Source organism: Malus sylvestris, chromosome 6 (genome assembly GCF_916048215.2).
Source record: "Malus sylvestris chromosome 6, drMalSylv7.2, whole genome shotgun sequence".
In the NCBI taxonomy this organism is placed as follows: Eukaryota; Viridiplantae; Streptophyta; class Magnoliopsida; order Rosales; family Rosaceae; genus Malus; species Malus sylvestris.
In genome coordinates, this window is record NC_062265.1 from 520714 (window position 1) to 581661 (window position 60948).

Below are 60948 nucleotides of genomic sequence, written 5' to 3' on the forward strand. Positions count from 1 at the left end.
TTGCAGGTATTCTTAGATTGCAGCAGGACTAAAAGAAGCAAAACTGCTAATTAAGCGGCAGGCTTCAGGTCGAGCCTTGGAAATTTTATTTTGCATTCTAGAGGTAAACATATTTGGTCATTCTATGTACATATGCAAGATTTACCTATAGGACCTGCAAGTTCTGATTATACAAACCTTTTCTTCCGGCAAAAGATATGCAAAATGAATAATATTATTCTCAGCATGCCTTTGATAGCCAACTGATGATAATGTAGTTGCATATATCATTATCATTTAAAGGTGCAAATGGTTCCATATGAGGCTGTGACAACAAAGTGTGAGAATTCGACTATTATTCATTTGTTCTGTTTGTCTTTGTTGGACGTCCGCGTGCAAATTAGTTTAATGGGATGATTTACTAGATTGCTGTTTTCATTAACATGTAGCAGTTCATTCCAATATTCAAATTTTGTGATTTTCCATAGCCATTAGTAGCCCTCCGATTCTTCACCTAATAAACTTTACGTTGTAGTGCTTACTCAATAATTATGTAAAGGAGAGTGGTTCTTCTTGGCGCATTTTGTTTGCATACTGGATTAAATTACCGATACCTCAAGCCTCATTCGGTTTATAAGATGGGATTGGAATGGATAAATCACAATTTTCAAGTATGTTGAAGGAAGAAATGAAAAAATTGTGACCGATGTGGAGGTAGAAGATGAATTACTCACAGAAGAAAACTTATCCACTCCAATCCTCCTCAAAATGGTAGGATTAGAATGGAGAAGCTTGCTACATGTCTAATCTCATTCTAATCCCCTGAAAGTGAAAAATCATTCTCCTCTACCCTCACTATAACTTATATTTAGAGGGTTCCATTCCAATCCAATCCAATCCAATCCAAAGATAACAAACGAGGCCTAAAAGAATATATAGCTGGACTTGTTTTTGTTGGTTTCATTTTGTGTTGATCTGGATGTGCTTTCAGTCTAGTTATGATTTTATGATTTAAGGCTTGACATCCCAAAGTCTTTGTTTCTGGATTTGTGCCCTCTGTCTTATACATACATTTTTCTGCAGGTCATACATAGTCATGGTCACCAGAGAAGTCAGATGTCAGTGTCACTCCAGATGGCATAGAAGGATGGAGGATGCCAGTTGCTCTTCCCTCCCAGTGCGACATTAATCCTCGGTGCATCTAAACCCGTGTTACTCAGGAAAAGTGGCAGGTTGTCATGGATTGGTGGGTGCTAGAAGCAGGTTTCTAGCAGCCAGATAGGACTAAAACAAGTCTGAAAAAACATGTTAGAATCAACATATGATTCTTTTATAGTCTGCCTTGTCCCGGCATTTTGGGTGTATAGTCTGGTGTCACGTGTTGGTGGGCGGCCCATCACACGCGTAATGTCATTCAGGTATTTGTGCATACTAGTTATAGGATTTTCATTCAACTCGGAAAATCCTGTAATTTAGAGAGTTAAGAGTGCCTGGCTTCAGAAGGGGAGAAGCTTCAGGCATGTTCTGTTTATTTGGAAAGAACAATTTTTGGGTGTATTATACATATATAGTAAAACAGTGTCTCGCCTATTGATCCTTATGATTTGAACGATATGCTTGTTTGTATATCATTTGAAAGATTGCTCGTTATGTTATAGATAAACAGGGTGGTCATGGTCACTCGATCCAGAGTTCACAAATCATGCAACACGATGTTTGACTCGTGCCAAAAACAGTGTGACATGGTCCTCTTTGCCAAAATGATAGGAAAAAAATCGGAGGAACTATCCGTGGAGTAAAATCAAGACCCATTGCCCACACAAAGGATTCATAACCACAAAATTGAAGAGAGAAATTAGAAACGAAGGCAGAGAAGCTGTTAATAAATGTCTCTAAAAGTCCCCAAACCAAACTCTCACCGGCACGCTCCTGAAAACGTTGCACACATTCCTCTGTCAATCTCAACTCCATCGATGCTCTACACTCGAAGGGGCCTTACCACCGCGAAGGACGGCAGATTTCTCATTTATTCAACTGTAATTCCTGAATCCCTCCATCAAATTTCTTGAGATCTGGGGTTTGATCAATTACTCCCCCTCCGTGCTCAACAAGTTTCTGAGGTGGGAGGACAAGGGCGGTGAGGCTGCCTCTCTGGGCACTGAAGCGCTTGCATGTTCTCTGAAGGGCTCTTCCAGTCCCATCAATGAGAGCCCCCAAGAAGAGTGTGCCCCATGGTTGCAAGTCTTTTTGTGGCATTGCCTGCTTTGCTTCTAAAAAGGTATGTCATTCGGCTGTCTTTGCAGTCCCCTGAATTAAACTTGGGGGCTCTTTTTTGGTAAAGAAACCTGGGCACTTACCACCGGTCTAATTCGTATAAATATATATATTTATATATGTGGCAATTTACAATACTCGTCAGTTATTGCATGCATAACATTCTTATTTGTGGCTCCTGCGACTGACCTTGTCACTCCTCTATGTTCAAGCTGCTATTTTCGTGGGAATTATCAGATTGGTGGCACTTCTTAAGATTTCAGGACGGTGAACCGATGAAGAGATGGGAGGACAATCCTATAAATTTACGTTCAGAGGAGACACTTGTATGACCATCAAACTCTTAAGTTGAATAATGACTTGTTTTCTTTTGCAAAAGCTGATGCTTCATTGGATGCAGACAACAACCTAGACGTGCAGGGAGGGGCGGAAGGAATGAATGTCGAGAGAGCGATTTCTGGGATTACAGAGGTACAGGTATGTGAAATACTGGGTTTTTGTCTGTGATCTTATAAAGTTGTAAAGCATGTCCTAACCATCACAAGTTTTGCAGATGAAAGAGATTCAATAGAAGATTGTTTGCTTCGAGGTGTTAGAATTACAGATGGAGAAAGAATGGCAGGGGTAAAAGAAAGAAAGGAAAATACAACTGATGTACATACAATTCTTCCCAAACATCCACCAAATTAATCACTCTGATTTTCTATTCCATTTGAAATTAATGATCCTGAAGGATTTGACAGCCTGCAAAACCAAATACAGCTTTCGCACTTGCAGTAAACGAAACAGGATTCAGTTTTGTGCACCATCCTATCTAGATTGTCTAATTTAAGCGTCGAATTCCCTTTCTAAGTACTGCACAAAGATATCGCAGCATCAGCATCGCATGTTGGCTTGAGAAATAAAGAATCTGGATTCCAGAGCACAACACACAGTACAACTTAGAAACAAACGTGTCCAAGTCGAATAGATACCTGTCCGGCGACTGTATACAGTCTGTTGTACCAGCCATTGGTTGCCATCCCAAGTGCTGAAAACAGGTGCTTGCAACTTTTTTTACCGGGTTTTTGTAGCGAATACTCGATGAAGCAATTCGAAATTAAATAAAAAAATTACTTCTGAATTGATCTCATCCTTTCTTTAATTTAATAATTTCAGAAGCCCTGCCGATCATCCTTATCGTCATCAAATTCGAGCCATTATAACTCATGAACAATCCTGAGTTGGTATGTATGACTATGAGTGGAGAATTACCTTTAGATGCTTTGCAATCTATAAGTTTTGCTGCCACTTCTGCAGGCCTTTGCCAGCTCCTATCTAATCCACTAACCTTTAAAGTCCCATATTAAAATTAATGCAAAACGAATGAGTAAATTAACAAAAGCTTCCACTGGCCATGTGTTTGGACCCGATTTTACTCTATCAGCCCTAGCAATCGAGGCCGTTGAGTGAGCATAGCTTCCAACCGTCAGATAGAAAAGTGAAGATATTTTTGTTATTGTTAAAGGATAATATTATGGTTTTTATCATAATAATTATCTTTTAATATGAATTATCTTGGCTTTTTCTTATCCAAGATAAATAGGATGCAAACTATATATGTGATATGGTAGTAAACAACACAGTTCGAGTTGGGATTCTTATCACATGGCATGGCTGGGATGTGAAGGTTATGATAGGCTTTAGCCTATACGTGGGATAATGAAATGGTGATGTGATGTGGCAGAAGGTTAGCCTGCATGTCGTGTGAAAGGCTACCAAATATATATATATATATATATGTAATTGGTGGTTGTTTAGGTGAAGGTTATCCAAGCAACTTGATCTTGGGATTTGATGTGATAAGGCTAAGCACAAGGATTGAATTGGGTTGCATTTTTGGCTAAGTTCAAAGTCTTGGGAATAGTAAGGCTTATCTGCATTTTTGGCTAAGTTCAAAGTCTTGGGAATAGTAAGGCTTATCTAATGCAATTAGTGGAAGAGTTCTAATACATGACAGAAGCCTATATCAACTTATCAACCAATGCGCATATGTCCCTATAAATACAAAGGCAGTGGCAACAGAAAAAATGACCTCCAACTCAACACACAAACTGCCATGCGCAAACCCTCGCTCTACGCGAAACCTCTCAAACATCTTGAGATTTTTATTATCTTTTTCGCCAACACATCTTTAGTTTGGATATACAGCGCTGTGAATGCAACCGACGAACATCTTCAGTTTGGATAAATAGCACTGTTGCCGTAGAATCAACTGACCGCGTAGCATCTTCAGTTTGGATAAAAAGCATTGCGTCAAGGCTGACTGGTTATCTATCAAAGTCTCGATCAAGAAGGATTTTCGAATCCTTATTGGCAGAGGTCATCTCATTAGCCTTCTCGGCAAAGTGAGTTGTTACAAGTTACTACATTCGGCACATTGAAAGCCGAATTTGATATTGAACTTCGCATAACTAGTAGCCTTGTCTTCAGGCTCTAGAACCCGAGGTCGAGACGTGTTCCTTCCTCGGCCGCAGTCGCAAGATCAAGAAGTCAGCAGCGCACCCAACGCAACATCAACATATTTTACTCATCTCGACCGACGAATTGGCACGCCCGTACATAATCGAAGGACGTAGTTAGCTCATTAGTTACTCGGCCTGCGCGCCACATAGGCTTGGTAGTTTTTTGGGTCAACATTTTGGCACACCCAATGAGACCCAATGCTTAAACTACAAAGTTCACATGATAGATCAAGATTTCAATCAAGTTCCGTTGGAGATTTGGCGCCAAGTAAAGCATTGCTACAAGAAGAAAGCAAAACTCCTTGAGAAGTTGTCTAGAAGATGGGGGCAATTTTCTGCTCCAGCAACAATCAAAATTAGGCCTAGGAAAATTGTCAAGACGGCTAAAGAAGAACCTAGGCCACTTGTTTGTTTGGTCGAGACTGAAAGTGTGGTAGGCCTAGAAGAAAAAGTTCAAGTTTCTGAGCCATAAATTGATTCATAAAATGATTCGTTAGAGGAGTGTTCCAATGACGAACAAGACCGATACACGGCTTTAAACCATAAAATCACATCGATTGATATGGTAATTGAAGACATAGGCCTAGCCGAAAAAATCACGCCAATCCATATGATTATTGGTGATAAAGCCGATATGGAGAAATCCTGTTCGGCTAAGTTGTTCGAGTTAAAAGTCGAAATTGGCAAAATTATTATGCCTGGGGGGCATAATAATTGTTCAACACATTCGGCGGCTGATGATAAAAAAAAATTTCGTTAAGCCGAACATATTTGCAGGTGATCTTTTATTCGGCTTTGGAAAATCTCAAAGTGAAATTTTTGATGTGAAAAGATCTCGGCTTGGAATAAAGTATCGTTGGCCTCCTCCTGATTACGATTTAGCCGTTTTCAATTTCTTTTGCTAAAAAAAAAGAATATATTATTTTCTTAACCATTCAGCCTTCAGGCCGATGCATAAGAAAATAAGGGGGGCAACATTTGGGGCAGCAACCTAAAAGATGGTGTTCTCGGCTTAGAAAGTTGTTTTTTTAATACATTAGCCTAGCGGAGGAAAGATGTTTGCAGAAAGCCACCTATCGTGGGAGCTCTCTTCGAGTCGAGTACCAGGCCAAATTCACACTCGGTGGAGGTATTTGATTTCCTCAAGTATTAGAGAGAATTGGGAGTTTGACAGCTGATTTCATCAAATATATATATATATATATATATTCATATATAAAATCACCTCAGTACCTTGCATCAAGAGTAAACGACTAGGATGGGTCATCTTTTGCCGATACCATTCAATGCATGCATGCAGCGTTTTGGGGGTACTTCCTGTTCAATAATCTCGGCAGAAAGAAATTGCAGTGGTGTGTTCGTCGAGCTCAACAATGTTTTCGATCTGTACGTCTCGATCGAGAAGTTAGGAAAGTTAACCAACGACCACCACATTTATTCGGCAAATAACAAGTGAGAATGAGTATAGGAACTGCTTGGTAATATTTGATACTCGGTGTAGAAGAGAAATAAAAAGGAGGAATCTAGAAAAAATAAGGGTGCAAACTGTATGCTCGACGATTAAAACTTTAGTCTTGCCGAGACTACATATTATACATATAGAGTTTTGGTGTTGGACAGAAATCATGCAACATTTGCCGAGTTTGGTGTTGTCGGTTCATGTGATGGTGTCGACAAAAAACAAATTATTTTCTTAATCATTCGGCCTTGCAGGCTGATGCATGAGAAAATAGAGGGGCAAGCGTAGCTTGGAAATCAATGCTAAAACTAGAAAATAAAACAAATAACGAAAGGCACGCCATGCCTTTGAGATTGAACATGCAGTCTATTCGTATGAGTAAAAAAAGGAAAAGAAGAAAAAAAATTCTCTCCTCTTCATGAGAGTTCCTTATCTCCGTTTGTGAGAGTTCTTTCTCCCCTTGTGAGAGTTTGTTTTTAACTTCTTCCTCCCTCTTCCATCGCCAGTCCTGGCTGTGTCCAGGGTCTGTGCCAGGATCGACGGCTGTCTCATGTTTCTCTTTTTCTTCTTTTCTTTTCTACATGCTCGTTGGCCTGCATTTTGTCCCCGTTGTTTCGACCCAATTTACCTGCACTACTAGCTCTTATCCCCTCTTCTTCCCCATCCTATCCTTTCATCATTGCTCTATCCTTCCTCTGTCTCACTCAATTTGGGCTCTGCAGACCATTTTTCTTCACGCGACTTGTTGCGACCTCTCAGAAGGTGTGTACAGCTCCGGCTTCGATGGAAACACCACCACCTTCCATGTGTATTATTTATACCATATTTAGGGCCTCGTATTTAGACCTCGTATAAATACTCGGGGGACTTAAATGTAATTATGTGATAAAGGAATAGGCAAATATGTAATAAGTGAGGAGTCTTTATTCTATAAAAGGACCCATCACCCTCATAATTAGAGGAGGCCAATTCCTAAGCCCTCTCACCCCCTCTCAAAACTCTCACTCTCAGAGCTCTCTCTCCCTCAGATAAATACATATTCAGTTTGGACGTAGCCCAAACCTTGGGGTGAACCACGATACATCTTATGTCATTTACATTTCTTGTAGATTTACGGTCGGATTTACGTTGTTCCAAGACCTCCGGTTTTATGCATCAACATTTGGCACCGTCTGTGGAAATCGACACAAAAAGCTATGTCGGTTCTCTTTCATTTTTCATCTCACCACCGTGAAAACCTCACCACACTCCACCGTGAATCTGCGGAAACCCAAGAACCAAAACAAAAATAAATCCAAAAACAAAAACGGGCATAGATCCGACAGCCAATTTCAAGTTGGTGATTCTGAATGGCAAGACTCACTTGGAGACATATCAGAAGTCGTTTCAGACGAGAGACGTTTCTACACTATGGGGGATCTTACAATTGTTACGGAGGTATCTAGGGAAAGTACCTGATTTGGAGCTCATGTTTGACTGTGTTGACTGGCCCATCATTTTATCAAGGTTCTATAACCAGCCCAATTCAACGGCTCCACTACCATTGTCTCACTGCTGCGGAGATGACAGATCTGACTACTGAGCAATGGCAGTAGCAGCAGCATGACAACTGAAGAAAGAGATGCATTTCATGTAAATGTGATCTTACCACTTGGGCTCAGATTCCGCTCGACTACTACTACTACTTTTCCTCTGACCCCGACGACTCGTCCACCTCCGACGACTACTCCGACACTAAAGCTCCATTCTTTTACTATTATAACTCTCAACTTCTCACCGAAAAACCCGTAGGATCTCTCACCGGAATCGGAATCGGGTCGGGATGGCTGGGATGCTTCACTTTTGACTTTACGTTTTCAGCAGAAAACAAATCTTAACTTCGAAAGGGACAGAAAGATGGATAACTTTGGGCCATCTTCCCCAACTCCATCGAAGCCCTGAGATCGACGTTGTGACTTGTCTTGCTCAGAAGTGGTGCCTTCGGTTGGGCGAAGCATAAATTTTCACAAGTTTTGCCGATCGTTAGTTCTATATTCATCATATCGATGAGAGTTTATTGATAAATGACCGGTGTTAGGAATCGAGTTATGAAAGCGTCGATTAATCTATCAACGCAGAACGAGAGGGAATAGCGGTCGATCCAGAGTTTGTGGGCGCTGAAAAGGGAGAGGCCGTCGCCGTCCGACTCGCCTGCTTTGTCTCTTCCTCTCTTCCTCTCTCTCTCTTTCCTCACTCTCTCGCTCCTATCTCTGAAAAACCAAAACCATGTGGTTCATTCATTTGTTTCGTTCCAACCTTCTTCTTCATCTCCACAAATACCACAGAAAATTTTCTGATGGGTTTTCTTCGTCACCATTGACAATGTTGGATTTTCACTGCTTCCTTTACATTCTGATTCTCTGCATTCCCAAAGCCGCCGTGTTCACCGTCGTCACTGCCACCGAATTTGACTTCAGCACCTTAACTCTAAGCAGCCTGAAGCTCATTGGCGATGCCCTAAATATTTTCTGGAAGGATGGCGTTCATTTGGCATCAAATCATGTATTTTTTAGTACAATGGCAACTGAGAAAGGTCACTACCACCGCTGCCACGGTTCTGGGATGGACGGCCGAGATCATCCCTTCGATGCCTGCTGCCTTTGCCTCAAGCCCTTCATCGACCCCATGTGCTGCCAAAAAAGCCACATCTTTTGCAAGGAATACATTCTCGAGTGCTTGCTTTCTCAGAAGAAGGACATCCACAGCGACAGGTTTTTTCAGATCTAAAGTGCAAACAGCTGGGAGCTCAAAGAAATGAGTAATGCTGGGAGCTCAAAAGACGATGAGAGAGAAAGAAAGAAGATAAGAGAGAAAATAAAAAGAAGCATATGACAAGCACGGAAAGGCAGGCATACCACACGTCTAAGCAACTGTCATTAGAGAAAATCAAGAAAAGCAATGGCAATTAAAAGTTTAAAGTCAGATGGTCTCCAAGGCCATAGAAAGTGGGTATACAGAGAATGAGCAGAAAGAGAAAGCAAAAGCAAAAGGGGAGAAGAGAATAAAATCTGAAAGATTGGGTTTTGACTGAGCACATGCATGGCAGTATCGCAGAGACAGATATAGAGACAGAGAAAGAGGTGTGGTGGAAAAGAAAAAGCAGAAAGCAAAAGCAAGGAATAAACATCCATCATAATGATGTGATTTACTTTTCTTATTTTTTGAATGATGTATTTTTCTTATCTTTCCGAGATTCGTATAAACCCCATCAGAGGGTAAATAAAAAAATAAAATAAATAAAAACGGCAAAGCCCAAAATAAATGAGCTGGAATGTTGTGTGGAGAGTGAAGGCCCATAAACCCAAAATAGCACCAACCAGGTCATCAAAAGTACGCCCAGTACTCCATAATTATTCGGCAACCCGCCGCTATTACCACCAACCAGGTGACCAAAAGTACGCCCAATACTCCAAAAATTATTCGGCAACCCGCCGCTATTACCACCAACCAGGTGATGAAATGTACAACCCGTACTTTCCTTCATGCCACCAACCAGGTGATCAAAAGTACGCCTAGTACTCCAAATTACACATGAGCATTACTCATGTCATTCATACATAAACATTCATAAGCATCACTCATGACAATCATACATAAACATTCATGACCATCATTCATGTCAACATTCATGAGCATCACTCATGTTAACATTTATGAGCATCACTCATGACAACATTCATAAGCATCACTCATGTCAATCAACATAAACATTCATAAGCATCACTCATGTCAATCAGCTTCAAAAGCTTCATTTACAAAGCTCTAGCTTCAAAAACTTCATTTACAGAGCTCTAGCTTCAAAAGCTTCATTTACAAAAGCTCTAGCTTCAAAAGCTTCATTTACAAAAGCTCTAGCTTCAAAAGCTTCATTTACAGATCTCCAGCTTCAAAGTTTCACTTGCAAAGCTTCACCTACAAAGCTTCAGTGCACGGTATACAAATACCACCTCCGAACAACCGCCATTTCAGCCCATACATGGATTCAATTTGAAGTCTTCAGCCAACAAACTCTATTGACCGAAGACTTGGGGGACTACATTATGTACCATATATTGGGCCTTAACTGGGCCTCATGAAAATTAATTGGGGGACTTAGCCCATTACTTATGTATTGAGGAGCGAGCCCTTATTCTATAAAAATGACTCATTCACTTTCATTAGAGAGCACCCATTGTTCATATACTGAGGAGCGAGCCCTTATTTTATAAAAGGGACTCCCTCACCATCATTAGAGAGCAACGCCGCCAGCTGAGCAACCGCCTCACCACGAGCATCACTCATAACCCATCACTTATGTATTGAGGAGCGAACCCTTATTCTATAAAAGGGATTCCCTCACCACCATTAGAGAGCATCGCCGCCTACTGAGCAACTGCCTTGCCGCGAGCATCAACTCTAGCCCATCATTTATGTATTGAGGAACGAGCCCTTATTCTATAAAAGGGACTCCCTCACCATCATTAGAGAGCATCATTCATGTATTGAGGAGCGATCCCTTATTCTATAAAAGGGACTCCCTCACCTTCAAACGCCGCAAGCCGAGCCAACCAAGGCAACATAAGCCACGAGCCGAGCAGCCTCGCAGCGTGTGCTACTTCTAGTTGAGTGTTATTTCAGATTAAGCACTGTCTCATATCGAGCATCAGTTCAAGACAGTATCTAGTTACTTCGGCCCACACATGGACTGAATTTCAAGTCTCCAGCCAAAAGACTCTCTTGACTGAAGACTTGGGGGACTACTGCTTATACCATATTTAGGGCCTCGTATTTAGACCTCGTATAAATACTCGATGGATTTAAATGTAATTATGTGATAAAGGAAGAGGCAAATATGTAATAAGTGAGGAGTCCTTATTCTATAAAAGGACCCCTCACCCTCACAATTAGAAGCCCTCTCACCCCCTCTCAAAGCTCTCACTCTCAGAGCTCTCTCTCCCTCAGATAAATACATATTTAGTATGGACGTAGCTCAAACCTTGAGGTGAACCACAATACATCTTGTGTCATTTACATTTCTTGCAGATTTACAGTCGGATTTACATTGTTCCAAAACCTCCGGTTTTGTGCATCAACATGTATGCCTATATTGGCATTGTTACTGGTGGGATCTCCTTCCCTCTGGTTTCCTTTAATATGTGGCTCAGATTTATTTGGTGCTTGATGGAGGCAGGTTGGAGCTTTCTTTTCCACCACTTATGGGACATCGGTTGGCTGGATCTCTGGTATTTGCCGGGGATGGAGGTGCATGCTGGTGGATTTCGATCGATGGTGGTTGTGGTGCAGGCTGCTTCAGCTTGTTGCCTTTTTTTGTTTTCCTGTTTGGGCTTTGTTTTGCTTGGAGGCCTTATTTTTATATTGCGCTGGACTTGTAATTGAGCTTCCAATTTTGTGTAGATGTTGGGTTGTCAATGAAATCACATTTGTCCCAAAAAAAAAAAAAAAAGAAGCACCAAACACAAGATGGACAAAAGAAAAATGTTATCCAAACAGGTTGAGAGTTGATAGTGGAGTGCAGGAAATGCAAGATACTCGCTTGATTTGAAGGACCACGTAGGCAGTAAACAAAATTTTCAATTTCAAAAGGAATTGATGGTCGGTCAACCAAAGAAAAAGCAGATGGCAATGAAGGCTTTGGAGAGTAAATGCAACCATTAAATTATTTATTTATTTTTGTACGAATGCAAAAGTGCAAATTAGGCCTTGGCTTTTACTTGCTTCTCTGTATATTAAGGGAAAGGACAAAAATAATAAAATATTCAAAATATTAAATTTTGTCTTTTTCTTAATTAGGACTTTAAAATTTTTAAAAATTAATTGGTTACGTTTAAAATAATAATTTTCAAATAAATTCACCAATCTTTGGACGGAACCTAAAATTTAGATGTTAACCCCCCCCCCCCCACCCCCGAGTTGCTCCAACCTTGGGCCAAAATTTTTTTTGGATTAAAATTTGATTTTTTTTTTGGCAAATTTAACACAAGAAAGATGCTTATTTAAAAAATTATGACCCAACGCACTGAGACGAAGAGAGCGCAAAAGATTGATGGGCTAAAAGCAAGAAAACGCGCCAAACGCAAGGAAAAAGGGGACAATGCAGAGGGGAAGTGGGGCCCAGCCTGAAGGGGTTATCAAATACCCATGTGCAATCCTAACTGCTTTATTTTGATTGAACGTTGTAGATTATTGGATCGTTGGTTGCTCCAACAACTCAGATTTAAAAATATTTAATTTTAAATTTTGAATTTATAAATACATTGAATTCAACGGGTAATATCAAATATAAGCAAATTTAAAAGTAAAAAAAAAAGTCTCTTTGTCACTTTTAAGTAAGGGGTATTAGGTTTGAATCTTGTAGATGAACTAATTTGATATCAAATTAGGTTTACCTATTGTGTAGCTTAATCAACTCCTCATTCCTTAAGTGTAAAATATATCGTTGTACTAAAAAAAAATCGATTTAATGATTTTCCATTATTTATCAAAATCTAAATGTTTTAAAATTAAAATATTCATAAAGTTAAATTATGATAGTCTACCTATTTTTTTTTTTTTAAAGTACTCTAATGGACATAATTTAGCATAAATTATTTAGGGCTAAAAGTTTTACCCAGCACCATTGAAGCAGCAAATTGTTTTTAGATTAGAACTAGCAAATGAAACTCACATGATGTTGCAGGATTAAAAACCGTATAAATTTTTTGTATAAAGTACTATTTTCATTCAAAAGATAATAATTGATGTGTATGTACAAACTATTTACATGCAAAAGATTTGGTAGACAGTTCAAATAGTCAGCCTAACACAAACTATAAGAGCAACTCCAGCCTTGCTGGTTGCTCGGGGGACAGTGGAGAGGAAAGGGCCCGAGGCGCTGTGGACTGAGCTCCAGCCGTGTGGAGCCCGAGCGACGGTGGGAGCCCGAGCGAAGGGGGGTGGGGAGTCGACGGGCCTGTGGCCCGAGGGCTTTGCAATTTTTTGTTTTTTTTTGTGTCAGAGAGAGAGAGAGAGGGACCGGAGATTTTTTTTGTGTCAGAGAGAGAGAGAGAGAGAGGAGGGGATCGGAGCTGGGCTTCCATGGGTGCGGAAGGGAAGTGGGTCATCGCGGGGGGGGGGGGGGGGGGAGGGTGGGTCGTCGCGGGGGCGGGGGGTAGGGGGTGGGTTGTCGCGGCGGGTGGGGGGGGGGGGGGAGGTAGCTGGGTTCTGGTTTTTGCAGGGGGTTCTCGGGGGTGGGAGGAGAGGTGGAAGAAATGGATCTGGGTTCGGGTTTCTGTTTTTTTTTTTTTTTTTTAATTTTTTTAATTGGATTAATATTATAATACTTTTAATGTATAAAAAATTATTTATTTTTACCAAAGATTTGGAAAAGATAACGACACATGACACGATAACATTGGATAAAAATCTTATCGAAATCCTTCGCTAAATAATTGTTTTTTTTTTATAACTTGACACGTGGCGCAACGAGAACGATTTAAGAATTCTTATCCGAAATTACAAATAATTTTATTTTGTATTATTTAAACAAACAAAAAAAACTATTATTTTAATTGCCTATTGCCTAGGGGGAGGGCTCCAAGGGTGGAAATGCAAATGGCAATTACTGTTCATTAATGTCAGTTACTATTCATTTAAGGCAGTTACTGTTCAAAATGGTGGATTCAATAGTGCATTGCCAGGGGAGAAGGCTCCATGGGTGGAGTTGCTCTAAGAAAGTCGCCTTGCAATATATGATTTGGGTAAATCTAAACAATTGAACTCACACAGAAAAATAGTAAAAACATTTTCAATGAAAAATATAAGCAAACCAAGAAAAGGGTTTCACTAAGAACCACTTTTTTGAGAAGACTAAGAACCACTTGACTCGCTGCAAACCAAATTCAATCCCAATTTCCTTCACCAATTGTCACCTCTAATCCCACCTAACTATTTATCAACATAAAGGTCGTATCCTATATGCCTTGAAATGCTAAACTTACGATTCACATACCTACAAATTGCAATTCAAAAATCGAAATACAAACATGAATAAAAAAACTACGAAACATAAATCCAAATCTTAGGAAATTTAAAAAATCCATAATCTAAAGACAGCCACCAACAAACATTCGTTCCTTTGAAAATACCCAAATTAATTTCAAACGAAATATCTACAATCCACATTAATTCAAACGAAATATGCACAAACCAAGCTAAATTAATTATTTCAAACAAAATTTGCACAATACAAATTAAGAGATCAAACCAAATCTACACAACCCAAATTAAAAGATCAAAACCAAGCTATTTTTTTTTTTGGATTTCTGAGAGTCTCCCTCGGAGTCGGCGAATCGAGCTGCGCAAGGTGCGCTGTCGAGACGGCGCAAGGAAGCTCGCCGAGTGATGGCGAGGTGGGCGACGTCGACGGTGAGAAGAAACGGCGTCGTGGTTCGGGGAAGAAGGAGATAGAGAATGACCAAAAGCAGAAGGGATCGAGCGAGAAGGAAGAGAAAGAGGGGAGAAGGAAGAAAAATAAAATAAAAAAGAAATCTGAGGGACAAAATCGAAATTTGGCTAAATATGTGAGGGCAAAATCGGACGAACACTGTGCCTATGAACTGTATTTCAGTTGTTTTTCAATTTTAGTATATATTAAAATTTTAAATTTTAATTCAAAAGTTGGAAATAATCTTTATTTTATTACTATTATTTGAAATAAGGAAAAAGAATATTTTAATTTAAAAATAAAAATATATAATTTAACATAAAAATAAAATATGATTGACAGGCGTGTGCAAGTGGCTAATTTCTAATAAAAGTCCGTAGAGGAAAAGGCACGAAATAAAAAGAAAATAAAAAAATATCCGAATTAAAATATAACCAAATATTCAGATTTCTCGCATTTCTTAGAAAAAGGGCTTCGGAGCCGCTCTGTGTTTTCGGTCCGGAACCCTAGAATTTGCGCGTCGCCGTAATTTTTCTGAATTATTGGTAAGTCGAACGTATTTTTTGGGCTTATTTTTCGATTTTCCTTTATTTTCACTGTATTTTCTTAATGATTCTTTTCACTGTAAATTGGCAAAAAAATATATCTTATTTTTCTAAAAAAAAAACAAATTGTTCGTTGGTGGAAGTAAAATGCTGAAATATGTTTCGTTTAAGCTTTAATATTAAAAATATTTTGCTTGATCTGTGCTGATATTTGAAAAAAAAGCAAATGTAATTTTTTTCCCAGGTCATGTAATTCTGGAAGTTATTAGGGTTTTGTTGTTGGTTGTGTAAATTAAGTTGGGCTTTTGATTTTTACTCCCAGATTGGTGGGTGGTTGCTGTCAGGGTTAGGGTTTAGATACTTTTGGCAGAATGAGCTTACTTGGAATCTACCACCATCTTCTTCTTCTGCTTCTACTTTGGTTTTCTTTTTTGTTTTACTGTTCTTGAAAAATTCAGATACTAAATTGAATAATAATTTCTGTTTGAAAGAAAAGTTTTATTTATTTATTTATTCATTTAGTGTGTATAATGTAGATTACGGTTTGTAAATTGTGGTGATAAGAAAATGGTAAATTTCTTTGTACTGATCTGCTTTTTCTTTTTTAATTGCGTTTCAGGAGTTTTGGTTTGATGGAATTTTAGTACAACTGAAAATTGCGAATATATAAAAAGAATTAAATTTAAAAAATAGAAAAGAAAAAAATTAAAAATGTCAGGATCTGAGACGGGGGTGATGACTAGTAGGGAGCCGTTTCTGCAGAAAAGTCCTCTTCAGTCACAGTCCGCCATTCAGAGCATGCGGTTGAACTTCAGTCCTGACGGCGGCTCCGCTCTCTACAAACCAGTCGCCGCCGCCACCTCACCTGCTTATCAGTCCTCAGCCGCCGCTTCCGGCGGAGGTGCTGTTGTGCCGGGGGGCGCCGGAGAGGGTGCAGTTATGGCCCCTGCTGCTGCTGCTGGGCTTAACATGAACATGGGTACTGAGCCTATGAAGAAGAAGAGAGGGAGGCCCAGGAAGTATGGGCCAGATGGCACAATGGCATTGGCTCTATCACCATCAGCCCCGCCTGTAACCGTCACCCAGCCCAGTGGTGGAGCATTTTCTCCTCCTCCTCTCCCTCCTGCTCCTGCCCCTCCTTCTGGAGGAGGTTCTGCCTCACCACCACCCACTTCCACTTCCACCAAGAAATCAAGAGGCAGACCACCTGGTTCTTCCAAGAAGCAACAATTGGATGCTTTGGGTATCCCTTCCTTCCTTTTCCATTCTAAATTCTTAAATTCTTTTTACTTTTTTAAATTCTTAAAATTTTAAATTTAATTGGGTTTTATTTATATCCTATGAGTCGTATATTTTATTTTGTTTTAGTGCTGGGGTGCGTTTGGAATCTGCTTTGTTCTGGCTCTTTGATATTGTTATTATTTTTGTTTGGCAAATATTTCTGTGACGTAGGTTGGGGTTTCAGCCAACATTACAGTGTGACTTCGTTTTATGTATCCAGATAAGAAAAAACTTAGTTGTATGTACTTTTTTGTAATTTTATACCTAATATCATCTGTATGGAAGAAATCTGGAAGTTGTTCCCGTTTGGGCTTCTGACAGGAAATGAATGGATTTAATAATAAGGGATATATTTGCGGATGGCCTTTAATAAATAGAAAGGGGTACAACAAAGGTGGTATGCTTGAGATTCTTATGTATCAAATTTACTTGTCTGCCCTTGATTGCTGTATTGCAATTGCATACTGTAGGTGTAGTTTCATAGACTGATACTGAACCTTGATATTGGTGATATTTTCATGCGTATACGATCATTTTTGGTATTTAGTTTGTACTTCTTGCAAAGGGAGTTACTTGTTTTAAACTCTTTATGTCCAATCGATTTTGCAGGAGAACTGTATCAATATGCATTTGGAATACATATATCCAATATTGGAAAAAATTGCTTTTCGAAGTTTCCAGCAAACAAGTCTCCCGTGCTGTTTAAATTTTCTTATGATGTTTGATTTAGTATTCCAACTCCATCAACTGCTAAAACTAGAGTTGTCAACTAAACAAAATTTGTTTATTGGTTCATTATATAACTTATAGATGCATGCTTCCAGTGGCTATGGATCTTGTTTTAATGTTTCCCTTACTAAAGCCCAATTTTAATGTTGCTTTTTCGCTGCAAATAACTATACAATGATTACTGTACTATGGTTTAATTTGTTTTACTGTTTGTAGGATCTCCAGGATTTGGATTTACGCCACATGTTATCACTGTAAAAGCTGGAGAGGTTTCTACTTGCCCTTTTCTTTCTTTAATAACTTTGTTTTCGTATTCCCTGGTTGATCATCACTTCATGCATGCTTAGTCTGAGTAGTTTTTCAGCTAGAAATTTTATTTGATTGCATAATATATCTATCTGTGACTTTAAACTAGTTCTCGTCCTTATAGTTTCCATATTCTCCATATGCTGAGTAGCTGATCTCCTTCTTATTATGACTGATTATGCATGTCCTTCCATACGGTAAATGCATGTGTGATATATCAATCACTGAATCTTGTTAAGCTCCTTTTTTCTGTCAACTTGAAGTTCTGACTGCTTCGTCTATTTAAATTAACGATATTTAATTCCAATGGATGGCAATGCTGGGTACATTTAATTCAAATATTTAGTTTCAAATTCAAATAATTCCGGTTTCTTAAATTTGCATAACATAGGAACTGAACATCTAGATTTACTATTTAGGGAGTAATTGGGCCATCAGAGTATTATGCTTTCCTTCACAATTTTCTGGGAATTTAGAACTTTAATCACAAAGTTCTCCTGAGGTATCATTTGTCATGTCATGGTCAGATCCCACCTCAAGAGCTCATCATCAGTGAGCTAGCAGCTAATATGATTGAATGTCACTAATTTTACATGCGCACCTTTATTGTTTGGATGGCATACTCGTCATTTTTCTAGTTGATTACACTATATTCAATTTTAATTTTGGTGCATTTAACCTTTCAGGATGTATGGTCAAAAATAATGTCATTCTCTCAGAATGGTCCTAGAGCTGTTTGCATCTTGTCTGCAACTGGAGCCATCTCTAATGTGACTCTTCGCCAACCGGCCACATCTGGTGGAACAGTAACATATGAGGTTTGTGAGATTGCTTTGTCTTGTCTGTTGGCCTTTCCTTGTATCCAAGTTGAACTGTTACATATGATATATTGACTTTTTCATACAGTTTTGTTGTATGCTGGGCCTCAATAGCTGTTTTCTGGGAGCATTTACTGTGGATTAATATTCCAAGTCTCTCTAGGAACGGTTGTGTTTATGTTAGGATACATGACTACGCCTATACTGATGAGTTTATGTCGCCATGTTCTAACATGATTATTTATGTTTGGTTTGAGAACTTTTGAACACCAAAGGTTTAAATTAATGAAATAGTTACTATCTGGGTTCCCCTCTAGGAGCATGTAATTAAAAGCTTGTTTGCTCTTCAGTTAGATGTGAGATTCAGCATGTGTCACGATTCGTCACAAAATTGAGTCAAACGCCGAAGTTATTGTTTTTCCATGAGTAATTATCGTTAAATTTCTGTTAATCATTTGGTAATTACCATAGGGATCGGGTTCATCGTATGTATAATTTCTACCTATGAGTTATCTCCTGCTAATTCCATTTTATCATATGAATTTTCATATGCAGGGGAGGTTTGAAATTCTGTCACTCTCAGGCACGTTTCTTCTATCTGAAATTGGTGGTCAACGGAGTAGAACTGGGGGCTTAAGTGTGTCATTATCTGGCCCAGATGGCCGAGTTTTAGGTGGGGGTGTGGCAGGTCTTCTGATTGCTGCCTGCCCTGTTCAGGTACGTTTTATTTTTGGGAACTTTAACGAAAAGCACCCGGTACTGTTCACTTTAACGAGAAAAACCACATTTTTACATTAAAAAGTCAGTCCTGGTACTATTCACTTTACCCTTTATTTTGTCCTTATCATTAAAACTCAAAGTTTTCAAGCCCTTTTCATTAGTTTTCCTTTTATTTTTAGATTGTACTTGTTACGTGAAAATTAATAGTTTAAGGAAATAAAGCATGTTGGAAGATTTTCCATGATATGTGTAGGTTTATAAATTTTGAATCTAGACATAGTAGGAGCCATATTTTATTTTCCATAATAGAATCAGTGATTTTGGGGAATCCCAATCCATTGCAGGTGGTAGTCGGAAGTTTTGCTGCAGATGGTCGGAAAGAATCAAAGACGGCAAACGAAATGGAGCCTTCATCTGTAGCACCGAAGTTTGATCCGGGCAGTGGGCCAACAGGGGCAAGTAGCTCCCAGTCACGTGGAACCCTCAGTGAATCTTCAGGGCGGGCCTGGAAGTCCGCTGAACCAGAGCACAGGAACCTGCAATAACAATAACCCGCAAGGCATGTCAAGCATGCCATGGAAGTGAACAGTTTGGTAAAACTCGAGGCAGGCCTTTTCACTAATTTGTGCAGTAGGCATGATCAGCAGATGTTGTTTTTCTTAACCGTATTCGAGTCTCTAGGGCAGGAACCCGTTGTAGTTTCAGCGCCGTGTATTGTATGACTAGTAGAATAAGGAATGTAGAATACTTTGCAGCTTGACCTTATAGAGGAGAAATGGCCAGCTGAAAAGTGTCAACCAGGTAGCAAGAGGTGTGTGTGAATTAGAAAGTAGATCAAGTCTTGTGATTGTAGGACTTAATTATTAAGATTAATGATTAATTAGGATGAATTAGTGATCTAGTTTTTCACGCGTTTGGCTTGTTGTAATCGTTGTTGACCCTTGGATTATCCTGCTCAACTTCGACCTCTTCTCTAATGTAATATGCTTTAATTTTATTTACATGTCGTGTGAAGTTATTAGAAATGATCATTGCCCATAATGTGAGCTTCACCTGAATCAACAGTTAAGAGTCGCCCGCGCATGTCCTTACCATCTTCCGATCAGAACTTAAAACTGTTGAAATTTAATCCAATCCTTGCTCCTTAAGTAACTTCAGTTTTATTTTCCCTAACCACGAGAAACAAATGTGAATGCTTAAAGGAACCAAAAACGACAATCATTTGCATTTGTTTCCGGCTTCGGAAACTTGGAAACGAAGAGAATAGTATTTGCTTCAACTTTCTTCGGAAACATAAGCTGTTTTTCTACCTCTCAAGTCATGGAGGCCATGTTCTTTTACACAACACATACAAAAACCACCGTCATACAATTGTACTACACTGCAGGCATGCTGCTGATTAAGGAGCTCCTGCCTTCCGGGCTCTCTTCAACAGAAAACGTAATGAGAAAAACCCAAGCACAAATGTCTGCCAAAACCATCCTCTTGAGTTAGCAGGGTCCACCCTTTTGGCCAGGTGCCACGCGTACACACCCTCTACGATGTGTAATCCTGTAGCTACAAGGAATACAATCCTTAATACTCGCATCGACCGGAAGAAGAAGAGGCTAATAGCTCTGAAGAGTGGCACTGGCCCTATGTCTGGCAAATAAGCAGCACAAAACAGTGTGGCCATTCCGATCACACAAAATAGCCATGTGTAAATTGTAGGGCCATCCAGAGTTTTCCGTTTCCTCTCTTGCCAGTACGAGATTGTAGCAGCCATGCCCTCTCGAGGAGTCACCATTGGGACATATCCAAGTTCCTCCTTAGCTTTAAGGAAAGAGAAGTAATGTGTAACGCCAACCTGTAAATTATATAACGAATTCAGCAAATGTTGGCAGTGACTGAATAAAAGTAATTGGATTCACAACACGTGTCTACATACGATATAGATGTACAGTCTCAATCAATAATACCACGTCCAAACTAACAAAAATATCTAAGTGTGAGGTGTCCCTTTAATCAATTGATGGTTTTCTCATATGATTCGAGTCACACTATTTCTTAGAGCTTGATTTCTCTCGGGATGAACCATATAGCCAAGAGAAACTGATCATCAGGATACAGAAGCTTGCCACACCCTTGAGATAAAAAAGAACATAACCATGGTATCACTTCAAACAGTGAACAAGTAAATACGGTCCAGTGAGTCAGAAATTATAATTAAGACGAGGGAAGTCATGTGTGCTAGATGGACAGCCTTGTCAACTTAAACCAAAATTATATTAACTCTCTCTCCATTGCAGACCTTATTGTTAAAAATTGAGAGGGTAGAATTTTGAATGGATATATGCATTAACCAAGTCTATTCAGCCAAACACTAGAAAAGGAAGGAATAAGCAAACCTTGTAAACTTCAGCAGGAAGGATGAAAGGCTGCGGAAGCCACCATCGATTCAACCATGGATATAATAGAGTATAGACTGCCCAGAAAACCCTTCCCAAAAGAAGCGCACGAGGTACAGACAAAGAAGCCTTAGGTAGGTCATATTTCAAGCTTCTCAGCAAAGGTCGGATGAACTCAAAGCTGTTGACTGGAGACCCTGTAAGAAAGGTTGGTTTTCTCCTTTTACATTTCAGATAATAATATTACTCATAATGTCTAAGAAAGAGAGATTTTAGTACAATAATATGTATCTAGACTCTTAAGACTTTTAAACTTATCCGTATTGGCAAACCAGTCAACAGGATGAGAAATAAAAGCAACTAAATTAATAGAGATATGTAAGGGCTGCGTTGTTACCGTCAGATACAAAATAGGGCTGGCCAGCAGCTATGGGATGCCTTTCTTTATTTTTCCCAGGAATGTCATCCAAAAGTCCCATGCTTGCCATTATCAGCGCAAGTACTAGATTATCCACATAAATCCAGTCTGTTTTCACATTTGGTTCGCCAATTTTGAACGGAATCAGGCCTAACTTTGCCAGAGACACTATCCTTGGAAAGTGCCTTTCTTCACCTGGTCCATAGATAGCAGCTGGACGAACTGCACAGGTATAAAGACACTTCCCAGTCTTCTTCCTATATGAGATTGAAACAACCAGTCCTCAATAAACAATCAAGGCTAAGATAAACTAATTATGGGAGAAGCGAATACAACACTCTTTTGCACGCATATCCTAAGTTACACAAATTCATCATGCACACAAAAGGTTGTGTCACGAATACAACACTCTTTCGCTCGCACACATATCCTAAGACACAAATTCCCATTACACTAGAATGACCCTAAAGTAACCAACACCATCTCTTGCTCGTTTCTTGTACATTTAACCTAAGACAAACAAATTCCAAGTACACTAGAGTGTCCTTACTAACAAACACTATCGAACGCTTACTTGAATAAGACATTAAGAACGATTGCAATTGAAAATACTTACCTGAAAGGACGAGCATTGTACTTTAAGACCAACTGCTCGGCAATTGATTTACTCCGGCCATATGGATCGACATGGTTGTCGATAGGGTAATAGCGCAAGGCCTCGTTCCCATTGACAATCTCCTGTCCCCCAAACACAACATTATATGTGCTCACATAAACAAGCCTTTGAATCCCGAACTCAAGACACGCGTCTAAGATATGACAGGTTCCATTTATGTTGACCTCATCGACACGACCGAACTGCAGCATTTCTTTTCCTGACATGCCATACGAAGCAAGGTGGAACACACAGTCTGCTCCCCGCAGAGCTTTTTCAACATCCTTTTTCTGGGTTACATCCCCTACACATTTATAATTCATACATTTTCATAAATATAAAAACTTTCAATAAAACCCAGAAGTGAAAACAGGAACTGAAAACGAAATGGTTATTAGATTAAGAAAAAAGAGAAGGGAAAAGAAAGAAACGAAATTAGAATTGGGAGGAAGACGGAACCTTGGACGCAGTGGACGCCGTGCTGGCGGAGGCGATCGGACCAAGGAGAGGCTGTGCGGAGATCAAAGGCTCGGACTTGGTGAGCACCTCTCCGGAGCAGCTCCAAGCAGAGTGCGGAGCCTACGAAGCCCAACCCACCGCTGACCACAAAAGTGTTGCCCTCTATGCCTTCGTTTTCGCTCAAGTGCATCTTCTCTCTCACTCTCTCTCACTCTCTCTCTCTCTCTCTCTCTTCTGTAAGAGTAAATGAGTAGGATTGTTTAATTGAATCAGAACTCCCAACTCCCAACTCAGCAGAAGAGTAAATGAGTAGGATTGTTTAATTGAATCAGAACTCCCAACTCCCAACTCAGCTCACAACAAAAGTGAGAACTCAGATCACAACAAAAGTGAGAGAGGTAAGAGAGAATGATACAAGAAATTTATGTGGGCGAGTCTCTATGCTTTCAATTCTTCATTAATTATTTACCCAAAAAACATTAACACTTTCAAATAGTTTTCATTTTTTATTTGGGTAATTTTATTTAGACCCAACAATACTCTTTCTACACTCAGCTACAAAAAACTTTTTATGTAATTCCTATATTACCCCTTATACAAAATAAAATAAGAAACTGAAAATTAAATATCTTTCTACACCCATTCAACCGATATAGAACCCACATATATCGCCACCACTCAACCACCACTTCAGAGCTCCCTCCCTCTTCCTTCTTCTGCATATAGAAGTAGTTAGGCGGGATTGCTAAATTAGAAATCGCCTTCAACAACCCGACCCAATACAAAACCCATTTGACTCCATTTGGACTTCTGCAACAAATCGCTTATGGAGTCGACGATGCCACTTAGTTTTGCCTATTAACAGCAAGGCCCTATCACGCGCAATAGAAGAAAAATGGAAAGATTCACTGGACGTTTGGTGGAGTAACCACCGCAAAGAATTGGTGGGTGTGGAAGAGGTGGGGGGAACACACAAAGAATATCAGGGAAAAAAATAGTCGGGAAGGAGACAGACCCAACAAATACAGGGAGGAGAAGCAGAAGGAGAGAGAACAGTCGTGAAATGGGTTTGATGAGTTTTTCTTTTTCCAGTTTATTTATGTTTATAATTTATGAGGGTAAACTAGAAAGTTTAGGTAACAAAATATTAAAGTTGGGTTTAGAGAGAGGAAAATTGGGTCCACATAAAATTTCTCTTTTTATTTTTGTTTAGTCTGTCATTTTCCTATACAGTGGTATGAACTAAAACTAATGATAATTTTAATTATATTTTAAAATTTATTAAGAAAATAAATTGTTTAACAAATTTTAAAATAGTATTTTTCATGTCCACTAATGTACAATGAACGTACATGATTGTTTGATTCCCGGAATCCCCACAAAGAGGATCTGGCAGAGATCCTTATCCTATTAGCAATATTTAATTAAATCCCCTCAAATGAATAGTAATTGACTTTAATTAATAGTAATTTTCTATTATATCTTCACCCTACACTGAATAGCTCATTCAATTCATATTAAAATATTAGTATTTTTTATTGTATAAAATAATAAAAAAATATTTTTATTTTGTAATTTTGGATAAGGATTTTTAACCAATCTCGTCATGCCACTTTTTTCGTTAAGATTTTTATCCAATTTCGTTGAGCTCGTTACCTGTTTAGAATGGTTAAGACTAGATTTTTGATAAGATTTTTAACCAATCCCGTCACGCCAAGTGTTACTTTCTATTTAGAATTTTTTAGGATATATTTCGATAAGATTTTTAACAAATTACGCCGTGCCACGTGACATTATCTATAACTTAATCTTTTCTTTTTTTTTTCTCCATATAACCCACCATCCATGCTAAGAAATCACACACTAAAATCAAAATCTCTCAAATCTATTTCCCAATCCTTCTTCAAAGTTTGAAAAATATCCGAATTAAATATAACCAAATATTCAGATTTCTCGCATTTCTTAGAAAAAGGGCTACGGAGCCGCTCTGCGTTTTCGTTCCGGAACCCTAGAATTTGCGTGTCGCTGTAATTTTTCTGAATTATTGGTAAGTCGAACGTATTTTTTGGGCTTAGTTTTCGATTTTCCTTAATTTTCACTGAATTTTCTTAATGATTCTTTCACTGTAAATTGGCAAAAAATATATATTATTTTTCTTAAAAAAACAAATTGTTCGTTGGTGGAAGTAAAATGCTGAATTTTGTTTCGTTTAAGCTTTAATATTAAAATATTTTGCTTGATCTGTGCTGATACTTGAAAAAAAAAAAATGTAATTTTTTTCCAGGTCTTGTAATTCTGGAAGTTATTAGGGTTTGTTGTAGGTTGTGTAAATTAAGTTGGGCTATTGGTTTTTACTCCCAGATTGGTGGGTGGTTGCTGTCAGGGTTAGGGTTTAGATACTTTTGGCAGAATGAGCTTACTTGGAATCTACCACCATCTTCTTCTTCTGCTTCTACTTTGATTTTCCATTTTGTTTTACTGGTTCTTGAAGAATTCAGATACTAAATTGAATAATAATAATTTCTGTTTGAAAGAAAAGTTTTATTTATTTATTTATTCGTTATGTTTGTAGAATGTAGATTAGGGTTTGTAAATTGCGGTGATAAGGAAATGGTTAATTTCTTTGTACTGGTCTGCTTTTTTTTTTTTTTTTTTTTCAGGGATTTTGGTTTGATGGAATTTTAGTACAAGTGAAAATTGCGAATTTAAAAAAAAATTAATATTCTGCCTCACCACCACCCACTTCCAGTTCCACCAAGAAATCAAGAGGCAGACCACCTGGTTCTTCCAAGAAGCAACAATTGGATGCTTTGGGGTAACCTTTCCTTCCTTTTCCATTCTAAATTCTTAAATTCTTAAATAAATTTCATTGGGTTTTATTTATATCCTATGAATCTTATATTTTATTTTGTTTTAGTGGTGGGGTGCATTTGGAATCTGCTTTGTTCTGGGTCTTTGATATTGTTATTATTTTTGTTTAGCAAATATTTCTGTGACGTAGGAGTAGAAGAGTAAGAAATTGATGTGGGCAGCTGTATCACATGAGTATATGCTTTCAATTCTTCATTGATTATTTACCCAAAAACAATAACACTTTCATATAGTTTTCATTTTTTTTAATTTAATCTGTCATTTTCCTATACAGTGGTATGAACTAAAACTAATGCTAATTTTAATTATATTTTAAAATTTATTGAGAAAATAAATAGTTTAACAAATTTTAAAAATAGTGTTTATCTTGTCAACGAATGAAATATAGCTGAATGTAGCTCTTAGGCTCCGTTTGGTTTTGCGAAAAGCAATTTATGGGAAAGCATTCCCCATGTTTTTCGTTAAGAGCTTTTCCAAAGCGTAAAAGCTCTCATTAGCAATAGGGAAGTCAATCCCCTCAAGTGAATAATAATTATCTTTAATGAACAGTAATTACCAATTGCATTTTCACCCCTCCATTGTATAGCTCAATCAATTCATATTAAAATATTAGTATTTTTATTTTATAAAATAATATAAAAAAAATTTTATTTTGTAATTTAGGATATGATTTTTAATCGATCTTGTCATGCCACGTGTCTTTATCCGAAAGTACAATTTTTTGTGATAGATTTCGATAAGATTTTTATCCAATTCCTTCGAGTCATATGTCGTTACCAGTTTAGAATCATTAATGATAGATTTCCGATAAGATTTTTAACCAATCTTGTCACGCCACGTGTCACTATTGGTTAAGAATCTTTGATGATAGATTTCCGATAAGCTTGTTTTTGTGGTTACAGAGGTAGTCAACCCTACTCAGATGGATTATTGAGTCACACAATGACATTTTGGATTCTAACTCGGGCCACATGTCTAAGATACTTAAATTTTTGCTTTTTAGGATGTCCTCAATGGTTGTTCGTATTTAGAGTCCCAAAACATTTTTGACTCTCCATGGAACACCAAAAATGTTTTGAAACTTTAAATACAAACAACCAATGAGGACATCCCATCTGAAAAAATTTAAGTATCTTAGACATGTGGCCCGAGTTGGAATCCAAAATATCGTTGCGTGGGTAAGCAATCCATCAAAGTAGGGTAGTGACCCTTGTCACCACAAATACGAGCTCATTCTTAGTTATGGAACCAATAACCTTTAAAAGGTTCTCATGGTGACTTTGCTACTATATGATCATCTCATCCTGGTAAGAATGGAAAATCAAGTAGGGAATTGTCACGGTCTTTTTCTTTGATTCTTTAACCTATATCATTGGAAAATATAGTTTATGAAACAAGACGCAAAATTACAATTCAGTTTTAATGTAACACTAGATTGTGACTATTCCAATTACTTACCTAGACATTTTAACTTGCAAATGAAAAACAAATCCCCTTTGAAAGGTGCTACTATAGAATAAAAGCATATCAATAACAAGTCTTATCGTGGATCTGAAATAAGAATGGCACTGAGACTTCCTAGTACATTGGCAATCAATATATACCTATAAGATGCTAATTATGCTCTATACAATAATTTGTAACATAAAAATGTTCAAGAACATATCATTTCCATTGAATTAAAAGGTTGTTGGAACTTGGAATTACTCAATTTCAACATTTTTTTGTTCACACAAACACGCTACAAAGCACTATAATCCTTTGGTATGTTTATTAATTGTCTTTATTATATTATTTTCCTTAATTTCACTTTTCCTTTACGTCTCTCCTACAATTTTTTTTTTTGCAGTGAAAGATTCAAGATGATGTTTTTGATTCTTACTTGTGTTTGTTTTTTCGATTTTGTTGTGCATTTTCATGGTATACACAAGTTTATAATACAAAAAAAGTTATTAGGAAAAGAATTTAAAGGTAACACTGATTGATTTGTCTTTACCTTTTTTGTTTTTGATTTTAAGTGATTGTTATGTAAATGTGCTGCTGTTTGTATGTCAGTAGACACCTAAATTTTGCAAGCAGGCATGCTGATGCATATTATTTTTTAATATCCGGAGTACCAAGGGTGATGCGCAAGGGATTTGGGCTTAATTGTTATCCTCTCGAGTAACAAGCCGATGATCCCAAAACCTCGAGAGGACAACAATTAAGCCCAAATCCCTCGCGCATCACCCTTGTTACTCCGGATATTAAAAAATAATGTGCATCAGCATGCCTACTAGCAAAATTTAGGTGTTTGGTGACCTGCAAACAGCAACAAATTCACATAACAATCACTTAAAATCAGAAACAAAAAGGGTAAAGACAAATAAATTGGTGTTACCTTTAAATTCTTTTCCTAATAACTTTTTTTGTATTATAAACTTGTGTATACCATGAAAATGCACAACAAAATCGAAAAAACAAACACAAGTAAGAATCAAAAATATCATCTTGAATCTTTCACTGCAAAAAAAAAATGTAGGAGAGACGTAAAGGAAAAGTGAAATTAAGGAAAATAATATAATAAAAGCAATTAATAAACATACCAAAGGATTATAGTGCTTTGTAGCAACAAAGCAAACTGTCAAATATGAGAATACATCACTTCGGTAATAAGTGTTTGTGTGAACAAACAAATGTTGAAACTGAGTAATTCCAAGTTCCAACAACCTTTTAATTCAATGGAAATGATATGTTATTGAATATTTTTCTGTGACAAATTATTGTATAGAGCATAATTAGCATCTTATAGGTATATATTGGTTGCCAATACTAGAAAGTCTCAGTGGCATTCTTATTCCAAATCCACGATAAGACTTGTTATTGATAGGCTTTTGTTCTATAGCAGCACCTTTCAAAGGGAATTTTTTTTTCATTTGCAAGTTAAAAGGTATAGGTAAGTAATTGGAATAGTCACAATCTAGTGTTACGTTTAAAACTGAATTGTAATTTTTCATCTCGTTTCATAAATTGTATTTTCTAATGTTATAGATTAAAAGAAAAAGACCTTGATTTTCCATTCTTGCAGGGATGGGATGATCATATGGTAGCAAATGTCACCATCAGAACCTTTTAAAGGTTATTGGTTCCATAATTAAGAATAAGCTCGTATTTGTGGCGACAAAGGGTCACTAATGTACTTCATTGCTTACCCACGCAACAATATTTTGGATTCCAACTCGGGCCACATGTCTAAGATGCTTAAATTTTTTATTAGGGATGTCCTCATTGGTTGTTCGTATTTAAAGTTTCAAAACATTTTTGGTGTTCCATGGAGAGTCAAAAATGTTTTGGGAGTCTAAATACGAACAACCAATGAGGACATCCTAATAATAAAAAAAATCGAAGTATCTTAGACATGTGGCCCGAGTTAGGATCCAAAATGTCGTTGTGTGACTCATCAATCCATCTGAGTAAGGTAGTGACTACCTCTGTAACCACAAAAACAAGCTCATTTTTCAATTACAGAACTAATAACCTTAAAAGGCTACTATATGATCATCCCATCCCGGCAAGAATGGAAAATCAAGTAGGGAACAGTCGCGTTATTTTTCTTTGATTATTTAACCTATAACATTGGAAAATACAGTTTATGAAACGAGACGCAAAATTGCAATTCAGTTTTAAATGTAACACTGGATTATGACTATTACAATTACTTACTTAAACCTTTTAACTTGCAAAAGAAAAAAAAAATATTCATTTGAAAGGTGCCGCTATAGAACAAAAGCCTGTAAATAACAAGTATTATTTAATATTATTCACATAAATACTTATTACCGAAGTGATGTATTCTCATATTTGACAGTTTGCTTTGTTGCTACAAAGCACTATAATCCTTTGGTGTTTTTATTAATATTATTTTCCTTAATTTCACTTTTCCTATTTATATTTAATATTTAAGTAAATAGCAAAATTATAGATAGGGAACTATACTAGCGACCTACCTAATTTTATTATAGAAATTTTCGGGATCAATGATTGGACCTTGCAAACTAAAAATACATTTTCTTCGTCTCTCCTAATTTTTTTTCGTAGTGGAAGATTATGGACAATGTTTTTTATTCCTACTTGTGTTTGTTTTTTCGACTTTTTTGTGCATTTTATGTAGGGGTAAGCTAGTGAGACTAAATTTTTAAATTAAATTTTGTAAACTAAATGATGTGGTTGTTGATTATTGTATTATTACTTAAGTATTGATTAACATGAATATTTTCTATTAGTGACACATCATTTAATTTGTAAATTTAATTTAGAATTTTAGTGTTCCTAGCTTACCCTTTATATAGGGGACTATGCGGCTAAATACAGATGGATGTTGCTTTTGGTTTTCTTAATTTATTATCGTGCCCAAAAGTTGTAGCTTATTACTTTTTCCTTGTTTCGACTTGCTTACCGTCAGGGGATTTTTATAATCGTGCTCGCTGTTAATGAAATTGAGTTGAAGAAAAAAGCTATATATTATAATTAATTTTTGAATTCATAAATATAGGTAATGCTATCCACACACATTTTTTAATTTTCAACTCTCAAATCAAATAAATTGAATAAGATCAAATGACATAAATTGAGTGAGAGCTAAATTTTTTGTGTGTAAATAGCACTAACCTAAATATAATGTCTCACTCACTCGATCTATATCTATTTAAATGTCTCACCCATATTTATATATAGGCACTCCTTTTCTTAACTTGCAATAAAGAGAAAAAGAAAAGGAAGTTAAGAAGAGAAAGGGGAAGTTGTAAATTCTAGAAGTTGAAGTTGTTGAATCTGATCAAGCTTCCATAACTGGCGCTGGCGTAAGCAGAGAGGAGCTCGTTTTGTGGAGACCAGAAATCGGCTTTCAGTCCTCCTCTCTTGATCGCTTTCAGTAATTTGTTTCTGTGCAGATATCCTGCGGCTATTGTTACCACCACCTTCTGACTGTATGCGTCTACTTCAACCTTTTCTATCCCTGCACCATGCAATCAAATGAATCACATTCACCACCAATATTAAACTACCTACGTAATCACTATATGTATGAGTAATGCAATGCATGAAGGTTGATGGACTACCTCTTAATTTTGAAAGGCATTTTCTAAGTCGCTTCTCATGCATGCCAACCATCTCCACCTTCAATTCCACTGTCTGCAAAGTCAAATTACTGTAAAATGTAACAAGACTTGAAGGGGAATAACCTTATAAGTGAAATGATAACAGTACACTTCTTTTCTTGTTCTACACACTTCTTTATTTTTAGTCGTATGATTGAATAAATCAAACAGAAAAAATGAACAGGATTAACCAGTAGGGCGTAAGGGGTGCAAAAATGTGTGTGGTTATGGTTTCCTTAAAATTAACCAAATGGTGGGCAAGAACAGATTTTTTAGATGATTAGATCAATAACCGAGTATCGAGCAATAAAAATACGTGGTTATGTAATTACCTCCATTGTCGAGAGAGATACTTTTGCAGACTGGAAATGATTAACTGATGATATATGTATATGATGCTTGAGAATATATAATATTTTCAATTGGTATAGAAGGAAGGAAAGAATGGGGAACCTAAATATCAATAGAGATGGAGCGCAGGTCATTTTATACCCGGAGGAGGGGGAGGGGGAGGGGAAGGGGGACAGGAAAACACAAATAAAGTGAGTGATGCTGGATTTTGGTACTCCCTACAAAACCATCATCTGCTTTGTTTGCTTTGCTTTTTCAAAATTAACCCCCATCCTCATCCCATAACAAGAAGCTCAAGCTTCTAGGGAATTATTGCCTTTGACCGTCCAACTTACCTTTCTTTTTCCCCTTATTCCTTTCTTTCTCATAGAGGATTAGGAATTAGGAACAATTGGGATTGTCTCAAGGGAAAATCATCAACCTTAACTTACATGATCTAAGCCGTCCTTCTTCATAATCTTTCTTTTGTGGGTCCAACCAGTGAAATCCTGCTGCATGCATTTACAATGTTTGGAGAGCTTTCATGGTATTTCAATAATCTGAACTGTCTAATTTTTAAGTCTTTTTTTAAAGATTATCTTAAATACCACACTTGAATTTGAATCTATTTAACCATATGAAAATTGGTTGTCAATTTCGTGTTTTCTTTTAATATTGTCTTTTTCTTTTTATTTTTCACTGAGATTTTGATGTCTAAATGATTTTGAATCCGTCTAGTTTTTTTTTTTTTAAGAATTATCTATGAATGATCAATGAATTAGAAAACCGACTACTCAAATTGTTGAAATAAAAATTGAAGCAGTTGATTCCACATAGTATCCCTTGAATAAGGTTATCTAAGAGATCCCTCAATATAACATGAAAAAGAAACTATATGTATGTGTGGTGACATGCATGTTTAATTATGCTAGCTATATACTCTTTAGTTGATAAAGACAAAGTGATCCCTCGATCTCCATGTAATGTTGCATTGACCGAGCATGCTTCATACTTGTCCTCGTTGCAAACTGCAAGGTGGGGAAAAGGAAAAAGGAGTAAGGTAAAAGAGAAAAGAGAATAAATTAAAACCTCAAGCATGGAAAATATACTAGTCTGCAAGTTTGGAATTTTTGGGTTCCTTCTTCTATGCACCTAGCTTGCTTACCACATCAATATTAGATGCTACGGTTTTAAGGGAAGATTTGAATTGGTGCTTGTGTGTCATCCTTATCTAGTGAACCTTTTTTTCTTAAAAAGAAACACGCTTAAACCGGAGCTTATCGTTTAATTAATTACTTTAGAACGTTCACTTCATTTAAATTCTGAATTCAATTATCCATCATCTACTATCTTGGGTAAAAGAACACACACATAAAGAATCATCCGAAAGGAGGTCTAACCAAACAACATAAAATAAAAACTCAACCTAATATCCCAAACACCTTAAGTAACCAAATTACAAGGGCCGGTTGGTTGTAAACTTGTAATGGCAAATGGTAGCCTAACAAAAACGAATAAATAAAGATCCCTGTGCAATTAAATGAAAAGAAAAATAAATAAATATTCATAACTAATATGTAAAATCAGAAACACTTATAAACACAACTGGGGTGGTGGCGCAGTTGGCTAGCGCGTAGGTCTCATAGCTTCTGAGTGATCCTGAGGTCGAGAGTTCGAGCCTCTCTCACCCCATTTTTTTTTTCCTTCAGATTAGTTACATGCTCACTTGTATTGCCAAATGAAAGAAGGTAGGGGTGCAATTTATAGCGGGTCAACTCCCATTCGTCCATGCTCAACTCAATTTCAAACCCAATTGAGTGGGTTGGAATGAAATAGAAACCCTTGGAACCCAACCCATATTGGATTGGGTTGATGTCTTCTCCGCCCATATCAACCCAACTCGAATTCTCTCATGCACACATTACCCATTTCGCTTCATTTTATATAAGTTTGGTTTGGATAGCTATAATTGAAGCACCCTAAATTAGTCCATGCCAACCGAATTTCAAACCTGATCAAGTGGGTTTGAATGAAGTAAAAACCCACACAATCCCAACCAAATCATTTATTGGGTTGCGTTGATGCCTTGTCCATTCATGTCAACCCAAACCCAACCCGAATTCCTTCATGCACATGTTACCCATTTCGCTTCATTTTATTGGAACAATGAACGGTGATGTTGCTTTTACATTTCTAGCGGTTGAAACTTTGGTATTCTCTTGTAATTTTATTTTAAGTTTGCATGGTTGAAACATTATAAATGGTCTCCACAATCTAACATGCCCAAGTTACAACCCTAATGGAAAGGAAGCCATAAGCCATAATCAATTATCTTTTCTGCTTGTGTTAAACAAAGTTCCTCAATTCTTAAACTATAGGTAATTATGTATACTTCTAATTAAGAAAACAAATTTACAATTCTAAACCCCAAATACAAGATATTTGTCAGTATAACATGTGTAATTAATATTTTATTAATAAACTATAGAAATGTGATGTATCACTTCACCTCCATGCCAAGTGGTTTGGAAACACATAAAAATTTTGTGAGTTTAAGGAGGTTTTTCCAATAAAGAGTATTACTGTAGAGAAGTTTTTCCAATAAAGAGTATTACTGTAGAGAGGTTTTATTGTATTTTATGCAAGAAAATAATTTCTGCACACCCGTGTTTACTTTGCTCTTTACCCTTTGTAGACATGCAAATTTCGTTGAAAATAAATGTTCACCAATGCATTAAATTTCGACATGCGAGGGCTTATGTGGCATGTACCATGTGTCTCATAAGTTGTTCACATAGATGTGACTTATCAAAATCAAAAAAGTCATCAAGAAAGACACGTGTCAACACTTGGCGAAAATGAATTATTTGATTTTAATTTAATTAAATAAAAAAATTAGTTGATGGAGTCAAATCACGAACTGGCCCACAAATAGAGTCATGGTTCTTTTGTCAATTAATCAAGCCCATGATCAAGGCCAAATCCATATGTAGGAAAAGCTTAGAGAGTCTATAAATAGGAGGCTTCAAGACAAATAAACATGGTCCATAAAATTATTCACGCTCAGACACTAAAGTTTTGAAACTCTGAAGCTCTCAAGCACTCAAACCCCCCCCCCCCCCAAACACTCAAACACTTAATAAGACTCAAAAAACCCTCCACGTTCTTTGCCAAACCTGTGAAAAATCATCAAGCATTGCTACCCGTGCTGGTTCTTCCATCGCCACAAGCCAAGTCCATGCGGCAATCGTTCATCAGAGATCAAGTCATCGCGACCCTCGGATCAACGACACATATCTACACATCTTCAGAGGTCGAATCAGAGAAAACTTTGTAAATATAAATTGTAACCTTAAACTCATTAATACAATACATTTATTTTGTACATGTATTCTTGTTTGATTTGCTACAGGATTTTTGTGCCCTCTGTTTGGATGAGAAAAATAATATTGGAATTTGAACAAAAGTTAGAACTTATAATTAACATGCACTAATTTTTCTTGTTTGGATTTTTAAGCATCTAAATTTAGAATTCCCTCGTGAAAAAAAAAAACTTGAAATTTTGAACCTCCAATTCTCAAGCTTAAATTCCATATAAATTGTTGATAATTTCTATAAATGAGACTTAAAAAAATATAAATAAAAACAAAAACCTAACTGTGAGTAACTCTCAATGTCACTCCCACCCTTGTTGCCGTTGCTTCCACCCACAATCATCACTATTGTTGCCAACACCACTCACCATCACCAATACCATCACCACCCACCATCGTCATTGCTGCCGCTATCATCACCACCTATTATCATCACTATGTCGCCGCAACAACTACCCACCATCGTCATCACCCTCACCACCGTCAATTCCGCTAGTACATATCCTATTATATGTCACATTATATTAATGACTCTAGATACTCATTCAATTTTCAATTTCGTATCTGAATTTTCTTTTTCTTTTTTAGGTCAACCAACGAGAAAATTCTCAAATTTTAGAAAAAAAATTCCATGATTTCGAATTCCAGAAAAGAAATTTCCATAATTTTAAAATTCCTTGAAAATCTTAGGGCCTGTTTGGTATCCTATTTGAAATTTTTTATCATTTCTCAAAACATTTCTTGAAAACAATTTTCTTTAAGACTAAAAAACTTGATTGGTTTGTGATTTAAAAATTTTAAATATTACGACTTAAACTAGACAAAGATATTTAAAAAAAAAAGGTCGCAGGAGAGGGAGAGAGAGATGGAAATAAAGTAATAGATGATTTAAGGAAAGAGAAAGAAGGGTGAGGATCGGACGAGACAGAGAGGAAGAGGAGTAAGAGAAAGAACCGAGAGAATAAAAAGAGCAGATTGGAGGAGAGACGAAAAAGGTAAAAATAAAAATAAAATAAAATAAAAGATGAAAGAGAAAGAAGAAGAGAGAGAGAGAGATAGATTTGGAATGAGAGGGGAGGAGAGAGAGAAAAGAAATAAGTGAGCTTAAGTTTAAAAACTTTAAAAACTCACTTTTTATGTTGTTAGATAATAGACTATATTTTTGAGTTAGTCTCGAGTTCAGTTTTTGAAAATAGTCCTACCAAACAAGTTTTTAAAACCTAAAACTTGAAAATTATTTTTGAGTTTAAAAAGTTAGATTCAAGTAGAGTACCAAACAGATCCTTAAATTTCCTCGTCCAAACATAGTTTAGTTTTCTTCTTATTTAACCGAATTCCCTTGTGCAATAATACTTGGTTTTTGTTTTGGGCCAGAAAAAGTACCTGGGTTCTTTAATTGTTGCAAAACATGGACTCAGCCCATCCCCTCCACCGCCCCGCCCTCTTACGTTTGCTTTATTTTCTTCTTCTTCTTCAACCTCAGCAGACAGCAGCGATCACGTCTTCTGCTTCATTTCTCTATCTTCCCGTTAGTTTTTACTTCTAACTAACCCAGCTCCAGCCCTCTCTCTGGTAACGCCTTATCTGGCCTTTCTTCTTCTAATCTTCTTCAATCGGCTCATTTACGAACCCCAGGTTAATTCTAATTCTTTAATTTCTGATTCTTAATTGCTTTTTGATTGAGGGTTTAATGTAGATTACATTTTCTGGTTAGTGGTTTCCATTTTATTTTTACTTTTTTATTCAAATGTTCCTGCTTTCTCAGTTCATTGTTATGCATTTGCAAACCCGAAACTAAACAAAAAAAAACCCTGTCTTCGGTTGACATATTTATTTATTTTAAAGGAAATTTTAAATTTTGAGTTAGATTCTATGTACCCAGAATCCCATTTTTTAATTTTCAAACGAAAGAATTTATTTTTAGCCAAGCTGCATTTGGGGTATGAGTCGATGTAAGAATCTGACCTGTAATCAGTATGAGTATCAGCCTCGACATTGTCTAACACTGTAAACCCATACAAATGGAAAATTCTGTTTCAAAGTTATGCTTTTCGGTTTTAAACCATATGGAAGTAAGAAAATAGATATTCTATGCATGTGGAATCTACTTATCTTGAAACTATGAAGAGAAATTTCATTTCAGCATGTTCTTTTGAATCATTTATTTATGTAATGAAGTTAGTTGGATTTACATTTGTAGATGGATCTCAATAATTTTGGTATTTTAGATTTAGAAGAATAAGCTAGGAGCATGGACTTAGAACCAAAAGACGATCCTCGTAAAGCTTCATTGAAACCATCATTTGCGGACCAGCATTTTCTAGTCAACTTCATAATGGGAAATTACTTGGGTCCTGATGTCAATATTGATAACCTGAAATACTCAGCATTTCAAAGGATAGTGGAAAGTTCGCCTCCATATATGTCAAGTGATTTGGGGCCATCATATGTCAGTGTGTCTCTTTTGGAGAGTTTATATTACTATCTCCTGAGAAATGCTCACCCTAGTCTCATTTTGAGACCAGATATGTTGCATAAGTACTTTAAGGGCAACCTAACCTTACCAAGTTCAGGGGTTACAAAAGAAAGTTGGCGCCAGTTCACAGATCTTTTTCCTTTAGCTCTTCATGAACAGATATGGTACCCAGAGAGCTTCAGAGTTGTTAAGGGGATTGTTTTGATTGATGATCCTGTTACATCATTTATGGAAGAAGATGTTCTTGAAAAGTTCAAATCTTTATCTGTTATAGATGGCCTGAAAATTGATATAGGTCAAACTATACGATATCAACATGAGTACCTGAATGGTGGAGAAAGTAAGTCTAATGGCTTGAATGATGATGGCAAGGAAACAAAGACAGAAAATATGTCTAATGGAAATGGTAATTCATCAGAAAGGTTTCTGAAAAAGTATAAGAGGAGGTGCGTCTCTCATTCTCCAGCAAAGCCAGCATCTCCCCAAGTTGATTCTGAATCAAAGCATTATAACAAAGATGGAGCTTCATGGATGAGCAATCCAGATGGCCCTGCCCTGATGCCCCTTATCTCTCTTCCTAATATGGAAGAACCTACTTCTGATTCTTCTATTGTTTTGTCTGGGACTGCCAGGAAAGGGGTAGTTGGACCACCAGTTGGTCTAGTGGACATTGGTGTTAGCAAGGTTGCATATTACTTCCGGGTTGCTCTACCAGGGGTCAGGAAGGATTTTTGTATGTTCTCCTTTCCTTATTTCTTTTCATTTATTCATGCTGGTGTATGCTATTAAAATGCTTATAGTTCAGTGTCCCCCCCCCCCCCTCTTTTTTTTAAGTTCTCAAGGCACCTCCTCTACCTTCAATAGGATATTGTATCTCAGTGCATTGAGTAAAACAGAGTTAATCTGCAGTTAATGTTCCCATTGCTCCAAGATATAGCACCGTATGAATATTCTAGACAGAATTTTCTTAACAATTCATACTTGTAATAAGTTGAACACCAGAAAGCCTCGTGGAGGGTTTATTATCCCCTCCCCACATTCTAGGCTGAGTGACTGCTGGGAATTTGTTTGAACCCATGAAGTGTATCTGTAAGATGTACTCAAACCTTCATGCTAGGCATAAACAATATCTTGTTTGTTCTTCCTCAGCTAAAAAACAAGATACTGATTTACTCATGAAAATTAAATTTGCATCTCGTCATTTACATCTATGCATTGGATTGAAATCAAAAGTTACATCTCCCGGGATGTAAAGGAGATGTAAAAGTGGCTTTGGATCCCATATATATATTTCCATGATTCGAGATGCTCTTGCATTTATGCTCTCTTGACAAGAAATCTTGAGCTCATGTTTGTTCACAATTACAAGTTGATATTATTTGTGGCAACAGGTCAGTTTAGTTGTGAGATTGAATCTAATGGGAAGGTTCATCTCCAAGGCATCACAAGTGGTGGAAATCCCATAAGGAAACGTTCGCGCGTATTTCAGATGAAGTTGCAGCAATTATGCCCAGCTGGACCATTCACTCTCTCTTTCAGCCTCCCTGGACCTGTTGATCCAAGGCTCTTCGCACCACACTTCGGATCTGATGGCATTTTTGAAGGAGTTATCGTAAAAGACGAGTGATATATGTTGCCGAGTTACATACATTCTTGATGTAGCAGCGGTCGACGAAATGGTAGAATTTTCTTACTTGTCCTGTTACTAAGTTCGTAGTTTGGTAGCACTTGCGTAAATGGTGTAGAGAAGTATTGGTAGGACTAGGATGTAGTTTAACGAAGTGATCCTCTTCCAACATCAAGTATGCCGTATGAGTAGAATTTGGCGGGATACTCAAGCTAGATGAGTGCTGACACGTGGTGACGTCGTCTAGACAATCAACACAAGTTAGGGCAAAGTATGGAGATCAGTTCTGTAATTTTCTTTTCTCTTGGGAAATTTTCGGTATGCCACTTCGATTTAGTGCCTTATTCCGATTTTATTATTAGCTTTCCATTTGGTTTCAATGGGCATCTACAAGCAACATATCACATCGGTTACGCGTTTAATGATCAAAGACGTATCCGTTTTAAGGGTCTACCACGCAGGCTCTAAAATCTTAATGTATGTTTGGCACTTGTAATTCTTGATTGTCTCTTTCTTTTTTCCTTGACCAATTCTACCAAAAACAATTGGCAGCAGCTGTAGAGCAAACAAAATGTTGAAACGTGAATCCCAAGTCAACATCGCCATCACTCGTCGATATGGATTTGTAATTGTATCATTCAATGTATTAGTATTTTAAGTGCGACCTTAATGTTATGTATCATTCAATGCTACGCACGATTTAATCGTTAAATTTAATTTTCGCAATTACTCGAATCTTCTGGTACTATTTATTGATGCGATGTATTAAAATTTTTTTCTAATATTTCCCCCAAAAGTCCAACACCTATCCTCTGCAAGAATTAAGAGTAAAACAAACCAAACTATATACTTTTTAATTACATGCTGTAGCCGGTACAAGAAACAAAGTGTAGCTATAAGCGTGTGAAAATGACTACATAATTTTAAAAAAAAAATCACAAAATTAAGTATTAGTCGAAATTCATATGATTCCGTATATTCGTGGAATCATAAAGTAAAATGACATCATTTGCAGTCCGTCAACCTTTGATCACATCAAATGTCAACTTCGCGAAACAACCTCGTTCCTTCCTTCCCCCCGGGGCCCGGGGCGCCACCAGCCCCACGACCCCCACCCTCCAACCTTGTAATTAATGGAATAGGATCCTTTTTAGATTTTTTGTGTGGAAATCTGAAAGATCAATTAATTATATCCGTTCATCGTACATTATACGGTTATAAATGATTTTAAAATTGAATATAAATAGTATCTAACGAAAACTGGCCGTACAATGCACGATGAATGAACACGATTAATTGCTTTTCAAATCCCCACAAAAAAGATCCGAAGAGGATCCTTGTCCGTAATTAATTTCGTATGATTCTACAAGGAATGCAGACACAGAACCATTTCCTAATAACATATATTTATCATATCAATTTCATAATTTCATAATTTTTACAAAAAAAAATTTGAATCGAAAATCGTTTAAGCATCCAGAAACCACAAATTACCAAATAACATAGTCATGATTAACTAGCCCATTTTTCTAAATATTTGGATGACTAAACAATCTTAAATTTAAATGATATTTTGTAGGAATAATCATCAATGAAGATTAAAAAATTGAATGATTCAAACTATACAATTTGTACAATGAATATATGTTATTCGCAAGGTACGATATGTGCATTCTCAGCAGAGAGATGCAAGTATTGTTCTATTACTAATATTATATGCTCTTTTGTATAAGTAATAGCATTTGAAGAAAGTGTTGGGAACTCACTATAGTCAGTACCAATATACTGACCTCATGAACTGGTCCAAAGAAAATAGTCCACCAGTTGTATCTAAACTTTCTCAAACACTTGCTACCTTTGTAACCAAACACCCATTATCTTCCTCAGTCCATCTATTCTCTGTCGACTCTAATCCTATGTTCTTTGGCAACCCCAACCCCAATCTTGTCCGGCGAAACCATTGGAAAATGAGTGTGTTGTAGAGGAGAACGTTTCACAGGCATGTTTCGTTCCTGGTTTATGACAATATTTAGGTACACACTATTCAGTACCCAATATAGGATAATACTTGGTTATTTGGGCACTGAATAGAGAGTACCCAATTTACTGATGATTTTTTCTGGCCCAATAATTTTAAAACACCTGCCATTTCAACTCTCTTTCAATATTTGGCTATCTCTGTAACCAAACACCTCTCTTATTCTCCATCTTCTTTCCTTGCCCAGCCCAATCCCGCTATTTCTCCGGCGACCATAGCAGATCCACCAAAGGTTCTCCGGCGACCATGGCTTCACTTTTGTTGATGCCATGGCAGATCCACCAAAGGTTCTCCGTCTGCCCAACCACCCATGTCTCTTATCCCTTGTCATCAAAATCTGTTACAGGTTGACCAATTTTTTTGTCGAAATCACTTGCTGATTGATGTTGCAGAGAATTTGGAGAAGTGGACGGGGTTCAGATGGACGGAGGAGAGATGGATAGAGTGGAGGTGTGCCGCTATGGTAGACGGTTGGAAGAGTGGGGATGACGGTTGGACAAGGGAGCGGAGATGGAGTCGACGATTGGAGGAAATAAGTTGGAGGCGGGTGGTTGGGACGAAGCAGAACGACGTGGAATGGCAAGGAAAGAAGATGGAGAAGAAGAGAGGTGCAGTGAGTACCCAAGTATTATCGCCCAAAATATACTGACCTAGTAAATGGCTAATAGTATTGCAACACCTGTCCATTTAATATTCATAACCAAACACCAATCCCACTTTGTACACGTAACCAAACACCCTTTTCAGTTTTCTCGTAGCCGTGTCGTTGCAAACCTGATCAGCCTCGCCTTCTTCCATGTCAATCGAAACAGAACCTTCCATAGAACCATTCCATAATTCGCTGCCACCTTCCTCCGCCGCTGCCATGGCTGCCACGAGAAATAAGGGGACATATTGGGGCCGGAGTCGATGGTAGAGACGGGGTGGGAACGATGGAGGGGGCGGGGTTGGGTCGACGGAGGAGACGGTGGTGGGAACAACAGAGGCAAGGGTTGAAGGAAGAGAGGGATTGACTAGGACTTCCAAGAAGAAAGAAGATGGGGCTTGGTTATCCACATGGCAAGAGACAGATGTTACAATATTATTGGTCCATGAGTATTTTGTTACTAGTTAGTCAGTACCCAAGTATTATTCTTCGTGGAATTACAAGAATTACACGTGTCTTAATTTTATTAGTCCATGTAAGTGTGCAGTAATATTTGGGTATTGATTGGGGACAAGAATTGTCTGCCCTCCTTGTTTCTATGTCCTTCATGCCTTCCTATTTGTGTGGTCACGGTTAAGCTACGTTAATATTTTATATTACTATTTATATTTATCTTATTATCTCTATAAAAAAATAATATAAAATGTTGACGTAACTTAACCGTGACCACACAAAACAGGAAGGCACGGAAATAAGGAGGGTAGACAATCCTTGCCCATTGATTGGTGGTGACACCCGAGTATTGTCTTAATGCTATATTTATCATATTTTTTATATTACATCTTTATCATCATTTTAGTGGACGTAAGGTCTCCAATACATGTAGACCTCATTTTATTAGAGATGTAATACACATGTAGTATAAAAAGTATGGTAAGAACAACATTTTTTTTTAAATAGAACTAACGAAAAGTTAAAAAAAACTTTAGTTTTAATGAAAAATAACAAATAAAGGTGTAGTGAATAGTATCAGAGTAAGATAAAAATATGATTTTTCGTTAAAAATGAACATTACCGGAAGTGTTTCGTTAAAAATGTTTTTTTTTTTAATTATCAAAGTCTATATATAATCTCAGTCCGTAGTACCAATGCGTACTAATACAGATAGTATATTGAGGCAAATAATAGTAAGTTATGGCGTTAAAAGTCCTTTCTGCTCTTGACACGGCGAAGACGCAGTGGTACCACTTCAAGGCCATCATCGTCGCCGGCATGGGCCTCTTCACTGATGCCTACGACCTGTTCTGCATCCCTCCCATCTTGCGACTCCTCGGCCGCGTCTACTACCAGAAAGACCGAATCTTCCGAGACAAAAGGTTCGACAACAACGACAATAACTTCTTCGTTCGCATTGATGTGGCTACGGCGCTCTTGTGCGTCTCTCTCCTGGGAACCGTCATCGGACAGCTCGTCTTCGGAAGACTAGGGGACCGAATCGGAAGGCGCCGCGTGTACGGGCTGTCCCTGATGGTGATGGTGCTCAGCGCCCTAGGATGCGGCTTCTCCGTGTGCACGTCGCCGGGCTGCGTTCTGGTGAGTCTTGGGTTCTTTAGGTTCCTACTGGGGATCGGGATCGGAGGGGACTATCCGCTCTCCGCCACCATCATGTCGGAGTTTGCCAACAAGAGGACACGCGGTTCGTTCATAGCAGCCGTGTTTTCCATGCAAGGGTTTGGGATTCTGGCTAGCTCCATCGTGACGATGACGGTGTGCGGGATCTTCGACGAAGCGTCGAATGCGAAGGGGACGGAGAAGACTCCCAGCCAAGCTGACGTCGCATGGAGGCTGATACTGATGCTGGGCGCCATTCCTGCTGCCATGACGTATTATTGGCGTATGATGATGCCTGAAACTGCCAGGTAATTCCTTTAATTACTAATTATCTTAATTTGTTTTATGATTAGTTTCGTCAATATCTGTGCGTCCCAGGTCGCTTGGTTGTATATATATGTGTGCGACCGGCAGGTTTAACATTGAAAATTTGACAAATAAATGTATGAAATTTGATTAGGAAATTTCATTTCATAAAAATTGATTAGGCCTGCGTGCATCAGCGTGTGTAAGGTTGACTCTTCATCAGTGTTCCTCTCCTTCTGTTGAATAAATTAATGGTTTGAAATGTTGCAACAGCAAGCGCCTCAGGGTAGGGAGGGATCCTTTTCCTAGAGATCTTAGGGATTCCGTAATCGTGATCGTAACCGTTCATCATATATTGTGCGGTCATTTTTCGTTAGATACTATTCATATTTTATTTTAAATTTTATATTTTGAAATGATTTCTGACTGCACAATGTACGATGAACAATCACGATCACGGACGGATCCTTTTCCATTATTGAGTTTGTTTTTCACTGATTATCAACATCAGTTTTTATTATTATTCTTTAATTCAATTGTGGTCGATGTCATTCCTAATTTATAGGTTTATTTTTCCTTAATTTTAGGATTAAATATTTTTTCCTGCTCCAAATTTGTAGTATCTCAATTCTTTTTTCCTTCTCCATCAAAATTAATTGTGTCGACTAATCTATGTTATAGGAACTATACATCAGCATATATACTAATACTAATACGAACTTATAAATGTATGGAAAATAATTTTTTTTGAACTATTTTTATGTATGATAGGTAGATTAGTTTTTATTTATTTTCGTAAATACCTCTATCACAGATTAAATGTATTTTATCAACCTATGTTATAGATGTCATATAAATTTTCTTTTAACTATTTTGCATGAAAGTAATTAGATTTTCATATTTTCATATTCAAATTAAAAATTGAGTAAAGATGCATAAATCAAAATTTAAGGGGCATTTAGATCTGGGCCGAAAAAAATAACATAGTTATTGGGTTAAGTCCAATATTCTCTTTTCTCTATTTTTATTTCTTTTATACTTATTTTATTTAAAAAAATATTAGAGATAAATTAAAATCTTATAATTTCATTCAGCTTCTAATTCCAATAATACACTTAGGGGATGTTTGTTTGGCCTCACTAGTCCTCATTGGACTAGACTAGATTAAAAATTAGAGTAGTTTGTTGTTCGTTAGCTGGAGGGACTAATTTTAATGGGATTAGGGGGACTCGCCCCGACTAAATCCATCGCTAAACGGTCTTAGCGAGGCACTCCGAAAACCAGCGGACTGCTAAGACCATCGTTGCTCACATCCTCATCTTGCTTGATTGTGTCCCTATACTGCTCGACTTGGTCCTCCTCCTGCTCGATGCGTCCTCGTCCGTCTCGACTTCTCATTTGAGAACGCAAAGAAAACCCCTAGACAGCCCAACGTCGTCATTGCCCATGCATCCATTGTTCACTTTCCTGTTCGTCTCTCTCTCATCCCTCTCTCTAACTTGATCATCGTCTCCATTTTTGCGTCTAATTACTTGTTTTTCGAATTGGGTTATGGGTTCTAGTTATTCTGGATTCTGGTTATTTTTCTTCTAGTTATTTTGGATTTTGGATTTTGTTATTTGTGGGATTAAAAGATGAAACTTGGAGTGGATTATGGGTTATTTTGCAATTTCCCTTTTTGGCTATGTAGGGATTCGTAGCCATAAATGGGGATTCTGGGTTTTGTTAATTAGATGAAGTTTCGTTAATGCAAAGAACCTCTGTTCCTTCCTTGCACTCCCAAGGCAAGACAAGAATTGGGAATGTAAAGGATAAGTGGCTTAGAGTCAACTGTTATATTTTCTGGAATTGTTTCTTTGTTTTCTCAATTTCGTTTCCAAGAAATGCTTATGTTTAGCTTTGTTCCTCGATTTCTTTTTATTTCGGATCTGCTACTTTTTGTTGGATTGAAGCAAATAACTTTAATATTTTGTTATATATCATCGAGTTTTTTTTTTCTTCATTATCCTGCTTCTTAGTCCAATACTGAACCAAACGCTTCACTAGGCTAGTCCAACTTAGTCTAGTCTAAGCCAGTCCAACTTAGTCCCTGCAGCTAGTCCAGTCCGAGACAGTCCGGTGCAACAAACGTACCCTTAATCTATCAAAGAATGATGCGCTAGAGACAAGAGGCACTCGCTTCAGTAAGGTCAAGGAGCAAAAACCACTCAATTCTTTGTGAAATTAAGGAGAGCAGCCATCCCTTTATTATTATATTAATTATTAGCGGTTAGGTTAATTATATCTTCTAAAAAAATTAATATATTAAGACAAATCCATCTACAGAACATACAATCCTAACTCAAGTAACAAATATGTGAATGTATATTATACTTATAAGCGAAATACGAAACATAACTAAAAGGTACACAAACATAATACACCTACAAGCAAGACACTAATGCGATAAAAGTCGATTATGAAAAAAGAATATGTCATAGACGTAGATAAATACACTTAATCTGTGATATATATTGATTATAAAAATAAATAAAAAATCTATAAGTGAGGTTTAAAGCAGGAAGAAGAACAAGAAATAACAAAACAAAACAACAACAACAACAACAACAAAAACAAGAATAAATAATTAAAGAGATAATTAGAAAAAAAAATTAATTTTTATAATAAATTTTATCATGAAAAGATAATTATTTATAATAAAATAATCCTAAACTTAAGGGATTGAACTTATTTTTAATAAATCGAACTATTCCTTATATTGATTCGAAAAATTAGACTTATATTAAATTTTTCGACTTATATTAAATTTTTCTAAAATTTAATTAAATTAAAAAATAGAAAAATTGGACTAAATCTAACAATGGCTCAAATTTTTTGATGTGAATCAAAGTACCCCATAGCTTATTTATCTGTACACAATTATTTTTAATGACTAGAGTCTAATTTTGTATTAGATTATTTTACAGATTTTTTGTTTCATTATTTATGATACAAACTGTTGGTGTGTAACGCTGTAAGCCCAAAACGATGTCCATTTGCATGTCAAAGTTTTGTACTTGGGGAATGTTATAAATCAGCCCATACCATAAAAATGAAATGAAAAAATTTATTTCAAAGTGATATAAATGAGGATAATACTTGTAATTTTTTCCTTTGTGGGGTGAGCTCATTCTTCTTATGAATATCGTATCTTGACCGTATAAATTTTATAATCAGAACCATTCAATTTCTTAATTTTCATTTGAAGATCATCTCTACAAAAAATCATTTCAAGTGGAGATCATTTAGTCATTCACATGTATAAAACAAATCACGGTGTAGGTATCAAGTAGCATATTCATAATAAACTATTCATTTGTTTGATATGTTTTGGATGACTAAACGATTCCCAATTCGAACGATTTTTGTACGAATGACCTCTAAATGCAGATTAATAAATTGAATGGTTCCAATCATTGAATTTATTCGATGAAGATACGTTATTCGAAAATCGAAATATATGTGCATCCCCGAGAAAGAAAAGTTAAGGGCTCAAATTAAAATGATTGCAATGTTGTAAGAGAGAATTCAAAACTAAATCCTTGTAGGTAGTTGGAAATTAATTCTGTGCGAGTGTGATGGTAAAATCCCAATGTCTATTAACTTCGAAGATTTCTATCACAAAATGATCGCGCATAGCGCTAGTAGGCACAAGTGTATTAAAACATGAATAGTCTTAATTACTTAATCAAGTTGACTATAACAAAATTCATAATTTACATGAGTAATGTTATTCATACCGTGTTTTTATAACACATTTCTATACCACCTTAGGTGACATCTAATGTGAACAGCCACATTATTTGAAAAATTTACAAAACCCAAGAAAATGAAGGTTAATTAACTAATTTTTCTTAATTATTAGTTTATTAAATAATGAACTAAATGTGGCTATGGCATTTGATGTGGAAAGCCACATCATTTGAATCAATCAGATTTTTAAATTTAGTTCATTATTTAATAAACTAATAATTAAGAAAAACTAGTTAAGTAAATGATGATTGTGATATACGAGGAGTCTTTCTCCTTCATTTTCTTGGGTTTTGCAAATTTTTCAAATGATGTGGACAAATGATGTGGCTGTCCACATCAGATGCCACATAAGGTGGTATAGAAATATGATATAAAAACATGGTATGAATAATATTACTCATTTAGATATGTAAATGTAATATTGAGTTTGAGATGGTAACACCATATATATGAAAGTGTAAAAGGGATGACATGGAAGCATGCATGCATGCCTCCGTTTTCTTGTAACTATGTAAGGTTGAATCCCTTATTATTACTTTGTTTGATGATCAGATATACAGCACTGGTTGAGCTAAATGTCCTCCAAGCGGCAAAGGACATGGAGAAAGTGTTGGATGTCTCAATGAGTCAAATTGTAGAAGATGAATCATTGCCATTGCCACAAGATCCACCATCCTATCCCCTTTTCTCCAAGCAATTTTTACGTCTCCACGGCCGCGATCTCTTCGGTTGTTCTGCTTCATGGTTTCTTGTCGATGTTGTCTTCTACAGCAGCAACCTTTTCCAATCTCAAGTATATGGAAAATTCCTCCCGAAAAAATACAAAGCCAACGCCTATCAAGATGCTCTATTTGTTGCACTGCTGCAAGCCATAGTTGCAATGTGCTCAACAATTCCAGGCTACTGGTTCACTGTCTACTTCATCGATCGAATTGGAAGACGCAAAATCCAAATGATGGGTTTTCTTGTCATGGCATTGGTTTATTTCGCGCTAGGGATACCCTACAAGTTTTATTGGGTAGAGCATGTCAATGCAGGCTTCATGGTCCTCTACGGCCTCACTTTCTTCTTCGCAAATTTTGGACCAAACACCACTACTTTTATAGTGCCTGCTGAACTTTTTCCGGCAAGATTCAGATCGACTTGTCATGGGATATCAGGGGCTGCTGGGAAGGTAGGGGCCATTGTTGGAGTTATAGGGTTTGCGTTTGTCTCACATGGTAAAACAGAGGAGCATCCGAAAGCGGTAGAGATGACGGTCTCATTGGTAATTTTGGGCGGAGTTTGCATTTTGGGAATGGTGGTAACGTATTTTTTTACACCCGAAACCAATGGCAAATCACTAGAAGAGAACGAGGAATATGATGAAGAGTAACTGCTGCCGCTTAAGAATTATAATGCTACTCGGCCCATTTATTTGTAGAATCATTTGTAACATCTTTAATAGAGTATGATCCACTACATATGCATGTTCTATCTTTACTAGAAAGATAATACAAATGATGATACACGTGGATGGTAAAAATAATATTTTTGGATAATTTTTCCTTCAACGTGTGTTTTAATTATGTTTAGAATTATGCATATGTCTATGTCCCGTACATTAATTATAGGCTCAAATTTGAGTGAGATAAAACATAAGTAGTGGATTATATATATAGCAAGACTTGTGCACACGTTGTGTTACTTATTAGTTATCATTAACTTAAGTATGAGTGGCAAATAGATGCGTGATATTGCAGGTAGCCTTTTACCACAATGGTGGAAATGTGTTGTGTCATTGTATGATGACGTGGATTTAAACTTTGTCGATAACTAATCTAATATCTAACTTACTAATATTATCGTTCAATTCAAAAAAACAAAACAAAACAAGATGCGTGATATGGTAATACGCCAATTGTTAGAGTGCACTAACAAACTCAAAATAACAGTCAAAACCAAAAGTATAACAATTTTACAAAGTTGCTGTGGTGTAGTGGTTATCATGTTAGTCTTACAAACTAAAAAAAATTATTAAATTTTTATTAACAATATAACAAAATACATCTAATTGCGCTTCAACAATTTATATACATAATTTGAATCTGTCCACTCTTTTATCTAATTTTATATACATGATTTGAATCTGTTCACCACGACTACTATCTAATTTTATATACAGGATTTGAATTTGTCCACCACAACTATTTTATCTAATTCAAGTTCCTAATACCAGGAACTGGAATTTGGCGAACTTTCATGTGTTTCCTCTAAAAAAAAATATAATAGTGTTATAAAAAAGATGGGGTGTTTCGTTGTGTATGTTTGGAAGAAGCCTGCGTATATAAAAACATCAAGAACCCTTCCGATCAGACTAAACAAGTGTCGCTGGCAGTTGTGCCCTTTCTGTTAAAAGGATGAATCCCTTTAACCAAAGTCAATTTAAAAATTGAATTTAAATATGAAAGGTTGCTCTGATAAAAAAACCAAAGGATAAAATATCAATCAAGGCCCATCTTTTTTACTATTAATATTTAACTACGCCTAAACCTTAAACTTCTTCATGCGTGTAAACCAATTTACTGAGTCATATTCTCATAAGCTTATAAATTCTTGTTGAAAAAACTTCACTTCATCGACGCCGAACAAAACAAGTTGGTTTATTTTTCATTTAAACTTTCAACACTAATTTGACCTTGGAATCCCAAACAATTCGATTAGCTAGGTCATTACATTATAACAATTGCATGCAGCAAAGATTGGCTAAAGAATGACGTCATGCATATAGGCTTATGTAAGCTAGCTATGTGGGGGCGTTTATCTTTTAATTGTGGAGCACAAATCAATTATGTACGTTTATACTATACTGTCGTAATCACCCAAACCCAAACGAAACAGGCTTCATGCTTCACTTGCAGCGCCGACGCCATTGAATATTGTCCCCACCTCCCACCCTTCACAACCCCCAAATTAATTAGGTTAACCAAAGGAAAAGAGGCAAAGGACCACATTCTGATGAACTACCCCACACACATCGGAGAGAAGTCCTTTCCTCGACTCAGCTTTCGCAATGGTCTGGTAGGTCCTCATGTTTACCTAAACACACCACTATTGTTCTCAAAAAATAAAAAAATACCACTATTTAAACATATTCGGAGTAAAACTTACACACATTTGTCATTTTGTGGTGCTGGCAGAATAGGTTTCTCAAAAATTTATATCCTATAAGTTACTAAACAGTAGACATACAAGACTTCCGGCCAAGAGGAAAAGGACCAATAAACAATTTACATTGTAGGCTCAAAGCATGATTTTTTTTTCTCAACTGTTTTTTAATAACTAAAAGATTTATGGAGGACAATACTCGGTGCGCTTCAACTATTTTATACTATTATCAAACTCAAATTTTACTTATTTAGATACCGTCACTGCTCAATTATTTCTATCGTTATTATTAATAAAAGTTCATTATGTGAAAGCTTTTTTGTGTGAAGTCTTTTTTTATTAAAACCTTCAACAAATATTCACATTAAAATTTTAAAATGAGTGTACAGATATAAAATATAGGCTCGAATAAAGTTTTCCAAAAGTAATGATATATCATATATGTAATCCAAGTTACACTCTAGTTGGTTGTTGATCGATAATTTAACAAAGACGAATGTACGAAAGTATATAATTAACTAGATTATGCAGCGTCTTAGCTCTGCGTTTATCCTCACAAAGGAGATCATGGTACGAAAGGATATGGAGAGCAATAGAAATAAAAATACACAAACAAAAAACGTTGATAGTTGATCCAAATACTTGTTCAACCCATGATTCATGTATTTATTTTCATTATCAGTTCAAAGTGCTTTCATAGAAGTCGTGAATCGAGTAGTAATCTTTTTGCGGAATCTGAAAAAAATGAAAAAAAATATCAAAAACCTAACCCTGTTTTTTTTATTAAATAGAGCTATGTTAATCAAGTGCAATCATCCACAAACGAGCCGGGTGAAAGAAATTAATGTGGGTATAGATAACCACGATGATTCCTTTATTTAACTTGATAAAAGGATATGATAATAGCAAACTTTCGTGCAAAACTTATAAAATATTTTACAAAAAATACGAGATGACGGAGAGACTATAGAAAGTCATACTTTGGGAGAGTATCGTTAGCATTTCGCTTATGCAAATAACATAAAATTAGAGAAATTTTCTCTCAAAGTGGAACTCTCATAATTTATCGTTAATTATGTGCTAACATTATAAAATAACACAAAGTTTATAGAAAATCCCTATTTCGAAAGAGTCTACTTATTATTTCACCTAATTAAAATTATGGGTAAAAAACTGTTTAATACCCTCATGTTTCGTGGTTTTCAACATTTAGTACATCAAGTTTTTTTCGTCTCAGATTCATACCTAAAGTGTAAATTTTGGGACAGTCTCATACATTCATTAGTCAAACTGTTAAATCTGCCGTTAATTATGACGTGGTGCCCATGTGGACAATGACTGGACGCCACGTGTCATCCACGTTTTTTTTTTCTTTTCTTCTTTCTTCTTCTTCCTCCAACTACAACTTCTTTTTTTTCTTCCTCCTTCTTCCTTCCCCTTCTTCTCCTTCTTCCTTTTTCTTCCTTCTCCTTCTCCTTCTTCTTCTTCTTTCTCCTAATTTGGGGAAGTTTTTTTTTCTTTTTTCTTCCTTCTTCCTTCTTCTTCCTCTGACTACAACTTTTTTTTTTCTTCCTCCTTCTTCTCCTTCTTCCTTCTTCTTCCTCCGAATCTGGGGAAGATAAAGGTTTTTTTTGTTTTTTTTGTTTTGAGGAAGATGAAGAAGAAGGAAGAAGGAAGAAGGAGAAGAAGGGGAAGGAGAAGAAGGGGAAGGAAGAAGGAGGAATGAAGGAGGAAGGAGGAAGAAGAAGAAAGAAGAAAAAAAAAGTTGCAGTCGGAGGAAGAAGGAAGAAGAAGAAAGAAGGAAAAAAAAAGTTGTTGTCGGTGGAAGAAGAAAAAGAAAAAAAAAAACTTCATCTTCCCCAGATTCGGAGGAAGAAGAAGGAAGAAGGAGAAGAAGGGGAAGAAGGGGAAGGAAGAAGGAGGAAGGAAGGAGGAGGAAGAAAAAAATAAAAAAAGTTGCAGTCGGAGGTAAGAGGAAGAAGGAGGAAGATGAAGAAAGAAGAAAAAAGAAAAAAAAAAAAAACTGAATCTGCAACCCAAATTCGGAGGAAGAAGAAGAGGAAGGAGAAGGAAGAAGTAGGAAGAAGAAAAATAAAAAATAAAAACTTCCCCAGATTCGGAGGAAGAAGAAGAAGAAGGAGAAGGAAGAAGGAAGAAGAATGAAGAAAGAGGAAGGAAGAAGGAGAAGGAGGAAGAAAAAAAAGAGGGTAAATTATATAGTAACCCCTTAGGTTTGAGGTCTATTACAATCTCATACAACATCTTTAAAACATTTCACTTTCATACCTTACCTACTATTTTATTTCAATATAGTACCTCCGTTACATTTTCCATCCATTAATCCGTTAAGGCTGACGTGGTTGCCACCTGTGTGTCATGTGGCAAAAATAATAATTTTTAAATTTTTTTTTAAAAACCTGAATCTTCTTAAAAAAAAAAAAAAAAACTGAAAAACCCAGAACCCACCCATCTTCCCCGCAACCCCTCACGAGCCTCCCAACCATCTCTCTCCCCTTCTTCCCCAAAATCCCCACCTGTGCCCACATTCCCACCCATCTCTTTCTAAAACTCAAACACCCCATCAATCAAAAACCCAACTTTTCTTTTCTTTTTGTCCAAACAGACCCTCCAAATCCAAATGAATATGGCCCCATAGGAGCTCCAATTTCTCACCATCTCTGACATCCACAGAGAATCCACCTTCATCCCCAAACAGTCCCCCAAAACCTTCTACCTCATAACCCTAAACCTTATATTCCCTCTCTCATTCGCCATCCTCGCCTACTCCCTCTTCACCCACCTTCTCTTTCGCCATCCTCATGTTCTGCTACAATCTCATCTTCGTCGGCTTCCTCGTCCTCCTCATCCTCGCCATTGATACCCAGAATTCCTTTATGCTCCTTCTTGTACCCAAAACCCAGATTTTTTGGTTGATTACAAATAATCTGGCTTTTTGGGGTGGGAGAAGGTGGGGGTGGGGTGCGATGGGTGATGAGGGGATGGGTGATGGTGCAGCCATCGATTCCACCGCCGAGGGCATTGAGGTTCATCTCCGCCGCTCATTTCTGATTAGATTTTTTATTTGTTTTGTATGGAGATTTTGATACTATGAAATGGGATCTGGGCAGGTCACGTACAAAATGGGATTTGGGGATTTTGGAATTAGGGATTTGGGGATTTTGGGGATTTTGGAATTAGGGATTTGGGGATTTTGGAATTAGGGTTTGTTTTGGTTTGGGAAGGGATTGGAAGAAAGAGGGATTTTGGGGTTTGGGTAGAAAAGAAAGGAGAGGAAGTGGAGGAAAGTTGAGAGCTGGTGGTTATGGAGATTGGAGGAGATGGAGGGTCGGGTGGAAGAAGGGGGGTTGTGTTTTTTTTATTTTTTTTATTAATTATTTAGCCACGTGGCACAAATGTGGCAGCCATGTGGCATAAATGTGGCAGCCACATCAGCACTTAACGGTTTAGTTAACAGATTTTCTAACGGATGTATGAAATTGAAATAAAATGATAAGTAAATATATGAAAGTGAAATATTTTAAAGATGTTGTATAGGGTTGTAATAAACCTCAAACCTGAGGGGCTACTATGTAATTTACCAAAAAAAAAAAGTTTCAGTCGGAGGAAGAAGAAGAAGGAAGAAGAAGAAAGAAGAAAAGAAAAGAAAAGAAAAGAAAAAAAACATGGATGACACGTGACACTTAATCATTGTCCACATAGACGCCACGTCACAATTAACGGCATATTTAACAGTTTAACTAACGGATGTATGAGACTGTCCCAAAATTTATATTTTAGGTATGAATCTGAGATAAAAAAACTTGATATACTAAATGTTGAAAACCATAAAACATGAGGATAGTAAACAATCTTTTAGCCTAAAATTATATATCAATCATTGTTTAATTAAAGAAAGAGAACAATCATTACTTAATATAGTTAATCTTATATTATCTGTTTCTGTTAAAAATTAACATGTATGGCACAAATGATGATATATGTATGTCGTCACTGTTGAATGTTAATATAGGCTAGGGCATGGACCGTAGACTAGCTAGTGTACCTACTGCCTAGATAGCTGTTAAAGAAAGATATACTCACACACGCACGCATGAATCTCTGCAAACAGCTTTTGCATTTACTCCTACGAGTCCTCCTCTCTCATCACATTCACTCATCATCTACACTCATCGCAACAATCTCTATTGCTTTTTACATTTTGGAGTCGTTTTCCTTGATGATCCATTCGCTATATATTTACGTTATTTTTCGGTTTTAGTGCACCTCCCCCTCCTATCCAAATCCCAGACTCTTCTGCTTTATATAGGCATTGCAACGATCACTTTACCTTCATCACAGTAAAGAGTTGAAAACATCCAGAGCAGTCTGTTGCTTTAGTTAAACAGTATTATATTTGGTTTGGAAAATATATTTAGCTTATATAATGTTGGGAATGGGAATGGAAGAAATTATGAGTGAGCTGATGAGTGGGGAGGATGAAAACGGACAAGGTTTTCAACCAGGGTTCCGGTTCCATCCGACGGACGAGGAGCTCATAACCTTTTATCTGGCTTCCAAGGTCTACAACGGCTCTTTCTGCGGCGTCCGCATTGCTGAGGTCGACCTTAACCGATGCGAACCATGGGAGCTCCCAGGTATATATCCTCAGCTAGCGCTATTCTTAAATATTTCTCTTCTGATGTCAAATGTATAATATGATATATCTATTTTATTGGTGGGAAAATGGAAATGCATGTTTGTTTTCTTTTTAGCAATTTCCGCATGAGCTAATTAAGTTAGTTCATTCGTATACAAAGTCCACGAAGAAATTCATCTAAATTATGCTGCGATTCGATTTAGAGGATGGAGTACGCTACTTTAATCAAATTGACTAATTCTTCCTATGCATTATCTTCGGGTTAATTATTTTCCATTAGTTTGTCTTAAATTAATTAGTTGGTAAATTATGTTATTACTCAAAACTGTAGATGGGATTTGTGGTAATTAATCAATTAGATATCTATTAATCAATACTACGATTTAATAGTATTTCCTTTCATTTAAAATTAAAAGTTCAAAAGATCTTACGTTCGAATAATTTGTTATCAAATTAGGTTGATTAAGTGACGTGGATGAACTTTTTGTTTTATTAATGTAAAAATATTAATGGACAAAAAAAAATTTAATTAGATATCTAGCAAATCCAGGTAATAAATGTTCTGTTAGGATTGAAGCAAGACAAACAATCATTTTATCTCATATATAAATCTCTGACCAACAGTTAATGCATTCCTTGTTCTCGTTGAATGTAAATATATGTATATGTATAAATATTTGGAAGTTGAGTATGCAAAATATTTATGGCTCTGGCCAGAAAATCTATCTCCTCCTGCAATTGCACACCCAGTAATGCAGAGCAGATCATCTACCTCATTATTTAATGCTGGATCTGACAAATTTCAATCACTTCATAAATGTGTCGTCTCTTTCAGCTCGGCTTAGTTACCTAGGCTCTGTTAGCCGGCTATCTATTTATGCAAAATATCGTATGAAACGAGTTTACTGTTCCGGTGATGTTTTAAAGATGCACACTGTTCATACAGCAAACATTATTAGAGTGGGGCGATGAATTTATTTCATCCGAGTCTTTCTTTGTTTCATGTGATTTAACTGTTGATGATGGTGGTGCATGCAGACGTGGCAAAGATGGGAGAGAGAGAGTGGTACTTCTTCAGCCTGAGGGACAGGAAGTACCCAACGGGGATGAGAACCAACAGAGCCACGGGAGCCGGCTACTGGAAGGCCACCGGCAAAGACCGACAGGTCTTCAGTGCGTCGACCGGAGCCCTACTTGGCATGAAGAAGACCCTTGTCTTCTACAAGGGCAGAGCTCCGAGGGGCCACAAGACCAAGTGGGTCATGCATGAGTACCGTCTCGACGGCCACTTCTCCTCCTATCGCCACGACTGCCAGGTATGGACCCACAACCCCTACCTCCACCCGTGCACATGCACACCTATGGCCTAAGTTTCCCCGTGTTTGTACGTGGGAATCCAATTTACCTGTCTAATCTACACTCTAGGGCGTTGGGAGGGGTTGGGATTTTAGCTTTGTGTTTTATTGATCTGGGCAAAGATTGTCTGCCCTCCATTTCTGGTGATCTTTTCATGCTCTTTTGTTTGTATGATTACGTTAACATTTTATATTATTATTTATTTTTATCTTATTATATTTATAAAAAAATAATATAAAATATTAACATGTTTTAATCGTGATCATACAAAATAAAAAAACACGAGAAAAACATCGAAAGTGGAGGGCAGACAATCCTTGTCTAAATGAATTACTTGCTGCAACTGCATATTTTACCCTCTCATCTGTCGCTTTTCGGGGTTGACTTTTGTTTTCTCGGTCTTTGCACTAAACCATTGTCACTTTTTATTATTTGTAGACTTTACCTTTTCATCACCAGTTGAATGCGATTTGATTGATTTAACAATTAACCTGCTATATGATCGCGTTTTATCACAATGTTAAAAAATATTACATTGATTCTCATTAACTTCCATTTTTTTTAATAATTAATTTTTAACCTACTAACGTTATCGTTTAACTTTAACTTAAAAAAACAATTATACATCTATCTTGGTGCCAAAAAGTTGAACGCTGCCATATTTCTTACCCTTAATAAATTATTGGGTTCTTTTGAGAAATGACCTTTGAAATTCATATTTTTCAAACAAAAACCCAATTAATATTAAACATTCAAATAAAACTTAAATTTCAAATAGATTACCATGTAAATAAATATATAACCAATTATTACAACATATTTACAACTTATGCCACAAAACCCTAATTATGTTAATAAATATTATTACTCACCCTAATTATGATTAGCAATTAACCCCATATGGAAATTTTACCTTTTTTGTTTCATAAATATTAATAACATATATATATATATTAATTTACCCATATTCATAAACAATTATAGGCATATTTTTCGTATAAAAAAAATGATTCTTTGTATAATCAGTTATTTTGCATCAAATAATATTGTTTGATAAAAAAAAAACAAGAATCAATTAATATTCTTTTATTTTGTAGGTAAATTATTTTACACAGATTATTACATACATTACCCTAATATATGCGTGTCAAAAAATAATTTATCTATATTTATATGTAAAGTACAAGTAAATTAATTTTCTATAAGAATTAAATAATAGGTAAATTATATTGTAGGTACATTATGTTTTTTTTTTAAAAAAGAAGAATTGAAATTTATAAACAAAAAGTAGTAGATATATTATCTTTTCAATCAAATTACATTCCTTTATTTTGTAGATAATTTTTTTTAAAGCATTATTACATAGGAGTGTGCTATCCACACACCCCTTTCTACTCCTCACACAACTCTTATTAATTTTTGTCCTTTGATCTTATTCAATTCATCCTATCCGACGGCCGAAAATTAAAAGGATGTGTGAGAAGTAAAAAAGGTGTGCGGATATCACACCTCATTACATATACCGGGCACATTTTACTACTAATATATATATGTGCAAATATATATTAGTTTTAGTAGGAATTATATATTGTAGGTACATTACATTTGTACAAAAAAAAAAAAGGTAAATTAAAATTCATAAAAAAAAAGTAGTAGATATATTATTTTTTTAATCAACATACATACCTTTATTTTGTAGGTAAATAATTTTACATGCATTATTACATATATTGGGCACATTTGAGTAATATATATGTGCAATTATACTTTATTATATCAAATGTAGATAAATTAATATTGAATCAAATAACATTTTTTTTATTTTGTAGATAAATTATTTTGCATGTATTATTACATATACTGGGAATATTTTATTACTAACACATATGTCCAAATAATTTACCTATGTTTTTATGTAAATTACTCCATAGTTCTCTTTCAATTTCCATTTGGTAAGAAAATGACAAGATTAAATTAAAATTGTTATTTATTTATTTATTTAAAGGAAAGTATAACATTAATGTTTATTTTTTTTTCCAGAAGCATTAACATACAATTTGTTATGATATATTAATATACAATGAATTTAAACATTAATACATTTTTTTATTAATCCCTCCCTTCAAATCTGCATAGAATTAAATGTATATATTAAAATTGTAATTAGGGGTATTTTAGGCATCTGAAAAATGCAAAATGTGTAAAGTCAAATAGAATTAATGAATTTGCTTATGTGGAGCCTAGTCATTAGGTTTTATTCAAGTAACAAGATTATGTCGGGTTTTATGTAAAGAAACTTGAGTTTCAAGGGCTAAAATCATATTTTCAGTAAATTTTCTTAGCTTAGGAGTTTTATTTTGTTAAAACTGAAAACTTGTTTCATAACTATTTTATTGAGTTTTCAAAATTCAACGTTCAATTCCACTTCTCAAAGAATGAAAACCAAAAAGCAAAATTGTAAATTGAAAACAAATTGATTCTCAAATGATCTCTTAACTAATCATCTATGAACTTGTGATATTGTAGTCCTCAAATAATAATAAATGCTTGTGTTTTTGCAGGAGGAATGGGTGATATGCAGAATAAATCACAAATCTGGGAAGAAGAAAAGCCCACTACTTGATCACGAAGCTGCTGCTTCGGCAATTTCAAATTGCAATTATCTGCCTCCATTGCTTGATCCATCTTCAGCATTATTATTGCAAGAATCATGCCATGGATATCTGAATCCAATGCAATTGCAAGCTCCTCCTCCTCCAATTCACCAAGAAAATCATGATACCTTCTCCTCCTTCCCAGCAATAAATGCCTTCCAAACCCACCAATTACCCTCTTTCTCCAGATCCCTCCTCTTCAAATCCCTGTTCGATCAAGATTGCAACAGCAGCAGCAGTTCTAGTACTATTCCCAAACAGTGCAAGACTGAGCTCGCCAACTACTTTTCCCGTTTCCAAACACCGGATAACAGTCATAACAATAATAATAGCACTCGCAACAACTTGCATGGCTTGAACTTGGCGGTGGAATTGGAAAAGCATCGTGATCATCAGTACCAGCCAAACGCCCCCTACCATCATCAGCATGATCAATACAATGATCTCCTGCCTTTTGATTATTTGGACTACAGTACTAGTGTGCTGGGTTTCGCATCAGCAGAAGCAGCAGAGGCTACTACTAGTACTAGCACTGCGACTGCTGCTGTTCATGCTCATGACACGTCTCCCTCAGTTGCTTTCAACAGGGCCGGCTTTCAGACCATGTTAGATCTTCCTCCCATCAAACTTCCTGGAGAATCTTGCCGACCCTATGCATAATCATTAATGCTGGATCATGTATGCCAGCCAATATTACATATTTTGATATATATTATTGACATGCAGGTAACGTAATAGGACAATACTTGGTACCCACTAGTGTGACTAGTGAATGCTAAACCTTGGTTTAATTCCTGAAATGTGTATTCGTTCTCATAAAGGATTTGGGTTCAATTCTTCATATGTGCATTCGTTCTACCAAAGGAGGCAAGATATATAAGACGACTTTAACTTATATGGCAAGAATAAATAATAAAGCCTAACCTAATTCTAATTGCAAGGAACCAAATAGTGAACAAATCCCGCTAATTCACCAAAGTCAACTTATGTTAAAAACTCACGCCTACGGTGAGTACCCAATTTACTAACCCTTAGCTAAGGTTAGCCCATTATTACATGCAGGTAAAGTAAATAGGACAATACGTAGGTACCCATTTGTTGAGAGTATGAATGCCACTAGTGAGTCCTCAATCCTTTCCTTCTCCGGCGACGCCAACCCTCAATCCCTATCTTCTTCGGCGACCTCGAACCCAACCTCATTCTCTCTTTCTCCTTGACGGCAATGACGGTCGAAGATGAACCGTCATGTTAGGGAGGGAGAGCGACAAATAACGGAGAGAAAGGGAAGTTAGATGTTTTATTAGGTGTTCAAGAGCATCTCTAAAGGGCATTTAGATAGGGACGGAGCTATAAATTTCTTTTAGTGGGGGCAGCTCGAAAATCAACTAAGAAAATCATATTACATTATAGCTTATACCTAATATGATAATAGAGATGATTTCAAATGATGACGTATCACAATTCTAATGTTACAAAAATTTCAGTGTAGTAGTGGAAAGTGGCAGAGTGATAAGAAAAATATTAATACATGATTACGTGGGAGAGAGGTTTTTTGGTTTGAATGACAGAACAAAAACACTTTTGCTCATATAATAATTGATATAAAGTATATGCAGTATGAAGGTATTTTGGACATTAGATATCTATATTTTCTTCAAAGATAACGCGTGTGTATTATATAATTGTAGTCGGCAACTTAACAAACGAATCACTTGAGTGGGGGCATATGCCCCCAGTGAGCCTTCATTGGCTCAGTTCATGTCTTTAGTATTAAGACCTAATAGTATTCTTCTTCATTTGTAAGTGAGAGGTTTCATTTAGGTTTAATTCTCACCAAAAGTTAAATTGGACCACATTATTACTAGTCCATTGTGAGGCTAAACCCACCCCCTGACATCCCGCTTGTGTTTCAAGGGTTTGATTGGTTGTTTCG

At 36.6% G+C, this 60948-nt stretch overlaps 6 protein-coding genes, 2 long non-coding RNA genes, 1 other non-coding gene and 1 pseudogene across 14 annotated transcripts in view; 7 read left to right on the top strand and 3 right to left on the bottom strand.

Annotated features, from left to right (window-relative positions):
• Positions 1 to 1617, top strand: part of LOC126626384 (uncharacterized) — a 4989-nt gene extending 3372 nt beyond the window's left edge. For all 5 annotated transcript variants that reach the window (XM_050295706.1, XM_050295702.1, XM_050295703.1 and 2 more), the window contains 2 exons: positions 7 to 103; positions 1063 to 1617. The gene's annotated coding sequence lies outside the window, so the exon portion shown is untranslated. The remainder of the gene's footprint in view (positions 1 to 6; positions 104 to 1062) is intronic.
• A 1313-nt stretch (positions 1618 to 2930) lies between these two features.
• LOC126626389 (uncharacterized) lies at positions 2931 to 3572 on the bottom strand. Its single transcript, XR_007624674.1, has 2 exons — positions 3228 to 3572; positions 2931 to 3108 (listed from the first exon to the last, which is right to left on the bottom strand). It is a non-coding gene; the product is annotated as an uncharacterized LOC126626389 (long non-coding RNA).
• An 11485-nt stretch (positions 3573 to 15057) lies between these two features.
• On the top strand, positions 15058 to 20077 carry LOC126626383 (AT-hook motif nuclear-localized protein 10-like; annotated as a pseudogene).
• Positions 20078 to 20297: 220 nt separating this feature from the next.
• LOC126626381 (uncharacterized) lies at positions 20298 to 23455 on the bottom strand. The gene is made up of 6 exons (XM_050295701.1): positions 23328 to 23455; positions 22996 to 23275; positions 22498 to 22840; positions 21861 to 22138; positions 21464 to 21660; positions 20298 to 20922 (listed from the first exon to the last, which is right to left on the bottom strand). The coding sequence occupies exons 2-6, from the start codon at positions 23183 to 23185 to the stop codon at positions 20476 to 20478; spliced, it is 1455 nt and encodes a 484-aa protein (XP_050151658.1). The 5' UTR covers positions 23186 to 23275; positions 23328 to 23455; the 3' UTR covers positions 20298 to 20475.
• Positions 23456 to 24841: 1386 nt separating this feature from the next.
• LOC126626387 (uncharacterized) lies at positions 24842 to 31128 on the top strand. Its single transcript, XR_007624672.1, has 3 exons — positions 24842 to 25042; positions 25656 to 25810; positions 30580 to 31128. It is a non-coding gene; the product is annotated as an uncharacterized LOC126626387 (long non-coding RNA).
• Positions 30347 to 31501, bottom strand: LOC126626385 (heavy metal-associated isoprenylated plant protein 30-like). Its single transcript, XM_050295708.1, has 3 exons — positions 31334 to 31501; positions 30963 to 31035; positions 30347 to 30859 (listed from the first exon to the last, which is right to left on the bottom strand). Exons 1-3 carry the CDS (start codon positions 31484 to 31486, stop codon positions 30654 to 30656), a joined length of 432 nt encoding a protein of 143 aa, XP_050151665.1. The 5' UTR covers positions 31487 to 31501; the 3' UTR covers positions 30347 to 30653.
• A 1437-nt stretch (positions 31502 to 32938) lies between these two features.
• On the top strand, positions 32939 to 33023 carry TRNAM-CAU (transfer RNA methionine (anticodon CAU)). The gene is given in 2 exon segments: positions 32939 to 32976; positions 32988 to 33023. It is a non-coding gene; the product is annotated as a tRNA-Met (tRNA).
• Positions 33024 to 36144: 3121 nt separating this feature from the next.
• LOC126626390 (increased DNA methylation 3) lies at positions 36145 to 39543 on the top strand. 2 transcript variants are annotated; one of them, XM_050295711.1, is made up of 3 exons: positions 36145 to 36340; positions 36906 to 37914; positions 38573 to 39543. In XM_050295711.1, the coding sequence occupies exons 2-3, from the start codon at positions 36957 to 36959 to the stop codon at positions 38806 to 38808; spliced, it is 1194 nt and encodes a 397-aa protein (XP_050151668.1). In that variant the 5' UTR covers positions 36145 to 36340; positions 36906 to 36956; the 3' UTR covers positions 38809 to 39543. The 2 variants fall into 2 exon arrangements, with proteins under 2 accessions (XP_050151668.1, XP_050151667.1); XM_050295710.1 differs by having other exon boundaries at positions 36147 to 36340; positions 36934 to 37914.
• Positions 39544 to 42632: 3089 nt separating this feature from the next.
• On the top strand, positions 42633 to 48754 carry LOC126626392 (probable inorganic phosphate transporter 1-9). The gene is made up of 2 exons (XM_050295712.1): positions 42633 to 43411; positions 47754 to 48754. Exons 1-2 carry the CDS (start codon positions 42687 to 42689, stop codon positions 48574 to 48576), a joined length of 1548 nt encoding a protein of 515 aa, XP_050151669.1. The 5' UTR covers positions 42633 to 42686; the 3' UTR covers positions 48577 to 48754.
• Positions 48755 to 54505: 5751 nt separating this feature from the next.
• On the top strand, positions 54506 to 59856 carry LOC126626393 (protein CUP-SHAPED COTYLEDON 3-like). The gene is made up of 3 exons (XM_050295713.1): positions 54506 to 55003; positions 56044 to 56321; positions 58923 to 59856. Exons 1-3 carry the CDS (start codon positions 54793 to 54795, stop codon positions 59673 to 59675), a joined length of 1242 nt encoding a protein of 413 aa, XP_050151670.1. The 5' UTR covers positions 54506 to 54792; the 3' UTR covers positions 59676 to 59856.
• Positions 59857 to 60948: the final 1092 nt, after the last annotated feature.

Bases quoted from the DNA above. Each gene is read 5' to 3' on its own strand.
- LOC126626381 (XM_050295701.1), bottom strand. From the start codon at position 23,185: ATGCACTTGAGCGAAAACGAAGGCATAGAGGGCAACACTTTTGTGGTC. The intron at 22,139-22,497 runs GTAAGTATTTTC...AATCTCATATAG, and splicing joins TACAATGCTCGTCCTTTCAG to GAAGAAGACTGGGAAGTGTC. The intron at 20,923-21,463 runs GTTTGCTTATTC...TATAATTTACAG, and splicing joins TTCCTGCTGAAGTTTACAAG to GTTGGCGTTACACATTACTT.
- LOC126626385 (XM_050295708.1), bottom strand. From the start codon at position 31,486: ATGACCTGCGCTCCATCTCTATTGATATTTAGGTTCCCCATTCTTTCC. The intron at 31,036-31,333 runs GTAATTACATAA...TTGACTTTGCAG, and splicing joins TATCTCTCTCGACAATGGAG to ACAGTGGAATTGAAGGTGGA. The intron at 30,860-30,962 runs GTAGTCCATCAA...TGCATGGTGCAG, and splicing joins ATGCCTTTCAAAATTAAGAG to GGATAGAAAAGGTTGAAGTA.
- LOC126626390 (XM_050295711.1), top strand. From the start codon at position 36,957: ATGGACTTAGAACCAAAAGACGATCCTCGTAAAGCTTCATTGAAACCA. The intron at 37,915-38,572 runs GTATGTTCTCCT...TTGTGGCAACAG, and splicing joins AGGGGTCAGGAAGGATTTTT to GTCAGTTTAGTTGTGAGATT.
- LOC126626392 (XM_050295712.1), top strand. From the start codon at position 42,687: ATGGCGTTAAAAGTCCTTTCTGCTCTTGACACGGCGAAGACGCAGTGG. The intron at 43,412-47,753 runs GTAATTCCTTTA...TTTGATGATCAG, and splicing joins ATGATGCCTGAAACTGCCAG to ATATACAGCACTGGTTGAGC.
- LOC126626393 (XM_050295713.1), top strand. From the start codon at position 54,793: ATGTTGGGAATGGGAATGGAAGAAATTATGAGTGAGCTGATGAGTGGG. The intron at 55,004-56,043 runs GTATATATCCTC...TGGTGCATGCAG, and splicing joins CGAACCATGGGAGCTCCCAG to ACGTGGCAAAGATGGGAGAG. The intron at 56,322-58,922 runs GTATGGACCCAC...GTGTTTTTGCAG, and splicing joins CCTATCGCCACGACTGCCAG to GAGGAATGGGTGATATGCAG.